Here is a 57,486-nt window from a genome sequence, read left to right as displayed (position 1 = left end):
ATTACTTTTATATAATTCATATTTTATTGTTAATAATATAAACTCAATTTATATATAGATCATGTTTTATCGATTTAACAATCCACAAAAGAAATTTGAAAGAATATGATAACACGATTGAATTTGATTTATTAAAAGGACACTCCTACTTGCCTCATAATCGAGCGCTCCTCATGGATGATATTTTTTCAAAAAAAATAAAAAGTATATTTTGAACCCCTGAACATCAATACTAAATTGAATTATATTTATATACCTAGAGGCAGTAAACATATATATATTTTTTTATTTAGATTATAAATAATCTTTAAATAGTAATTTAATAGTTCAAGCTCAAACTGTAGTTCACTCAAAGATTTCAATGAAGCTTTAATTCGAAAGTTATTAAATAAGTTGGGAGTTCAAAGTTGTATGTACATTATCCAAATTGACCAAAACAAGAAACCGTACCTGCAATATTCTGTAGTCAGTAAAGTTTAGCAATTATGACAATAAACTAATTCCTGCCTGCCTAATTTTTAAGGTTTCAAATTTACATCAGTAAGATGCTACTGTACAGCTGAATGACCATTGACAATTGATCTACCCATAGGGCTAACGGGACCTGTGGCTTGAACTAGCAGTACTGAATTTAACTGGGACTTGCAATCATAAGGGCAACATCTTAACTATCATTCCTCTTTTTGATTGCCTGGGGCAGGAACATTATCAAGAAAGAACTCCTCAACTGAAAGAAGAATACAACACATTCCTTCAAAACTTGAAAGCAGCTTGAAGATTAATGGAAATCATTTAAAACCAAAAAAAAAAAAAGGGGAAAAAGAGTTCAGATTTACCGATGTCACTTTGCTCTGGAGAATCAAGTAATATATCAGAACCTGAATAGTTTCCCAGCTGTCCATGATCTGCCGATAATATAAAGGTAAGGATTGCTCAATTCAAAGCAAGGACCCAAAAAAAGAGAGAATATGTGATGAAGGACAGGCAGTTTTAACTAGATTGCTATCATCAAGTTATATATATCACGTGCTAACAAAAAATGTATGCACATAGCAGATAATGAGGAAAGAGTTTCCACTAGGCTATTCATCCAGTAGTCAAACGCTTGTCTCGTAGTTTAGGAGAGAGGATTTAAGGTTTCTAATCTGGATTTCTGAATCATGACAACAAAGACTACCTAGCAAAGAGCTGAAATGACAAGTAGCACATGACGAATTGCATCTCACCTGCCACATTTGCCAAGTCTGAGAAGCTAAAATTCCAGGGAACTTGACAATATGGTTGGAGGGTTTCCCCAGAATTGTCAGTACCAGAATCAAGTCCAAGCTGCAGTCCCTCTGGACTTGTCATATGAGATGCATACGCAGAGTCAAGTGCTGAAGCATTAACACTCAATTCTGGTATTTCTGTTGGTGTGAAAGGAAATTGACCATTGGATGTAATTGATGTAGGACTCAAAGCAATCTCGGACTTGATAGCAGGGACAGCAGGTATTGGGTCAGCTGGGCTTCTATTCATCACCATCCTTCAACAAACAGTAAATAATTAAAATTACAGCCACATAAATCACAAAGAAGCTGACAGAAAAGCTGCTAAGATGTGGAGGCACGATTGCAAAGATTCCAAAGACCACTGGGCACATTTTATGTATTTATGTTGTGTATATAAGAGAAAAAAAAAAAAAAGTGAAAGCAAATGCCCTCTACTAGTTTCTATCCATGTGTAGGACATCCATAGTTAAAACCTCTTAACAATTGCTTTCTGAGGTCTGATACCAGAATAAACATAAATTGCAAATTGGTTCTAATTTGACCCTGACCATAAATGTAAAATCCCCCCTCCCCCCTCCCTTTTCAACTTGTTTACCCCACTCTTAAACAATAAATCCCTCGACTCTCTCATTCAGGAGAGGATTCAACAATGCAGTGCAATTCCTGCACGTCTGTTCACAGTAAAGCCAGATCTATTCTATTGCCATAGTCGTTACTTGTTCCAGCTTGACACGCACTAGTTCCAATTGGACCAATAGTCACATAATGATCAATTGACAAAAAGAACGTGCATATGCCAGGATTCAAGTATTGAGGCAGATTGTATCATATTGATGTTCTAGCAGAATACAAAATCAAAGAAACAAACAGCTAATGGTCTGTGCATCAGATCAGAAGGATCCATAAAGCAATTCTCAAGAGATTGCCTCCAGGTTCAGGCATAGTTATTAAAGGCTCAAGGTGCACTAAGGCGCCAAGGAATCTTGGAGCCTAGGCATAAGGCTCAGGCACGCGCCTGAGCGAGGTGAGGTGCAAAAGTAAAAAATTTAAAAGTTCATAAAAATCAAATAAATGTGATGCTTTTCTTTTTTTTTCCTTTAGCATATATCTTGAATTAGGTTTGCTGGTTTGAGTTTAAGTGGTTGTCCTTTTTGCTAATGAAAGTGCTCGCTAAAGATAGAAATAAAGAAAGTATGCCTTTCTAGAACCTTGTGCCTAGAACAAAGGCGTACACCTAGGCGTATAAGGCGCTAGGGTTCGAATCTGGTGAGCCTTGAGCCTAAGGCGCGTCTTTAATAACTATGGGTTCAGGCATATAGAACTAGATCACTTGAGCAAACAACTTTAAATAGAGAGGAGAAAAACAAACATAAGAAGGAACTCACTCTTTCCCAGAATTTATTTGCACTGGATGGAAATTGTCTGATGCAGGGATTCCATTTACCACATGACAGCTAGGTACACTTCCCACAGAACTGAAGTGGGGATGACCTGTTGATGGAATTGAAGGCTGCTGCAGAATGTTGTATCCCATAGGTAGATTGTTAACTGAACTACAGGAAAAGAAAAAATGAAAAACAGCCTCATGCAATATAGGAATACAGGACTACAACATAAAACCGTTAAGAATGATGCCTGTCAAGAAGAAAGCCCCTTTAGTACAAGAAACAAAGAGCCTCCAGGAAAATTTTAAACTGTATACAGACTACCGCACTCAAACCCTGCTCCCTCCCCATCCCCCCAGGAAAAGAGAAGAAGAAGAAGAAGAAGAAAGAGAAAAGAAAAATAATGCATATATGTCAAACAACATAGGCAATAATCTAGTACTTATCTTCAACAAAATTTGGACACCAGTTAACACGTCCAACAAGTGCCTCAAAGTACCATGTTAAGCATAATTAAGGTCATCTCTTCACAATGTACACAAAGTACACAGAAAAATGTTCAGCCCTTGAAAAACCTTATAATGTGATCAACATCCACACAAAAAAAAATTTTGCTGTCATGTCAAAAGTGCCCACAAATTTGCCTGTGGTAAGAATCACACCATCCAGTCCATTGCCAAGCAATCCAAGAAAAGAACAAAGATGAAAAGTATGCTTGCTAGGCTAGATGATATAACTTAAATGGCAATAGCATTAATGGACTGGTTACAAAAGGCTAACAAATTAACAACTAACAACGCCCTTAGCAAGTTGACTGCATTCCAATTTATCTACATGCCGGTATAGATTTTAACTTTATTATGTTTTGAAGTTCTATTATTAAAGGAATAACTTACCGGGCAAGTGCTGAATCCCATTCTCGATAGGAGCTAACGGAACCTTTGGAGATGCAGGGGACTTCATCAGATGGTACTGATGCTCAAGTAATTGATTGAACACAATAATTTGTTTCTTCAGAAGTAGCCTCATGTAGTAGGCCTTAAAAAAATCTGCATTTTCTTCTTCCAATTTCTGCCATACTGGATTACAGGCAGAGGAGAAGGATGAAGAAGAAGGATATCAGATCTCTTTGATAAATATAATTTATTACGTGTTAGTATTTATAGCTCCTATTGACACTTTGCTTCCATACAAAATCAACAGATAAAGAACATCATACTGACTGAAATGAAAAAGATGGAATAAAGAGAAATTCTTTGATAGAATAAAGAGAAATTCTTTCTCAGCAACATCTGATTTTGATGATCACGTATAACAACCCAAAAGCTCTTGGTTAAGGCCATTCATATAGAGAAAGTAAAGCAGACTTGTCTGAAGGCATCAGTTGCTCACCTAAGGTTGTAAAACCAGGCTCAATTCTGGCTTGTTGCAAAAGGGTATTTACCACCTCATTCCTATTCATATACAGTTGAAGACATCTTTCAATCAGATTCTGGACCTGTATACAGTTTTATGAATTCAGTTTCATTTGGTAAATTAACACAATGCAAATGGACATAAAAACAAATGTCATACAACTTCAATATCTTCACGGGTAACTTTTCTGCTGTTGTTGCTTGAAACAGAAACTGAACCAGAGTCCACCCCAAGAGCCTCAGGTGCATTATTTTGCAGGTCACTTGGTGACTCATGTGACGTTTGTGTTGAGAATTTTATTTTCGCTGAATCCTTCGTATCCTGTTAAAGTTCTTGAGTTAGTGATTCAAACCAAAAAGAAACAAGACACTAAGACAGTGTTGATAGTTATTCAAAACTTCCTTAACCTTCAGGCAGGGAATTACTAGGCAAAAGAGGCATTTTTCAATGATAAAAGAGTTGTTAATTTGTTATTTAATTAACATTGTTCAACAGTCTAAATGGAAAAATGATCCCCTCAGAAATAAAAATTAGCATATTTGCAACATAACTAATCAGTCCACATTGTGTGCCAAGTGTGCACTATGACCAACACAACCTATTCTCAAATTTGGCAATACAAGTCACTAAAAGTGTTTCTCAGCAAGAGCCTTCTTCTGAGAGATAACCCCACAAAAATAGCTAGTTGATTACTATGCATTGTATCAATATAACGTGATAGAACCAATAACTTTAGCTCAATGGTACAAGAGTTATCTCCAAGGCTTTGAAGTCTCGAGCTAGAGTCCTAGCCGGATCCAATTAGAGCAAAAAAAAATAATGTGATAGTACTTGAGCTAATTCTTTGAATCCTTTCACAAAGAGACAAATAAATAATAAGCCAACGAAGTCACAACCTGCAACACCTTCATTTCAAATCCATGCATGCCCGCTTTTCGGTGAGGGATCCTCCTTGATGCTGCCCAGCTTTGTAAGACCTTGAAGGAACCAAATAAATTTGAGTTCAAAACCTACAGTACCTGCATGAACCAGTTTCACACTAAGCACTACAAACTAATGGAGAACCATTATAGGATAACTTATTGATTTAGGATGCAACAGGTATTTGTAGATGCTAGATACATTTTCAGAACCACACACATTGTAAAATACCTTGGACAGAGGGGCTCTATGGGCAATGAATCAATGGCAACTAAACTTGCAAAGCATGATGAATGGGTAAGGTACAAATACTTCAATCCCATAGGATCAAACTCATCCATTTCACATTCAAGTGCAGTTAAAATTTAGAAAAAATATTTACCACGAAAGGCAGTTGAGACTACATGATGTCCTCAATAAATATATAATACGCTTATCACAAATACAATATGATACTTGAGGATGTTGATTCAGAATGCAATACAAATAGTGGCTATTTAATCCTTTCTAGAATATCAAGCCTACCTGATATAATGAAAATAAACTGGGCAATAGCTCCATTCTCTACCGGATAAGCCTAAATTTGTTTAGAATTTATTGCATATGGCACAATTTTGGACAGCTGAGAAAAAAGTTACTGGCCACATAGAGTCTCGAGACAGGAACAATTATAAAAATGGAGATCAGCACACAAAATATGGTAGAGAAAAGTAGCAATATCGTCTTAAGAGATCAATTCGATACACCCCTTTTACCATTTCTTTGCATTCCATCCATCTTCATGCCTTACTTCAGAAGATATAGGGTCCTTCAAATGCTATGAAAACACAAGGATCCATTCTATTTCCCACTAGAATCCAGATAAATCATAGAAATTCATACATTCGGACAGCTAAAAGATTGCTTTGTTATGTAACCGAAATTTACATAGTGCTTACGTTCAGTCTTCACACAGTTTCGATAATAACTGGATTGGATAATAAATAAACAAATACAAAGATAATAGTTTTTAAATCGAGAAACAAAACAATAAAATGTTATTACTAACACTTACCTATCTGATTAAGAGAATTGAGAATTTCCAATAAAAGAGCACAAAATATAAACTTGGTACGTTTGAGAAATAATACTAAACGCTATTCTCGCCTTCCAAATTAGTGATATCTAACCGGAGACAAGACAGCAGATCAGAGTCTGGTAAACCAGGGAGGAAAAAGAAAAACAGAACGAAATTGACAAAGTGAAAATTTCAATTCTAGGGTTTATTAAGAACTAACCAGTGAAGCTACAGAGAACGACGGAGGTGAGCTCTGCAAATTACGATCGTGTGCTGGTTGTACACTGTAGCTTTATGGGCCCCATTCATTGGGCTTTTAAGACCTCAGTTTTGGACTACAGAAAAAAATAATAATAATAATAATGATAAAAGTAAGATTCCAATATAATGCTTTTCTTTAGAGTAAAGAACAAAGCTCAGGCCCATAAACTTTTGAGAGATGTTCCTCTTTTTTTCAGAAAGTTTGAGCGATGTTCACTTAACTTCAAAATGAATATTTTTTTTTTTTTTGGCCTAATTAGTCTACATCTTTCCATTTTGGCAAGGCAGGGCATTAATTTTTTTTTAAAGAAAAATTAAAATTTCGATTATATTCATATGAAAATAAACTTAATAACTGTTAAATTAAATATTTTATATCGATATATATATATATATATATAATTTAAATGTGTTTATAAAATATATAAATTTATATGTAAATATTTCACATAACAATTCATAAGTTCATTTTTCATATAAAATTTATTTTTTAACATTTAAACCTATCTAACAAGTTTTGGTTTGATGTATTAAAATTATTTTTAAAATTGTAAATCTATAAATTTGAATCCTAATTAAGTGTTTCAAATTATCAATAAAGACTTTAGAGAATTTTAACAGTTTTTCATATATTAAATGTACTGTCACGACCCAACCTATGGGTCGGATCAGTACTAGGACCTGATTCGGTATAAAGCCCCCGAGGCCCGTAGTAAGCCTTACTGTTCTCAAACCTATTACCAGGCCTACAATTTAGGCTCAATATGTATATAAAATAATTTAAATTAAACTGCTATAATTTTATTTCGGACCAGCTTAACCCATTAATTATCAGAAACTAAAATTAGAGGAGTCCAACTCAACACTGTTATATCATTTACAAACTATTTAAAACTCATAAAAAATTTTCATTTGTTAATACAAAAACTTAAATTCATGCAATTCCTGACAGAATTAATACTACTACTAGTACATGCGAAGTTCTAAATTACAAATTTAGATAATAATAATAATACAGTTAAGTTTTTTTTTTTTCATAACCTACGAGGAAAATAACAGGTTATTTTTAAAAATGTCTCTTCCTGTAGCCTGGAAAAATATGGTGAACAGGAGTGACCGTTCAACTCAGAAAGTAAAATACCAATTTTAATCATAATCTCTATAACTATCTAAAGCTAATGCACCATGTGGAATGAAATGCAACATCGTCATAATTTCCATATTATAACAGCAAAAAGGCAATTTGGAGCACTCACACACTCAACACTGTCAAACAATATATATATGGGAGCTGATCCTCCATACAGCCTTCTTAATCCAACCTCTACCAGCGAGTGTCTCTCAAGTCAGATTTTCGCTTAATAAACCAAATGCGAGGTCCCAGCGAGTGTCTCTCAAGCCGCGTCTACCCCGAAGGACCGGGTTCCAGCGAATGTCTCTCAAGCCGTGTCTACCCCACACCCCACACCACACACCACACGCACGCCAACGCACGCACACTGCTCCAAATTATCGCAAACAACATCCATGGCACTTCATCATTTTAAAATGCACTATAAATCATGCCTAGTATTTAACTACATAGATATATATTTATAAGTGATGCATGGGCATGCTTAAACATATAATAATATTGAAATTATAATTAAAATTAATATTTTACTCACAGACTAAACCGAAGTCACTGTGGTGGCTGGGCAGGGGAGGAAGGCTGTCCCGGCTCACCTGACAATTTTATTACAATTATTTAATACATTTGACTCAATACAAACTAAGAAAAGACCAAAGATATCCTAAGTCGTGCCGAAAATCTGGCAGAGTCTCTCCTATATCTAAGACTTACCCAACCTGTAAAACGGTTCAAATAACACTTCTAAACTCAACCCATATCTCATATCATTATATGGCCCCTCCTGGACCCTCCAAACCAGGCAATAATCAGACAACTCAATTATAAAACTTTAAAACTAATATTTTTCAAAAACTATCCAAACTAATTTTAAAAATTCTATAAACCTGACCCACGGTCCTTAACAATATTATAAGGCTATTACAATAAGAATCGTAATTTTCTTATCATTCACAAATACTTTATAAATTTTATTCTAACCCAGTACAAGGCAAAAATTGAGTAATGTATAGTTCAAATTTACCTATGCCAAATTTGACAACTGGAACACGTCCATAACGTATGAAAATGGTGAGGTAGTCTAAAATTTTGACTCGGTTCTGAAATGGTTCTAGCAGCTTATTTGCTCGGCCCGAAATTGCAGATCCGGGAGACGATCGAATTTTCACAAAATGAAAGTACATAGGCGAAGTCCACAATACCAAGGTTATAATAAAATATATATATATATATAATAATTATTTAAAAATTATGGATGTTACATGTACATTTGATTTGTTCTATAATATAATAGGCAAGTTTTTTTTTTTGATGTTATTGCCTTAAACTTCTAAGTGAATAATAACTGCTAAAGCCCTGTTTAATAATAAGTAGCATTTAATGTTTTGATGAAAGTTAAAATATTATTTTTCTTATTTATATTATTTTGTGATATAATATTTATACTAATAGTTAGGGATTGAGGGGGTCATACATAATAAATTACCTTTCATTTCTTAACTTTTAAAGATTGATGAAGCGTTTTAACTATTATTGATAAGATTTGATCACTATTTTTATATTTAACAGTTAATGCAACAGTTATTTTTATTAAGCACTTCTATTTTAACAGTTATATAAATAGCTAACCACTAACACATTAACATAAAATATGAAATACTTATTTATTATGAAAAAAATACATTTTTTGTCTAAAAACTTAAAATTATAACTTTTTTTTCCTTTAACAATAATAAAATTACTTTATTATTTTATAACTACATTTTTAAAATTATTTAATTATTTTATTTTTTAAAAAAATTTAATTATTTTGTTATTTCGATAATAAAATAAATAATATATATAATAAATTAATAATTATATTTTTATTTTAATAGTATAATAAATAATATAATATTTTAAATTAATAAATTATATATTTATTTTAATAATAAAATAAACAATATAATATAATACATTTATAATTTTATATTTATTTCAATAAAAAAATAAATTATATGATACATACCCTTATTAGTCATTTTATATATTGACAACAGCAGCTAAATATAGTTTTACTAAACACTTAATATAAATCAGCTATTATGAATTACCAGTTATCAGCTATTAGCTAATAATAACAGCCATCAGCTGCATTTAACAGTTAAACCAAATAGACCCTAAAGATTATCAAACACTTTACACTATAAAAAATAATCGGTTTTATAACTGATTATTATAACTGACTGAAATTAGTTACAATTAGTAATTAATTTTATAACCAATTTGCGATTTCGGTTTTTGTTTTAGTAAAATAATTAATTAAAAAAAAATTAACAACTGATTCAATAATTGGTTACTAAATCGATCATTATTAGCAATTGATTTATAATTGGTTGCTAATATCAATTGCTAATAGCAACCAATTTATAATTTGTTGCTAAATTGATTACTAATTGACATTAAAAAAAATTAAATATACAATTAGTAACAAATTTTAAAATCGGTTGCTATTAATAACTAATTTTAAAATTGGCTGCTAAAATCTATTACTAATAGCAATCGATTTTAAAATTGGTTTCTAACAGTAATCGATTTAAAGAATAGATTACTAAATTAAAGAATTGTTTTAATTGGCTCCAAAGTTAGCAATCAATTTGTAATTTATTGCAAAAATTAGCAATCAATTTGTAATCGATTGCTAAATTCGGTTATAATTTACAATCGATTTATTATCAATTGTTAATAGCAAATGATTTTTGCAATCAATTGAAAATTGGTTGTTATATTTTTTTTCTCCAAAAATTCAGGCTTGTTTTTTTTTATTTTTAATTTGCAACCGATTTGCGAATCGATTGCTAACAGTAACCGATTTTGCAAACGATTTTCTCCCCAAAATTTCTGCCCCTTTTTTTTATTTTTTATTTTTTTTTATTTACAACCGATTTGTGAATCGGTTGCTAACAGCAATCAATTTTTATAACTTATTTTTTTTTCTAAAAATTCTCGCACAATTTTTTATTTTTTCTTTATTTGCAATCAATTTGAGAATCGGTTGCTAATCGATTTTGCAATCGATTTTTTTCTCCAAAAAATTATCTCTTATTTTTTATTTTTTTTTTATTTTGATTTGTAATTGATTTACAAAATCAGTTGCTAACAGTGACCGATTAAAATCGGTTGTTATTAGTAACCGATTTTGCAACTAATTAAGAATTGATTACAAAATTTTCTTCTAAAAAATTATCGTCCAATACTTAAAAAAAATTAGCAGCTGACAATCAATTTCTAATTAACTTGTATAAACTGCTACTCTTTTTTTTTTTTTCCTTACTACTCATTTTTTCTTTCTTTCTTCTCTTTTTTCTCATTTTCTTAATCTTTTTTTTTCATTATCATATTTTTTATTTATCATCTTTTCTTTTTTAATATATTTTTTTATCATTTTTTCTTTATCATCTATTTTCTTATTTATTTTTTTCCATATATTTTCTTCTTCATTATCTTTTTCTTTTTCTTCTTTTTTTTTCTTTTTTCGTCCTTTTTTATATTTTTTATTTAATTTATTTTTCTTTTACATAAAATAAAAATTTTTGTACAAATATATTTTTTGTTAGTAAATTATTTGTAGTATTAATTTTTAGCCTTTTTTTTGTTATAATATATATATGGTAATTTTTTTTTAGTAATTTGTCTTATAAATATGTTTTTTATATTTAATTTTTCGTTAATATTTTTTTATACTAGTTATTATTAGTAAATTTTTATAATATGTTTATATTAATTTTTAGCAATAATTTTCATTAATAATTTATTATTTTAGTAATTTTTGTAAATTTTATTTATTTATTTTTATTTAAAAATTTAAATTTTTATAATTTTTTTTTAATTAGCAACCGACTTTTCGATTGCTAAACTAGTTGTAAATAATAACCGATTTATAAATGATTATAAAATTATAAAATTAAAGACGCCACATTTTTTACAACGGATTATATTTCGGTTGCTACTAGCAACCGACTTCATTTGCTAAATCGATTATTACTAGCAACTGATAGTTTTTTATCAAAAATTTTATTTTTTTTTTAAGATTAACTAATTTAGCAATTAATTTGGCTATCGATTGCTATTTGTAATCGATTTAATTATCGGTTACTACTTACAACTAGACTCATTGCAATAAATTAATCAGTTGCTAATCTTTTTTTTTTTAATTGGTAGTTCTCTTATTAGAGTATCTACTGGTTATCCGCTATTAAAACAATTAATAATTACTAAAATAACTAATATTATCAAACAAGTACTAATTATTTCCATTAAAAAACATTCTGATTGTTATATTAATTTCCTTTTGTAATAATTACTTTAAATAAAGAAATTAATATATAAGAATAACAATTAATTAGAATATTAATTATAAGTTAAAATCAAAATTCAATTATAAAATAAACTTTTTATTAAATAAATAATTTAAACTATGATGGTTATTGAACTGTTTTATGAATAGAAATTTCAGAATTTTTTTATGGTATAAATTAATTATTTATAAAGTAAATTTTATTTGCTTATTTATTTTTACTCCTGACAGCCCATATGAGCGGCTATGTCATTCTTGAGTGGGCTATCTGACTTCGTGACTCCGGTGTTTGGCTAGCTTATATCGAGTCGGCTGTGCCATATTTATAAAATAATTTTTTTTTATAAGATATAAATTGTTTTTCAGAGAATATATTATAAATTACCTAAATGTTGAATGTTGACCTTCAACATATAGCGTGATTTTCGACCTTAGGCCATATATGAATTTTTTTTTTTTTAATATCAATTTAAATAATAATATTAAATCTGTTCCACTAATCAATTAATTAATTAAAGAATCCTGAATTTTTAATTAAATATATTCCCGTTTGATGGTATAACTACCGCGTGTCTAGCTTAGCGAAAGCCAACGACAAGATGCAGAGAAAGTTCTGACAGAGGACGGAGAATCTTAAGAGCATGTATATATATATATTTGTTAATGGTTATATAATAAAGGCAAAGAAGTTTCATAGGCAACTCTCTCCTCTGATGGGTCAAATTCATGGAATTCCAAGGAGAAATTCTTGTTTATTTACCTTTGGAGAATTATTTATAATGTTTCTTGCAGGGAACCTGTGGAGGGGCAGTCTCCATGCAGTGTTAAATGGGAACACATTTGTTCCCTCTAACACATACCTATTCTACTAGGGGTGTTTTAGTACAACACTACATGCAGTACTATATAATGTTCTAAATGGCTAATTAATTGCTGTGACATTCACCAATTTCATGGGCATTGAAAAGGCATTAGCTTTTTTTTTTTTTTTAAATATCTATTACATTCAATAGAATCATATATATATTTGATCATATGAAGTAATGAGGCAAAATGTCAACAAAAATCTCCAACTGTGATGGCTACAAAGATGGATCATCAATATCATGATTCCTTCTAAACTCAAAATTTTCTTTCCCTTTGACTAAATAAAAGGAAGACTAAAATGGAACCCAACATAGCTACACATTTGCACTATATTATATCAATATCATCTTTCCGATTGAGAAGAATTTGTTCACCCTTATGTTATTTAATAATTATTTATGTAAATTCTATACTTTAGAATGTGTTTAATAATGTTTAGATTAAATATTTATATTGAGATTTGTGTATTTATTATTTTAATTATATATAAATATTAAAGTTTATATGAATTTTAATATAAATATTTAATTTAAAAACTATTAGACTCATTTATATAATTTATGTTAGATTTATCCAATGAAAAATTTAGAATTAAAGAGTTGTAATAATTTTATTGTTTATAAAGTAAAATTTACAATTATTGAACTAGTAAAAAAAATTATTGAATGAAATAGAAGATATATTATATAATATATGAATGGAATTAAAAAAAAAAGGAAATTCCCATTTAACTCAGCCCAATGAGACTCTAGTGAAAATGATAAAATGTAGAAACTACAATATAAGCTTTTTTTTTATTTATAATATATTGAAAATTGACATTGCAAACGTGTAAAAGTTAAAGCAGGTTAACTTAAATAAAAGAAAAGGAAAAGTTATGGTAAATGTAAGTTTTGCGAGAAAATAATTAAATAACGTAATAGACCCGTTTTGGTCAATGAAGATGTCAACATCGGCAAATTTTTCCAGAGTGGTAAAAAGTTAGGAAGTTATGATGCAATGGGATCCACCAATGACCCCCTCTTGCTTCTTGCCATCTTCCTAAATCCCTAAAACCCCTTCCTCACCTTTAACTATATATATATAATAATAATAATAATAAACCACCTCTCCTTCATCTTTGCGCCTCTCTCTATCACTTTCTCTCTCTTCAAACTGCCTCTGTCGTTTATCCTTCCAGCTCTCCCTCATTTTCTCCTTCTGAAGCTCTTCGCCTCTGTCGAACAATTCACGCACGGTATGGCTTTACTTTCATTTTCTTTCTTATTGCATATGTGCATGCTTGTCTAGCTATTGCTTTAATTGAATAGAAGCCTTTTTCTTTTCTCTCATTTTCTATAATGTTTTTCATCGCCTTCTTTGTCTACATGCATGTTGTTCTTTCTTTAATTTCCGGTCATCGTCTATATTTTCCGGTGGAAAGGTTACCGGCAACTACTAACACAAGTGATATTATCTCTATTATAAATCATGCATACTCACCTCTCTGTCTCACTTGCGCCTCAACCTGATTAATCGGTGATCAGAACTCCCTTTTTATATTCTTGTTTGTGATTTCTCTTTATTTATAACCGGATACGAAAATTAACTGAAGTTTTAATATCGTCAGAAAAACTGCGAACAAAACGAAAAAGCAGTTGGTGTTAGTTTTTTCACCTACATAAATATACTTAACCGCATCACGCGATTTGTATGATGTTGATCTCCGCCTACGCTTAACTGAAGCGAAGTTGTTGAACACGCGCCTTTGTATTGGTAGTTTTAAGACCTTTTTCAGTTACTCACGGGTCCTTTTCTTTCTTTTTTGTTTTCTTTCTTTTTTGTTTTATGGAAGTTAGTAGTAAAACTGTAGGATTGCATGGTATCTGGATCGTACACGTCGCTTAGAGGGTCCCATGAGTGGACTGGGCCTGGAGGCCCATCGGATCAACATAATGGTAAAAAATAGAAAAATACTAGTTCACGGCTTTCAGATCTTGCCCCCTCGGGCAAAAGACACGTGCAGGTGTAGGACGTACGTGTGGGGTGGAGATCCTAGTGTCCACTGAGTAGTCGGTGCGGGTAAAAGGTCCCAGTAGTTTTGGAGGACCCCAGCAAAAGTGAAAAAGTACTAATACCTGAAAAACAGTTATATATAAGCATTTTATGATGGCGAGAGGTTTGGTGACAGTCTGGTAGACAATACACTAATGCATTTTGCAAATTTCATTTTTTCCATTATTTTAGTAGCCCTTTTGCCTAGTTTGCTTGTAATCAATGGAAGCTCAGTAGCTCACCTTATTTTAATCAACTGCTCTTTTGTGAATTTAATATCTTCTTGGCTCTTGCAGCCTTTAATTTCGCTTACTTTGATTATAAATATATAGTACTGTACGTAGTAGGTTCATTAGACCACCAAGACCTACCTAAAAACACACACACCAAAGTCATTAATTAGTGATTAGCCCATGAAAAGTGTCACTTACAGAAGGCATGCATTGGTTACCTTTCCACCAAACTAATTCACATCCCCCGAAAATGTCCCATAAAACAAAAATGTTATATTACGCTAGTCGAATTCATTTGCAGTTCTACGAGTTTTTTTTTTATTATTCTATTACTATTTGAATTATTATTAAGGAGAATATTATTTAAAAAATATTTATTAAAAATTTTAATTTCAAATTTAATTTATGATATTTTAATTATTAAATTAAAAATATTATATTTTTAATATTTAAAATAAATTTTTTTTTTCAAAAAATAATTTGAATCTCAATTCTATGGGGAATCTAAAACCGAGTCCAGACAGATGTTAAAACCTTCATTATTAACCATTTCATTAGCTGACACGTCGTATTAGTCATTTGTATTTGTTGTCAACTTGTCATGATTTTGTTAAATAAAATAATACTACTTTGTTTTTTCTCTGTTCACACTTTCGGTTGCATATGTCAAGGGGACGTGGCAGTTGGGCACGTGGCATGTTGTGTCCATCTTAGGTTGTCATGGTTTTTGCTTTGTGGCAAGTGCCAACACCACCCCATAGTTTGCTCCGAATCTCTCTTCTTTTCTTTTCTTTTCTTTGGTCTTTATATACTCTCATCGCTTATATACTTTAAACAGATAAATATTCCAATTAATGACTGTCTTTTGCTCAGAATTTGTGCGGTATTAACGGCAGAAATTAAGGGTTTTGTTTTGTTTTGTTTTGCTGTGTTAACTTGCCTTTCGTGTGTAATTATGATAGTTCCACTTTAGAACAATTCGATTGTGAGGAGAGCAAATCTACCCATGTTTGTTATTATCCACACATAAAACTATGTATGTTAAGTAATTAATTATTGAATTTGTCTTATTAAGTGCTTTTTTTTTTTTGGGCAATGAGACACTCATTCTTTATATATTTTTCTTAAGATACTAATTTTTGTTCTCTATTTGCGTAGTTGTCTCTTGTAATTAAATAAGCTAATACAGCACTCATTATGTTGCTAAGCTGCGTTAATCTTGAGCAAAAATATTCTACCAATAATTTCTTGGAACTGTCGAATTTTTCTTAGAAGTTCCTTTCCAATGTTGACACTTGACAGGAGAGAGGCCATGCAATTAATTATAGATTAAAAATTCAATATTTAAATGATTTACAAGTCATTTAATTTCTTTTATGTCATTTTTCCAGCCTTGGATGGAGCTTTAGGATCTCCAAAGAATTGTTTTTCTGAATCTTTTAGGATATTTCAGTACATTCATGTAATTTTCTTTCTTTTAGAACCCCTTCCAATTTCTTTCCGAAATTCAAGTGCCATTGAAGAAAATCCTACGTACTCTGACTTTAAGCTTGTAATGAAACCTTACGTGAAGGGTTGAATATTGTGACAGTACTTTTATGCAATCTCAACTTCACGTCAGTATCAGCTGATGGAAACCCTACTCGCTCATGTAAGTATCAGATGAATCATCTGATGGAAACCTTCTTAACAACCTTTCAAATCGGCCATGCATGGCCGAGTCATTGAATTTGATTTATGCTTTTAATTATTTTCTTCCTTTTGTTGTCATCTTGTTTCTCTGATTAAAAAAGGGGTTCTCATTTCGAAAGGGACCTTTCTTAAACTAGCTAATCTGGAGGAAGAGCCCACAGTAATGCTTTAGAAACACTTGAAACATGATGATTTCACAGAGAAATGCTAGAAAATGATTTTATTTTATACAATTAGAAGCTCTTTTCTCTAAAATATATGTCATCATGTCATTGAAATTAAAGAACATTTTTCAGGAAGCAAAATGGTTCCTGAGATTTAGTTGTGTTGAAGTGATATGAATATTATTGCATTAAAATCAATTCCACGTATACCGATCTCTATTTAATTACCTTAATTAGTTTGAAAGTTTCTTTTTTTTCCAGTTTTCTATCTCTAAAAAAAGGAAAAAAAAAATCTGCGAAAAGATTCAGAGAAGATTGTAGTATACTCTATGTTCTGGCCTACCACAGTAAACAAGATAAACCATATGGCTAATTCTGCCCTCCACCACGTTTACTTGACAGGAAAGCAGTTGAATTGGAACTAATTAATCCATATAAATGGCTGTCATTTTCTTTTTTTTTTTTTTGCCTACAGTGGTCTGTCAACAGCCCATTTTATACTTTTGACATGGAAATTCATTGATATAGCGTTTGATACGTTGCATCTCTTTTTATGGAAATTGTTTCTATGATTTGTTTTCAATTCTGTGGAGGTCGAACTGAAACTCAAAGATGAAACTCCAGCGTCAAATTTAACCTAGACTGATAATAAAGTAGAAAAAGAAAAGAGTGACAAAGATGTTTACATTGCATATACGGGTAAAGGCTTGAAGGAGCTCTCACGTTAAATCTAGTAGGTTATTTATTTATTTACTATTTTTTTAGGGTTCCCATGATAACTGACAATAAAATTTATTTTTAACCTTTTATATTTCCGAATTATTTTTTTATTGGATTTTTTATGGGTGCCATCTCATAATGGGACCCATATGTTTCGCAAATATAAAAGATGCATGCCAATCAAAATAGGAAAGAAAATTTTGAGCAGACTCATTGGCCCCCTGTCATGTTCATTTGGTTAGGCTTTGACAAGGATGTTTAAATTTGAAGTTTTTGCCTCGTTGGGTCATCTCGTTTGCTCTATTGTTCATCTCATTAGGATTCAGTATCCCAAACATGCTCTATTGTTTTTGTCATCAGCTTAATTTTGTCAAAAATTGTGTGTTTGGCATATTTTCAATATGGGAAATTTCTAGCGTTTTATGGCTAACTGGGTCTAGCCCATGGTGGACATCTCTTCTGCTTGTGGGCACTTAATTATGGGTTGCAAAAGGATCCGTGAATTCCATATTGCTCAGTTCTGAGCGTAGTTAGTACTTGTTTAACGTTACTTTCGTTCTAATAAGTACTTACTGAGATTTGCTTCTTACTTTTTGCAGTAACAATTTCCTTATAATATACTTGAAATATAGAAATGTTCACGAGAAATATCGCAAAGTTCAATCAAGCTTTGGGATTTCAAAGATCATCTACCAATAAACAAAAATTGCAGCCTGGTAGTGGTCGCTCCATAAGTATGAGAGCATCTAATTTAAGTCATTTCATTGCTGGTGGACCTACTTCCATAGACGATGCCAGTTATAACTCATGGGTGGTAAGTTGTCATCATGGCCTCCAGCATATGTATTATACAATTGGCGAGCAATTCAAAACCTTAGCAAATTAAAGCCATAAGAGCTAGATCATACAGTATCATCATCGACAATAACAATAAGTGAAATAATAAATAAAATTCTCAGGTGGAACACCCTTCTGCACTAGGTTCATTTGATCAGATGATGAGAGCAGCAAAGGGGAGGAAGATTGCAGTGTTTTTAGATTACGACGGTACTCTTGCACCTATTGTAGATAATCCTGATCTCGCCTTCATGTCTGATGAGGTAAACAATAATCTTTATGTGCACATATCTAAAAGGCAACCAGTAATGCTAATTATTGTATGTCCTTCGTCGCAGATGCGTTCAGCAGTACGGGAAGTTGCAAAGTATTTTCCAACAGCTATAATCAGTGGTAGGAGCAGGGAAAAGGTAACAACTACTAAATTTTCTGTTTGGTTAATGATTTATTTTGTTATTATATTTTTCTTTTGCTTTCTAAGTAATCACTTTCTTTTCGACGCAGGTAAAAGAATTTGTACAGTTAAGTAATGTATACTATGCAGGAAGCCATGGCATGGATATTATGGCACCACGGAGGCCAGTCAAGTCTTGTGATGGGAAGTACCACACCATAGCCCTTGATAAGAAGGTACACATGATTATATTATTTCATTTTTTTTTCTTCCCTTATTCACCTTTAAATTATGTGATCATCCATACAAATTATGATAAGAATTAGTTAATTACTTCCGAGCTACAGTTGTAAAACAAAGAAAGAAAGGGCAAAATCCTTATTGTACCATAGACTGATAATTTCTAACACGAGAACTCGTTTCTTCCTCTTAACTAATAACATGCCTTGTTCGATTTGGTAGGGGAATGAGGTTCTCTTTCAACCTGCTAAGAAATTTTTGCCTGCAATTCAAAAGGTAAGATAGCTTTTGATTTGTGAAGGCAATTTGTGGTTTTACTGGAGACCATTCAATGTTAATTATGTGCACAGATATTACCAGAATCAACACATATCATTTGTGTAGAAGAAAGAATATGTGACCGCTCACTAATAATATATATCCAGTTGTATATGGCTAACAATTATAAGTTATTTTAATTGTGCTACCACCATGCCTAGGTAGCTGCACCTTTATTGGAATGCACTAACAAAGTTCTATATGCTTGTGACAGGTACGAACAGCATTGAGAGAGAAAGTCATGAAAATACAAGGTGCCAGGATAGAGGACAACAGGTTTTGCATCTCTGTACATTTCCGACAGGTTAGAGAAGAGGTAATAAGCTCCACATAGCACATTGATACATATTCTTTTAAGAAGTGGGTGCACTTGAGCATCGTCATCGTTACCAACTATTGTTTTAGCAAAAAGGAGTAGGGTAGATTTTTCTTTTATTCTTAAAACCTAATAACAAGCGTACTGCTGTTAAATCCAGGATTATGGAATTTTAGAGAAGACAGTGAAATCTGTTCTTGAACATTATCCGGAATTTCACTTAAGCTGGGGTAAAAAGGTATGGGGATATAGAATTCTTAATTTCAATCTTCATTTGTCTATAACTGAGCAAGATTTTCCTCTAATGCTTGTGCAAATTCACATAAAAGGTTATGGAAATACGACCATCGATAGAGTGGGACAAAGGTCATGCCCTAGAATACTTACTTGATACTCTTGGGCTAAGCAACTCCTCTGATGTTCTCCCAGTGTACATAGGAGATGATCGAACGGATGAAGATGCTTTCAAGGTATCATTCAAGAAAAATTATGAAGGCATCACGAGTTTTTTTCAATTTATGAAAAGCTGTCATGGGTCATTCTTTTCATGGTTCTAGTTGTTTTCCAAATGAATTTTGTAGGTAATACAAGGAAGGGGCCAAGGCTACCCAATAATTGTAAGTTCCAGTCCAAAGGAAACTAAAGCTTCATTCTCCCTTCATGATCCATCGGAAGTGTTGACATTCTTGTTACGTCTAGCAAGGTGGAGTAAGTCTTCCAGTTCAAGCAGATCACTAGCTCAAATCTGGGGTGTGGTAGATTGAAGCCAAGTTTAATGTAGGGCAAAATTAAGATGTTTATACACAGAGAAAAGGGTACGGAATGGATGAGATATCATTGTAAGGTATATCCGTCTATGCTTCCCGCTTCTAAGTTAGCTGTCAAATTTATCAGCAGGGTATGTAAATGATTTTCCATAAGAAATTCAAAAGAAAAAAAAAATCCAAAATTGTAGCGTAAAATGCACAAGCAACAATTGATGCCTGGGAATTTTGAGGCCCATGACCACAGAGCATTTAGCTTATAGGAATATGATGGGCTGGGCATGGCTCACATCCTAGTCCAGCTTCATAACTAAAAGTTGCTATTTTTTTTTTTCCACGCCAACAGTAGAATTAGATTTTTTTTTTCCTTTTAACAGAATATTCAAAGTACTTTGGCTTATTAAGTTATTATCGTTCAACGTTCAAACAAGAACCTAAAAAGGGCAAAATCCACGAAAGCATTATCTACCCACGAGAGGGAATCCGTCGCTTTTGATCGAAAAAGTAAAATACGAATATAAAACCAAAATATATCCAAATTGACATTGATGTATCATTTATGCAACCTGTGTTAGGGTTCATGCACTTGCTTGGCCATATCCTGGTTCCTTTGTGGATCAAAAAGGGCCACGTACCTCGTCTCCTGTTAAATGTTCCCCACAATTTTTTCGAACATCAATAATATTACTAAAATTTCATTCTCTTATAAATATAATTAAAAAAAGATGGTGATCCTACAAACCAGAGAAAATCCAAGGAACTTATCACGATGTATTGAGAAATTGTTTAATACGAAGATTATTAATTTAGTTAATTGGATTAAAGAATATTTAATTTAGTTTATTGGATTAAAGAATATACATTTGAAATTTTTTTATCTATATCTAAATGTATAATTTGATTTATACATTTAATATTAGCACACTATAATATTAAGTATGACCTATTATATTTTTGAATAAAATTTATTATTATTTAAAAAAATTAATTATTATTTTTCAAAAAATATTAATATTAAATAGTTGTATATACTCAAATATTTGTAATGAGTGATTAATAAATAATAATCACTGTGATTTAGTGGCCTTATGGCTTTGGGGGTGTTGGGTGCCTCAATATAGGCAGCAAGCCTATATTGAAGAACCACCAGCGCAGGGAATAATATAGGCAGCGAATTGTACCGCCAGCCACAAACTATAACAATTTGTTTTAGGAGGCAATATATAGGCGGTTAGAAGCCGCTAAATGAAGCAAAAAGCTATAGCATTTGCCAGATTAAGAAACTATTCCATGGAAAATGCTCAATAATTCAGGGTTCAAGCTCAACCAAAAACTGCAAGAAACGTGTCCCAACTTCGCTTACTTTTTCATGTGCACACGAGGAATCCCTGCAACATTAGCCCATTTAATTTAGAAGCTGACAAATGTCAGAATCTGAGAATGCCAGAATGGGTCTAACGTTTGGTTGCAGAAAATTGCTTCATCTTTTTCAGAGAATCATACTAATGTCTGGCCTATACTGAGTTACAGAAGATAAGAATCCTTTGGCATTTCACTTTTCTGTTAATGGTCACCTCTTTTCTCTTTGACAAGCCATTCTTCTCTTTGAACAAAGGGCAATCAATTTATACCCTAAATTAATTGCTTGTTCATGAAGGGACAATTATGAGGGTCAGTTCGTTATATATAATTATGATAAGCATGATGCATGAGTATAATCAGGTTGCTAGTTTTTTTCCCAACAAGGATAAACATATCATTAAAGAGGGCCTAAAATGGCAATGCAAATTGCACAAGTATTTATTGAAAGCCATGGCCAAAATAGGTGAAAATCTAAAAAATCAGACCTGAACCTAGCCAAAAACTAAGATAGGCTCTAAAGTTCAAAATGCATGAGCCCTAGGCTAGGAAACAAGTCTTCAACCCTGCTAGAAAGATCCTTTCTTTATTCTTTTTATTAATTCAATCCTTTTCAAACATAATTTTAACCTTTCTCTCCTTGCCCTTTTTTAGCCTTTCATTAGTTACCCTTCTCTCATCCCATCCAAATCCAAAGAGAGCAACTCCACAATCTTGGCTGAAACAGAAGTCAAACAAAGCCATTCAAAATAAAGGAAGGAAAACGCAGGTCTCCAAACCGAAGTCCCTCACTATGAATGCGCGAGTCAGGCCTACAACACAATTCTGAGCTATAATGTGAAAAGTGTTGCGAGAAAATCTGCTGATGTCAACTGGAATGATGCTGATTGTTATTGCAATTAATTGGTTTGGTTAAAAGTTGGGGGGCTGGTTCTTAATAATTACCAGTAGATTTTTTGTGTTCGTTTTGGGATTGGAGATCACAGCTCAAATTAAATCTACAACAGTAAGATTTACCTGTGAAATATGAGGAAATGGAATCAACTCATATGAAGCTTGAGTTCTGCTGTTTCTGGGTTTCGCAAATGGCAAGAGAAGGTACACCTACTACTACAATCTGTTGAAACGTAAAGTCAATCAATCTTCGGTTTAGTTCTACATCACTTTCATGTAGAACATTCACCACGGTGTCTCTGCTAACATAAGGATTCATATATAAATTTATAATAAACTGTATTTATTTATTTTTTATTTTAAATTATGATTATATTTTTTGAATTTTTAAATTATTCGATTTTTTATTCAAAATTATTTGGATAGCAATTCATGGGTATTGGACCGCTTGATTCATGTCTTATTTTATTATAATAATAATAATAATATCAATAATGATGATAAAAATAAGCAAATTGGTCCTCATTCCAATTAGTTTCTTTGCTTGTAGGGCTCAACAACTTCAATTTCGCATTATTCCCGGATGATCCTTTCAAATTTCTTTTACCAATCTTGCCCTTATTACTTCTTCACCATTATAATATAGAATTATAAATAAAGCAAATTTTATTTTATCTGTAATTATCCAAATCTTATTTAGTAATAAATTAAACAAAATATAAAAAAATAAATTAAAATAAAATAATTATTAAAAAACACTTAAAAATTTTTCTCAAAACAGTCAACCCAATTCATCGTTATCCCACTAGGGGGTTGAATTGGATGAGTAAATATTCAAGCATGAGTCTATTAGATGAGTAAGTAATATATCTTTAATTACTCGATCAACCTTTAAAAAAAAATTAAAATTTTTAATAAAAATAATTTTAAATCACTAATTTCAAATTAATTGTAAAAGTGAATTATAATAAATATTTAAGTATTGCCATTATTAATAAATTAATTATTGTATACTTATTAAAACATCTATAAATTTTAATTCGATCAAACACTTTAGCCTGTATATTTTAACACTAAATTTTAGTTGAATGGCTATTTAGTCTATGAATTTCATCATTATAAACTCATTTGTCCATCAATTTTAGAAAAAATAGGTTAAAATATCTTTATAATTACTAGTTTTTATGAGAATTTTAATTTTTTTTCTTTAAGTATTAATAATTAAATGGATGGAAGGATAAAAGTATTTGACAGAATTAAATTTTAAAGATGTTTTAAAAAATTTTAAAAAATATAAAGATGAAATTATTAATAATGTCAAAAGAAATTATAATTCACATTAACTTAAAAAAAATGTAATTTTATTAATTTTATTTAAAATTAAAATAATTTAATTTCAGTTTTAAATTAATTTATTTATACTGTTCCTTTTCGATCACGTGCACCTGACCTTCCAGGCACGATCCCAGAGCTATGATACCCGAGAAAATAATTTCCCAATTTTTCATCTTTGCGCCTGAATCTCACTTTCCAATGCGGCTCGATGAAAATTCCCTGGGCCCTCATACAAAAGCAAAGGGAAGAATATATTAGAGTAATTATTATAAGTGACTACTTAATTTTATATATATTTTTATAAACATAATTAAATTTTATTTTTTATTAATTTTTAATTTAATTTTATAAAATTTATTATAATATAAAATTAAAAAATTTTAAATTAATTCATTAATTTAGTTTTTATTTTATAAATAAAATTATTTAATTAATAATTACGAATAAAAAAATAAAAAAAGAAAGAATTTAAATGTGAGAGAAATAATGAGATGTGTTTTATGTATTTTATTTTATTTTTTTAAATAATAAAATAAAATAATTTTTTTTATAAAATACTTAATAGATTAATTTAAAAATTTTTAATTTTTATTTATAATAATTTTATAAAATTTAATAAATTTTATAAAAAAATAATTTAATAATTTTATAAAAATATTTAAAAAATTAAGTAATGACGTGTGATACATACTTAATAAGTTATCATCATTCGATGTCAATTTGGAGAGACTTAAGAGACATTAGGTGGAAGAGAGCGCGTGGTGGTGGCTTCCTGGACCGTGTGGGCTCCAGAAAACCGATCTGATAAAACTATGCGAGAGGTAATGAACGTTCGAGAAGTGTGTAAGAGCTTCTTGGACCAAATCGGATTATATATATACTTTAAAATTGATTTTTTAAAATAAAAAAATATATTTATTATAAAATTAAGTTAATATAAGAATAAAATTAATTTATATTAAAAAATATATAAAATTAATTAAAATATTTATATAAAATACATAAATTTATTTACAATTTAATTTTAATAGTTGATTGGTTGATTTTTATATAAAAATATAAAACTGCATTAAAAAAAAAAAAACAAAGAATGAGACCCAAGCCAAAGTCTTCAAACCACATGTTACGTTGGCGAAATTGACGAAACAATTTTAAGAGGCCCCATTCGCTCAAAAGACTTTTTTTTTTTCTTTTTATTTTTTAAAAATAGAACAAAAATATATAAGTTGAAGATAAAATTAAGGATGTGCATGAATTATTAAATTAAGCCGACGAAATTTAATTAGCTTAATGTAAATGTGTTTGATTTTATTATATTATTAAATAATAATTTTTAAAATTTTTAATTATTGACATAATTTTATTTAATTTAATAGCTAAACTAATTAAAATAATTAAATTTTTATTATAATTTATTATTTAATATATTAATATTATATTATTTTAATTATGCATTAATACTAATTAATTAAAATAAAGAATGAAAATAATATGTTTTTATCTATTTAAATTAAGTTAAATTAAATAATTTTTTTAATTATTTTTTGGACCCTTTAGTTACAATTCGGAACGCAGTCCACATCATAGCCTTGCCTCAACCGCACCATAAAAATCTGATCACAGTGTCGAACTGCAAAAATAAAATATTCAAGGCTACTTTCGCCGGGGACTTGAAGTTCCCATAAAACGACAAACATGATGGCACAGTCGTAATTAACTTCAATTCCGAGGTTTAATGTCCCAATAAAAATTATTTAAAAAAATGACGGAAATTATATATTTTTTCTTTATTGTATTTTTTTTTTTATTTATCTTTTGTTATTTCAGTTGATTAGATAATAGAAAGGCATGAGGTAGCTCTTCTATGGCGGTGAGTCTTGTACGCTTCCTCATCTCCTCTTGACAAAAGAAAGGCGAAGAAAAGACTTTTAACACGAATTCCTTATTTCCATATTAAAAGCGGTCCTTGGTGGAGAATTATCGTCGGCCGGCCGTCGCACCTGTGATTTCGGCGAGGGAGGTGTTTTGGAGGGAGAAAGCGGACTTTGTCTCTCTCACACGCTTTCTCTCTATCCATCTGATGGTTCTGTTTGCAGTGAGGGAAAGATAAGGACGCGTTTGGTTTGAAGAGAAAGCAAACCGAAAATGAATGGTCAGAGTAATGGGACAGCGATTGGAAATGGATTTGGAAGTGTAGAGACTGAATACATTAGGAGACATCATAGGCATGATCCTGCTGATCATCAGTGTAGCTCTGCTCTCGTTAAGCACATCAAAGCTCCTGTTCATCTTGTAAATCTCTCCCTCTTTCTCTGTCTCTCCTTCTACATAGTAATGTTTAGATACCGTTTTTTTCTAGATTGTTTAGATATCCATTTTTTTGAATGTTTTTTCTTTATTGATTAATGGCTTGTTAGTATTGCGTGTCTCAAAAGCTTCTATACTCTCTGAATTTTTCCTTATTTGCGTATTGATGCTGTGATTGAGGGGCTGTTCTTGTGTGAATTGTTTCTGTAATTTCTTTTCTAATATTCGACCATTTTCATATTGAGTGATTCATCTTGATCCAGGATGTCCCCTTTTTCTCTCCTCCTGCGTAGATGATCCTGTGCTAGACTCGTGTTCATTTAGAGTATTCGATACTTGGAACTTTACTCTTTGCCTTTCTGGTCGCATGCTGGGAAAACCGAGGAAATGAGAAAATGAACATAAATTCATCATATAATATATATTGTTACCGTTTAGAGTGGAGCGGAGAAAGAGAATTCATATAGTGGTGCCAAATTTTTGGATACTCCAAATTTTTTGGATAAAGGGTGTAGTTGAGTTGAGTTGTTACACACACACACATGGTGTCAAAAAATTTATAATTAGCTATTAAACTGATTTTTGCAAGTATACTATGCACAGTTAAGTGTAAAACTTAGAATTTAAGATGAGCAAGGTGCTAATCTCTCACATCTCTTATAGAGCAAGCCAAATAGAGTTGAAATGAGGAAGTTGCATTGAAATGAAAAGCTTTAAGTTATAGTTGTGCTGCTTGCCTTGGCTTCGTACATGCATTTCAGATTCCTTAAGGTTTTTGTAAGGGGTATTATGATTTGCTACATTTTCTAACAGAGTCTGTTGTAGGTTTTTGGAAAACAATGAAAGCGAAGAATTCTGTTTCACCTTATGGTTGAGGAAACCATTTGTTCCAGTATAATTGTGCCAAATGCAATTATTAATCTAGTTGAGATTCGCATTTATTGTTTAAGTGATTGACATGAAACATGAGATAAAGTTCTTGTTTTCTTTTTCTTCATCAATTATTTTTGCCAACCAACTGGTTGGTTAATATTGGAGAATCCTGATTGAAAAAGAATGTGCATGTAAAAGAATATCCATAATGAATTAATAGTTGATGTGGAAATAATTAGTCTTTCACGAATCATATCGGATTCCATTTTATCTGTAAATTCAAAGTTACAATTGGGGAATTGTGTAGTCACTTCTAAATGATGCCTTGCATTGTTTTCAATAGGTTTGGTCTCTCGTGAGGAGATTTGATCAACCACAGAAGTATAAGCCATTTATTAGGAGGTGTGTTGCGCAGGGGAACCTTCAGATTGGCAGTGTTAGAGAAATTGATGTAAAGTCTGGGCTTCCTGCCACTACAAGTACTGAAAGATTGGAGTTTCTTGATGATGATGAGCATATCCTCAGCATCAGGATTGTTGGTGGGGATCATAGATTGAGGGTATGGAGTCTCTTATTCTCTTTCTGTTCCTCATTTTAACTTCTTTTCTTCAATCATTCCCATTTATATTAAGTGTTCCATCTATATATATATATATATATATATATATATATGGAAAGTCAGTTTTTTTTGCCCTCTATGATTCTTAAGTTTGTGTGTTTATGACTTTATGCTGTACATACAATGAGCTTGCAGTAAGGTTGATGTGTTTATTGTAGAATATTAGGCAAAAGGTCATATTATTTCATATCAGATATTAGGGATTTACATGCTTTGAAGTTATAATCTCATTGTGATTTTAAGTAGAGTCCAAAAACATAGTTGGGTTTCGTATTTTCTTGCCAAATGTCTTGATAACTTTCTTTGTTAATGTAATTGCTTTTTATGAATAGTTTGATTGGAATTAAATTATATTCCAGAAGTTTTTAAGGTTTGGCACTGAAAAAGAGTTGTGAGTTCTCTTCCTTGAATTTCAAATTATATGTATTCGATTGACCTGAAGGAGCCTAGCTGTCTTCACCCCTTTTTTCTTTGTGCTCCAGAACTATTCTTCAATCATTTCCCTCCATCCAGAGATCATTGATGGAAGACCAGGGACTCTGGTGATCGAGTCATTTGTGGTGGATGTACCTGAAGGGAATACCAAGGATGAAACGTGCTACTTTGTTGAAGCTCTGATCAAATGCAATCTCAAATCACTAACTGACGTGTCAGAGCAGCTTGCAGTGCAGGATCGAACTGAACCCATTAATTGCATCTGAGGAACATTAGACAGGACTCTGGAGATGTGGTGGAGGCTATGGTTGCAAAGGATGAAGCTTCCAGGACTCTGACACTCTGGATACGGACTGGCTGTAGTACTTTCTTTCATCTTCCAGACACTGTTGCACTCTTTTTCCTTGATTGTGATGTTCTCCTCCTCAATTTATTTGCTGGATTTCCTATCTACAGTAGCTCAAGAACCACTCTTATAAAGGTTTAAACTTGCTTGTGAGTTGTGAATGAAAGAGTACAAAAGTAAAAACTAGGTTTTTCTTAGTGATGTCCAGCATTTTGTCTGTGGTAGTAGCTTTATGTTGTATATATGTGTGTTGGAAGGAGTTGTTTTGTATCTGTTGTCTTTCCTTTATAGTTTTAGGTGTAGGTAGAGAAGTTTGGTGATATGAATTGTCTAGGACCTTAAACCATTTGTTCTAAAAGCTGTAGCTAATATAGAGGTACATATGTTTGTCATATTCTATTATGCTCAATTTACGTACCATGTGTGAAGCTATCCTTTTAGGGGTATTTGATACTAAGTTAACAAGAGATAATTATTACCCTTGTAATTTTTAATCTTTTATTAATATTGTTTAGATAATTAAAGAGATTATATTAACTTTCACTTTGTAACATCTAAGCCTTCTTGAGGATTAAATGGTAATCTTAAGGAGTATAAATTAATAATTATTCTTATTAAAAGTTTAAAACTTATGTGAATAATATTTAATAATTGATTATTTAATTTCATGCCAAACATATCCTTAGTGGCATGATCTTCATTAGCTTTTATCATAATGCTAGGCAATTTATAAAGGAAAGGGTTTCTTCCTCTAGTGATGTGCATTCAAGGTTCACTGAATGTTTAGTGAAGTTTTTTTGGTATGGAACTGTGCCAATCAAACATTTCCAGATTATCCCTTCTGCAAACCACACTGGTAGGGTTGGGGTTTCCTAGTTCCCTTCGTGGCTCGCAACCTCCGTGGGTTTTGTGATGTGATGAAACATTATAGATTACTAAGAGATTAGAAACTGCGGCGCTTGTCCCTCATGAGTATTATCCATCACGATTCACACCATATAATTAGCAAGAGTTCCTCAATCCACTGTAATGATGCCAATACTGAAAGAGGATGCTAAAAATTACTGTTTCAAAAACTGAGTTTAAATGTTAAATTCATGAATTGTTATGGAACAAATTTTATGAACGCTTACTCCAACAATCTGCACTAAAATTAAAACGACTATTTTTCAAGACTTGAGTAAAAGTTTTAAGATAACATCAGATACATGTCCAAAATTTCACCCCGAATGGAGTAAACGTTAAAATAATACGTGTAATTTGTAAGTGGTGCGTGATTTCTGTAAATTTTGGATTTTTTTTTTTATAACAATTAAGGGTGCAGATAGTAATGGAGATGATTGGGATGCATGAATAGAATTTGTACTACACACTTGATGAAAATGTGAATGGGGGTATTTCAGAATAAATTATATAAATAATTACCTGTACTGTTTTAAATACACTGTACAGAACTCCCCCTATGGTTGGCTTGATTACAAGATTAAGCCAACACAAGCTCCCCTTCTTCTTGCTGTTCTTGTTGCTCAGCTTGCCGACCCTCCCTATAAGGAAGAAGAATTCGCTTGATCTCTTCCGCACCAAGTGTTTCATACTCTAAAAGTGCATTTGCTAACTCATGTAGTGCCTTCTCGTGCTGAAAAAGGAAAACAGAGCAGTCAGCGGCTCCTAGAATTTGCGTTATCGGTAAACATAACAAATATGACTCTCGACTATACTTGGTGCTAAAGGTGCATTACCTAAAAGTTCAAGCAGTACAATTACACAGGAAATACAAAAGATAAGTTAATCCTTTGTGCCATTAGCCGATTATAAGTTGACGATGCCAAGTTGCGACTTACAAACTCAGCATGGTACCTCGTGTATACTCAAAACTTTCCTTCAGCACTTCTAGCAGCTAATGCATTACCAGCTTTTACTTACCCAAATATAAGCAGTTAACCAGATTAATGATAAAACTTGGAGACTTCATTTTTATTTTGATGGAAATAAATAACTTTTGTTTCATGAAGAACTTCATGGTAGTACTATGGCCTGGATGGAGAGAATAAGCAATGCCTCTTGTCCCTTTTAGTCAAAAATAAAATAGCCCTTGCTCACTCCACGAAGAAAAAATTAACAAAAAGAAAAAAAAAAACCTTGTCCAATAATAGCAGATAATCTCCCCCTAAAGCAAAGATATAGATTCTTAAGAACGAACCTTCTTTAATAGGGCTTTTACACGACCATACGCTTCTCTTAGGAGTTTCACCACCTGAACAATTGATTAAAAAAAATTCAGATTTGAGGGAAAGAAAAAAAAAAAAAAAGGAAGAAGCCACAATTTTTAACGTAAATAAGAACATGGATTTAAGAAGTATACTTCAGCATCAATTCGTGACTGCAGTTCTGAACTTGGTTGCTCTTTGATATGAACTGGCCCTATTGTATCGCTCATCCCACAATTTGATACCTTAAATAAGCATCAAGCCTTTAAATGTTTGTTTGCTTTTCATTCTATATGCACTAGATAAAATGAATGGAAATTTTAAAAGCATGGTGACATAATTATGCACATTGAATGATAACCAACTTCAGACAACTGTTTAAATATCATGGTTTTGAAACTTGATATGCCAAAAGGGAAAAAAAGGTTAGCAAGAAAATTAACTAACTGATATATAAAATCATAATTTATATGAAATATTGGAAAGGGTCCCACTTGCAAATGCAAGTATTTACCATATAATGCGCAAGTTCAGTAGCTGTATGAAGATCACCACTTGCTCCAGTAGTGATAAGGTCCTGACCAAATATAAGCTCTTCTGCAACTCTTCCCCCCATACAAACATCAAGACGAGCTAACAACTGCTTCTTGCTAATAGATGTCTCATCACTTGAAGGAAGCTGGGTAACCATTCCTAAAGCAGATCCACGCGGCACTATTGTTGCCTTGTGAATTGGATGTGCACCATCAGTGTTTAAGGCTACAATAGCATGGCCACTCTCATGATATGCAGTTAACTGGAAAAAAAAAAGTGTAGTAGTCAGTAACAATAATGAAAATCTAAATTAGATGATTCATAATGAGCTGAGTATATGCCAGATGTGAGTCTTGTTTGCCTGCTGTAAATGATTATAACAAACTCGAAGAAGCTTCAGCCCACAGATTGGGCACAGAAAAATCATGTAAGCTGAAATATCAACAGAACATGGCAATCAATTAAACCCTAATCAATAGCCTATATACCTTCTTTGATTCTTCTGAAATGAACATTGTTTTCCGCTCAGTGCCCATGATGATCCTGTCTTTTGCAAACTCTAAATGTGCAGCAGTTAAATACTCTGCACCTTCAACAGCAGCTTTAATGGCAGCAATGTTAACTAGGTTTGAAAGATCTGCTTCCAGAGAACAATTAACCGGTGAACATGAAAAAACATAACAGGGAAAACAAAAAATTTTGGCTTTATGAATTTTGATCAACATAAATGCTACTTCAATTGAACGAATCACCTGCACCATTGAAGCCTGGTGTGCCACGAGCAATTGCTTTAACATCTACATCATGTGCCAATGGTTTATCTTGCAAATAGAGCTCCAAAATATCTTGACGACCCTGTACATCTGGATTTGGAACAACAATCTAAAAATAGGGTTTTAGTCATATCTCCAAGAAGATTAATTTAAAGAACAAATTGACAATTACTAAACATATTAAAAGCAGGCATGTCTCATCACTCATGGCAGGTAGCTCATGTAAATATCCAGTTGGATCAATTGAATGAAACCTATACAAGCATTCACCCACTAGAAAATATCCCAAAAAGTAGAACTGACTGGCAGTAGAACCAAAAGTTCAGATATTCATAAAAAAGATTTTAACCTCATGATGCTTTCATCAAGAATAAGTAACTTCTGAATTTCAAAACTCAAAATAACAGAACTTACATGCCTGTCAAATCTACCAGGCCTGGTCAAAGCTGGATCAAGAATATCAGGCAAATTTGTTGCAGCCATCAGTATTATTCCCTGCAGGCAAAAATTGCACAAATTTCAAAAATGCACCAATGAACTTATTTAAGTCAGAGATACTAAGCTTGTTATCGTGTACCTCATTTTGTTCAAAACCATCCATTTCAACTAGTAGTTGGTGCAAAGTTTTCTTTGTATGGCCTTCCCATTGTTTTCGTGTAGATCCAACAGCATCAATTTCATCGATAAAAATGATGCATGGAGCCTGTGAAATCATTAATGTTAAAGGTAAGGATAATAGCACGCAATCACCATATGGCAATAAAAGATGTAGCTTTAGATTTAGAAGAGATTTGATAATATTCAGTTACAGACGTTAACGAAAAACAACATGGATGTGATTGACTTGGGAAATATATTTATTCTTAATTAAGTCTGCACTTCTTTCTCCTTTTTTTGGTACACCATAAATCACCTTCATTTTACTCTTTCTAAAAATTATATCACAATACGCAAAAATGAGAAGCTCAACTTAGTTGAGGCTCACAGTAAAACATAAAATAAAATAACTGTTTAGTTGAGGCACATTATAGGGCTTCTAATTTTTAAATTTTGTCTCTTCCTTTTTTTCATCTTTTTTTTTTTTTTAAGGTTTTCCCCTGCTGAATTTTCAGGGAAAAAAAAGTCACAAAGATTATTAACCTTTTTTTTAGCTGCTTGAAATAAGGATCTCACACGCCGGGCACCAACACCAACAAACCTGGCATAAAAGCACCAACATGAGACTCAAACATCTCCAACACATTGTATAAGAGGATCATGTGCACTGTGCTACATGTTATAGATAGTTTGCATACTTTCCTTATATATTTCTGTTCATGATATTGCAATATAAATAGGGTGAACCCTAAGATGGGAGTGCATCAAACACCCTATCTTTATGGTATCAGATGCTAAACCTCCAGGGTTTTCTTCTCTGTTTTGTATTTCTTTTCCTTCCTCATTTCTTCCCTCAATGACAACAACCTATGCACCTCTCTCATCTTCCTCTATCTCTCCCTCTGCTTAGGATCCTCTAGGAGATCCAAAGAATTACAATAGCCATTAAAATTTTGCTCAACAACATCATTAAATTCAGACTTGTCTCATGAATCCACAGCTAAAAACACCATCCACTGCTAATTAAATAGGAACACTGCCTCTGCATTTCACATGTTGCTACCAAACCCACCAAGTGAGAGAGTCATCCCATATGAAGCAATTTGTAGGCATAGTCAACTTCTCGATTGTGGTTGACTGCCAGTCAACAGCCAATATTTGGCAAAGCAGTAAGCAAAGTGGAATGGATGGACCACACTGAAAAAAAATGCAAGCAGGGATGGCTACTGTCTTGTTTCCTGCTGAAACTCCTTCCCCAATAGTCCTTCCTTTCCTAAATGGAATAGTTCCCAATGAATAGTTCCCCAACTTGGATAGTGAGGGAGCGATTAGAGGGTTCACCTGCTTCCTTTTCTTCTTATTATAATTTATACAGAGAGATAGTCATATAACCTTTCCCAGAAGAGTTTTTTTGGCTTAAGAGAGCAAAGCCTTCAAACTTTTGCCAAGTAAAAGATTTCACTTATTATGCTGTTGGCAGGCATTAACAAAAAAAGCAAAGTTCCAAGCCTTTGGCAGCTAAGAGTGTTTCTCAGTACTGAACAACTCCACATGATCATTACTCTAACAGGAATGGTTAAGTAGGCTAGGAAAGGCTTTTCATCTACAAGCCTAAGAGGACAGGACAGAATCAAAGAAGATATCATTCAGATGCAAGGCCAATAAGATCCAGCAGCCAGCACAGCCTTAGGCAAGTGTTTCTGTGATAGCAACTGGTCAACTCTATTCCATTTTATCCCTTTTAAATGTCCACATGCCCAACAAGACATACCTCACTCATGTCGTGACCAAGAAAAACGGGACAAGAGACATTCTATTAGGACTTCATTTCATAATGAGAAAAAAAAACAAAAGAATCCACATAATAAGAGCATCCACCTAGAGGAAAGATGCAGACTAAAGCTGAACTTACATTTCCTCAAATTCAGATCCTGCCCTATAGAAAAAGGGTACCCCAGCTTCTCCAGCAATAGCCTTAAGGTGAGACATAAAATTAAAAAAAAAAAAAGAAAGGCCATCATCAGAATATGTGAGAAGAAGATAAACATACATAATCAGCATGGATGATTCATGGATTAAGGAAATTATCCATATTATAAAAAATTCAAATGCTATCGTGTTTAAACAATCTTTCAGTGCATATACATGTAGTGGAGCTATACTTTTTCCTAATGAATTGGCTTTGTGAAACATCTTTAGCCTGGTTATAAACCTTTATTTTATTCTGCTGAAGCATAAAAGTTCAAAAAATGAAGCTTTCGAGCTTTTCAACTGAGTTCATTTCTGATAATTCAATAAAAAATATAATGTAAAGCCAGTGTACAAGAATACACAAGGAAATACTTTACCTTGGCAAGCAATGTTTTTCCTGTACCAGGTGCTCCTGTCAAAAGAATTCCCTGTAAAGTAGGATTTATAGCTCAGTTAAAAAAAAAAAAAAGTAGGATTTATTGCATTATTTCAGTACAAGTCAGTAGGAAAAAAAGAAGCAAGTTTAAAAACAAAGAAAAATATATGTTTCTTAATGAGATTAGGACATTATTGCCGGTCCATGCATAGAAAATAACATATGACAATAGAGATGGCAAAAGTTCCGAACCCAATCAATTTTCCACGACCCTGCCCCGACCCTAATTTGTGCAGGGCGGGGACAGAAAGACCTTCTCTCTGCCCCGAAATCCCATAACCCGCCCCGTACAGTAATATATTATTATTTTTTATTAAAAAATAATTTATTTTTATATATTTATATATTTAAATATTATAATTTTAACAAAATATATAAATATATGGTTAAAATAATGTGTAAAATTTATATTTTTAATTATATTTTATTTTTTAATAAATAAATTTATATTACATATTTATAAATTAAAATAAAATAAATAAATAAATTTTCCGTGGGGAAACCCGCCCCGCTCTGCACCTCAACTGGGAATGCCCCGCCCCAACCCCGAACTCCTGTGGGGCAGGGACAGGAGAAGCGATCCCTGCCGCCGACCCGCCCTGTTGCCATTCCTATATGACAAGCGGTCATAAACAACAATATTATCATTTAGGATGTGAATAAATGAATCTAAGTGATTATTCAGTGCATAGTTGTGTGCTAAATGATTAAGATGTATGGAGAATCACACATTAAAAGTTAGACCCAGCAAGGCAAACCCACACCATTTTTCAACCCAAGATCAATCTCAAAACCTCAGCCTATCAACTACCTCCCAAAGCATTTTCAGTGTGAGTTATTTTTGCATAGGGCAATGCCATTAAACATTTGAGAATAAAACGTGATACTGAACAATTCTATGCAGAAAAAAGCATGAGATGCAAGGTAACGTGTGTGTGTATGTGTATGTAGCACAAACCTTTGGCAACTTCCCCCCAAGGCGAGTAAATTTTGCTGGGTTTTTGAGGTACTCCACTACTTCCTCGAGCTCCTGTTTTGCATCATCACAACCTTTGACATCCTTAAATGTTTTAACATTCTGCAACAAAACAAGAGTTGAAGAAGAATAGGACAAATTGTTGTATATCAAATCCAAGAATAAGAATGGCATATACTCTTCTCCAAAACATACAAGAATATTTGTTAAATTATAATCTATTGCAAAGTTAAATAGCATTCTTGAGGTCAACAATGAAACTAAGACCACATCCAGGGAGTCGATGTATTTCATTTCCATTCTCTAACTAAAAAAAATTATCAGCCCAACAACAAAATTAATTTACTTTGCTGCTATTCCAATATATACCATTTAAAACTTATTTTATATAGATCTTTATTCTGTCCATCCCAACAGGAAATACAAGTGCAATGCTACATAATTACAGAGACAATGTTATAAAACAGTGGAAATATGGGCACAAAAGATTGATATTTACTTTCTCTGGCATAACTTCTTTATTTAACTCTTTGGATGCATAAGAAGAAGTTGAGCCAACTCCTGAAGTTCCTATTCCGCCCAGGCTTCCAATATACTTCTGAAGAGCAGCTGCACCTATTACCCTGAGAACAATTTCTGTATTTGATAAGAGTAGAGACTAAAGAATCCAATAAGCAACCATTTTGCTTGTGCGTGTGAAACTCAGGAGTGAGATTTCTAAGTAAAGAAGAAAAGGATAAGAGAAAGGAAATATCAGATAAAATTGTCAGAAGTGAAGTAAATAAGAACTCATACCAAACCAATCCAACTGCAACAGTGAACAAGATAGTTGAGATCAGCTCTTGAGTGAATCGTGACTTGTTTGACACTTTAGGGTCAACCTATCAAAGAAAAGTATACAAAATCAGTGTTTAACACAACAATTTATCAATCTTCCAGTCTCCAATGCCAAATTATATTATGTTAACACTGCCCTTCTGAATGCAGAGTGACCAGGACAACAGTTTCTATATAAGTCTTACCATCACCACATGCAATGGTTGCTTCTCAGATATGCCAGGGTTCAAAAATGGCTCATCCATGTTTCCTGCTGCGCACTGCTTTAGTTCTTGTAACTACAAGTATACATCAAAATATTATGTCACAAATCAAGACAACAACAAAATAAGAAATGCAAAATAGGATAGACCAGAAGTTTTAAGAGGACAAAACCGGGGAGAATTGGCGTAAGCTTGGTGAGAATTAGAAGGTAGTGCAAAGTGTTATTAAAACAAAGACAACAAATCTAAAAACCAATAATTAAAAAAGCAAAAGTTTTATGCTGATTAAATTACCAAGGCAGGAAGACTGGATGGCTTTCCAGATTGTTCGTCTGGAAGATAATCAGCAATAGCATTAGTGACCACAAGCGCTCGAAGGTATTCTGCAACTCCTTTACTGTCCACTGCATGGTCTCTTTGTTCAAACCTCTTGATTACAGACTCGGGGCTGTTAAGAATAAGGGAAAATAAAAAAAAATAAATAAATAAATAAAATTGATTCTTTTTCTTACAGTTTGTCAACATCGAACAAGAAACTTAAACAAACCAAAAATGCTCAAAAACCTGTGCTTGTTGAGCTCGGCCAAGAGAGCGCTCTGCTTGTCGGCATCCTTAGGATTGGCATCAGCCTCAGCAATAAGGCGGTCCAAAAGCTTCTCTTGTTGCCAGAAAGGCCACCAAGTGAACCAGTGAGATGCCAAAAGCTTCTCCAATCCTCCCCTTGCTGATGCCCACAGACCAACAAGAAAGACTAGCAATGGTATATTGTTATTCACTCCTTGTTCTTGCAACAAATTCTCATTGTTTCCTTCGCTACCCATGGCATTCTCACTATGCATTTCGCTAGACTCCCTTCCCGAACGCCCCCGTGCAAGTTCATCAATTCCCGATACTCCAAAGCCAGAAACAGCGGAACTATCTCCACCGCTCAACTCATTGACTTTCGGTTTAATAGAATCGGAATTTGAATTCAATCCATAAGAAGTTAATTCAGAATTCAAATTGGCATTATCCGGGTGCAATGTACAAGAGATTGAGGGAGGGAGGAGACGAAATCTTAAACTTAGAAAAGTAAACAAGGAGATATTACTAGACAGAGAAAGAGAAGAATGGTAATGGTGGCGAGAGCATTGAAGGCGTTGTTTAGAAGTAGAATAGCAAGTGGGAGATAGTGAAGGCTTACAGAGAAGAGAAGCTTGTAGAGTAATAGTCATAACGGTTTATTAGGGTTTAACAGGTTACTAGACTGTGTCACTCGGCTTTCTATCTGCTGTAGCGTTTGTTTTATGCGAAAGAGTGTGTTGTTTGCTAATGGAAAAGAGGGAGTTTGAGACTTGAGAACCACAAGAATGGAAGGGAGGAGAGATTAGAGAAAGCGAAGCAGCTGCAATCTTATCTCGATTGAAATTGGCGCCGGCTTTGTGCGTCAAACTCTGGTGTTTTTCTATTGGCTATTACAAATCACTTTGTCCACTTAACCTTTGATTAACCTTTGAATTTGCGAACTCCTCTTCAATCCAACCGTTCAATTAAGACCAATGATAATGAACCGGCACAATCTCAATCTGAAAATTAGGATTTTACAAAATTCATTGATTTTTATTTTATCAATTCTCATTTAATTATTTTTAATTTAAAAAAATTATTTTAAAATAAATAAAAATAAGTACAATTATATAAAAATTAAATTAACTTTTTCATATAAATAATTGATTCCAAACAAAGCCATTAAAAGACCTAATTCATTGATTAAATTTAATCTAATTATATAAAAATAAATTAAGAATATGGATTTTGATGAAGATATTTTACTTCAGATTATGCAAGTTGACAGAGAGACTGAAGATAAAAGAGACGAACAGCAATTTTCTTCTCATAGGAGATAAAGACCACGTACATTTAAACAAAGGTCGTAGCTTGGCTGCTAACGCCCATGGGGATATTTGATATTTTGTGACTGCACCAACTAAAAGCATCATAAGACAGGAGCCTATATCCTGTTGGTCTCATTCATTCAGGGAAGGGATAACTTCAGTAAAGAAAGGATGGCATCTAAATTCCTCCTAAGCACAAAAGTAAGCCACTTCGGAAGATGAGAACACATGCGTGCTGACATCAGTCTTACGCATAAGAATATCAAAAGGCAATTGAACGATTGGCAAGCCTAAAGCATAATACAAATTTTCTCGAATATAATTAAGGAGCATTAATACTTTAGTAAAAGAAGTAAAATGTGACCATTTTAATGTTTAGAACTTCATAATACCAATCAAACACAGACAAGGTTCAGAATAGAGCTGGGCCAGCAAAAGGCTCTCAAACTTCTGCTAACAGAATCTCAACTCCAAAATTGCTGAAAAAGAGAAACATTTAAACCACTTCGAACTTCACAGATAGATTGGGTTGTAGAAGGGCACTCCTTCAAAAGGCATATCCACACAAGTCCATTTTGCAGATTGTTGAACATGAAACTGATAAATAAAACTACTAATAGACTACAGACTATTGCATTTGGCCAGGTCTATAAGGTGGTGGCATTGCAGCACCCTGTGGTAGGCGGCTAGGGCCTGCCATCGACATCATTCCAGGTCCCATTTGGGGTGGCATAGCGCCAGGCGGCAAGTAAGGCTGATTACTCATCTGTGCTAGCATAGAATGGGGCGCTGCTAGTACTCCTGCAGCCCATCCAGCTGAAGGTTGAGGCATTGCTGGATGCTCTGTAGGTGGAGCAAACTGAGTTCCACTGTATGGATGAGCAGGGGGACCAATTGTAGAAACAGGCTGATGCCCAAGAATAGAAGGCTGAGGGTTCAACATGGCAGTATTAGGGATTGTATAGTCTCTACTCCGATCGTTATTAACCTGTAATCAGCATATCAAGCTCTGAACAACATACTCTGATGGTTCAAGGGTGTCAAAAAACATTTCTACAAAATCAATCTATATAATCAGATACCATTCTTACAGCTATCAAGGCACTGGACAATCATAGTGCAATTTGCTCTAGGTTAATATGATGTAACTCACTCTTGTAATAAACACAAAATAAACTTACATTTCAAGGGTAAAATATGGTTACCTTTATACTAAGATCATGATGGCGAGAATATGAGATGTGAAGTTTGCAAAACCCTCCATCATAGATGCAGTGTCCTTCCAATGCTTCTTTGGCTAGAACAGCTGTCTGAACATCTGCAATTCAGGTAACCATCAATACCTCAATCTACACGCAATAGATATAAAGAATCTGAAATCCATCTTCCTTCAGGCAGACAATCAATTAATAAGCTTACATTCCAAGTACAAAGAACTCCAAAGTCCAAACATTCATGGAAATGTTAAGATGTATTAGGATTGCTTTGCTTTGAGCTTTGACTAGCAAAGAAAGACTGTCATTTGTGCTTGCTTAGCTAGAATAATTAATTAGATGCTAAAAGTTAGTTTCTAATGCTTGCAAGTTGTTAGTCATTCTGTTATTGATTCCAAGAATCTAGCTGGCCAAGTCAGTGTAAGAACAGTGTTTGAGCTATATTTATTGAAACAAGTAATTGAATACAATAAATAACATCCAAAATCTCCTCTCTCTCTCCAATTTCCCTAGTCTCTTATTTTTCCCATTTAACAGAGTCTTCAGTGAGGAGTTGTACTGCAGAATTGATTTATGCAATCCAAATGAGTGGAAGCTAACAGGAAAAATAGTAATTCTGAGCTATAACTACAACAAAAAAGTAAAGGAAGATAAATATAAGATTATTTCCTTTCCCCCTGGATGGCTTGCAGCTGGGTGATGGGTCGATAGCATTTGGATTTTTCTTCCTTTAACTCATGGCAGAGTTAGAGCCCAAAATGAGTATTGAGAAAAATAGCTTTTCCCTAATTTGTCCAAACATCATATGCATATTAGGAAAACAATGTAGAGATCCTGAAAGTGAAATCCTTCCCTGGAAAAAGATTCTTTTTTTTTTTTTCAGATTGAGAAAGCTTTATCTTGACAAACCCAGCTGCCAAAACCATGCCTTAAACAAATACTGAAATGCAAGTCTGGAGCTAATTTTAAACACTACTCGATATTGGCTACCAAATGGGCCACTTCCTAGTCCTCTAACATGTGTGGAACTAATTTTAAACACTAATCGATATTGGCTAAAAATGGACCACCTTCCTGAATACTTTTTTAACAACAAAAGCTATGATATCCATCAACACAGAATTTAAGTTTAAATAATACCAGGGTATTGAATCAAAGCCTGAAGTCCACCATTCTTGTCAAACATTGCAATCTTCTGCACGGGTCCAAAAGCAGAGAAAACCTTGGACAATATCAGGGACCCAAAAATTATCAGTACTGAGAACAGCATAGACAAACAAAAATCTCTGAATTTGTTAGGTGATTGCAAATACCATGTGTAAAACATCCAAGGTGACAGCATATTGCATGTTCTCAATTGATGCCAGTAGAACATTACTCTCAGGTTCTAGTTTTTTTCCATCAAGGCCCACACTGAACTGAAATGATAAGTAGCATTTAATCAAAGTGAATATATGAAACTAATAAAAAAATTGCTACATCTGCTAATAGAAGTAAATGGCATAACTAAATGCATATTTATGTCTAGTATACACAGTGTCCTGGTTAGGTTGCCACACCATGTTTCTTTGCATAGGAAAAAAAAAGCATCACATGCAAGCATCTTAAGTTCTTAACATTAAAAAAAATCCAGCCACATTAAGTGGACTACAACTCAACTCAACTCAGCTAAGCCTTTATTCCAAAAATTTGGAGTCGACTATATGGATTCTCTTTCTCCACTCTAAACGATTTTGGGTTAAATCCTCGGAAATGTGTAATGCTTCTAGGTCATGTTGTACTACTCTCCTCCAAGTCAGTTTAGGTCTACCCCTTCTTTTCTTTCTATCATCTACTCTAATGTGCTCTACTTGTCTAACTAGAGCCTCCGTATGCCTACACTTCACATGATCAAACCACCTCAATCTCCTTTCTCTCAACTTATCCTCAATTAGTACCACTCCTACCTTTTCTCTAATACTCTCATTACGGACTTTATCTAATCTAGTATGGCAACTCATCCACCTTAACATTCTCATATCCGCAACTGTTATCTTAGACACATACGACTCCTTCATTGCCCAACACTTACTACTATAAAATATGGCCGGTCGTATGGCTGTATGGTAAAATTTTCCTTTCAACTTATTGGGAATCTTGCAATCACATAAAACTCTCATTGCATGTCTCCATTTCAATCATCCGGCTTTAATCCTATGACTAACATCCTCCTCACATCTCCCATCTACTTAAAGAAATGAGCCGAGATATTTAGCGTGATTACTTTGGGACAGTACCACTACATTCAACCTAACTCCTTCTCTATTACCAGTTCAGCCTTCACTGAACTTGCAATATATGTATTCTGTCTTTGTTCAACTTAACTTAAAGCCCTTTGACTCTAGAGTACTTTTCCAAAGCTCTAACTTTCTATTGAACCCTTCTCGTGTCTCATCTATCAGAATTATATTATCTGCAAATATCATGCACCAATGGATACTCTCTTGTATATATTTCGCCAATTCATCTAAAACTAATGTAAAAAAATAAGGGCTTACAATTGAACCTTGGCGTAATTCAACTGAGATAGAAAAATCTCTTGTGTCCCCTCCCACTATGCGCACAATAGTAGTTGCTCCTTTATACATATCTTTTAACACTTGTATGTACCTAATAGATACCCTTTTTTATTTTAACACTCTCCATAAGACATCTCTTGGAACACTATCATAAGTCTTCTCTAAATCGATAAAAACCATGTGTAGATCTTTTTTCACATCTCTATATTTCTCCATCAAGCTTCTAATGAGAAAGATCGCTTCCATAATTGAAAGACCAGACATGAAGCCAAATTGATTGGGAGAGATAAAAGTATCATGACGTAGTCGATGTTCCACAACTCTCTCATACAACTTCATAGTATTGCTCATGAGTTTAATTCCCCTATAGTTTGAGCAACTCTGTATGTCTCCCTTATTTTTAAAAATAGGTACTAAAATACTCATCCTCCATTCATCAGGCATTTTCTTTGAGTTTAGAATCTTATTAAACAATTTAGTTAACCATGCCACTCCCATATCTCCTAAACACTTCCACATTTCAATTGGTATTCCATCGGGTCCACAGGCTTTACCCACTTTCATTCTCTTAAGTGTTTCCTTTACTTTTAAAGATCTAATCCTTCTAGTATAATTCACATTCTTTTCTATTGTTCTGTGGTCTACATTCACGCTATTACCATTTTGACTATTATTAAAGAGACCATCAAAATAATTTCTCCATCTTTCTTTAATATCCTCATCTTTCACCAACATTTTTCCTTCTTTAATCCTTAATGCACTCAACTTGATTGAGATCTTGACATATCTTTTCTCTCCGCCTTGCTAATCTATAAATATCTTTCTCCTCTTCTTTAGTTTCAAATTTCTCATATAACTTTTCAAAAGTCTGCGCTCTTGCTTGACTAATTAAGTGGACTACCAAAAACAAAAAACTAACAGTCTTATTTAGGGGTGAGCATTCGGTTAGAACCGAACCAAACCGAACCGAATTAAATTATAAAAACCGAATTTTAAATTTTAGAAACCGAACCAAACCGAAATGGGTGAAAAATCGAATCGAACCGCTCTATTTCGGTTCGATTCGGTTTAAACCGATCAGTTTTGATTTTTGATTCAATTTTTAATTTAGACTTGATTTTCAAGTTATTTGGTCTAATTTTGACTTTGGTTTGAATCTAATAACCATTAATCAATGAAATTAAACGATTAATATATATATATATAATTAAATATAATTGATAAATTTCCCATAAAAATAAATCAATTCAAAAATCAATTTGGTTCGATTTGGTTCAATTTGAATATATAAATTACTATTCGGTTCGGTTCGGTTTAACCGATTTTTTCTCTTCAAAACCGAACCAAACCGAACCGAAATAACCGAAATTTTTATAATATAAAACCGAGCCGAACCGTTTGAATTTTAAAACCGAACCGATTGAACCGAATTGACTCGGTTCGGTTCGGTTTTTCGGTTTGAACCGAATTCCGCTCAGCCCTAGTCTTATTCTTTATGGAGGGATTCCAAGACAAAGAAAAAAAAATGTTGGCCACTGAAATGGCTAGCAAATGCACCAAATGTAAGTCACAAGCAATCATATGGTATTCTTATATAGCCAATTCCCACAAGTCAACAGTTATTTGCAGTGCCTTACCAGACCACCTCCATCTATAGCTGATGGTGCAACAGGCAGGTTTGGATTAGTGTAGTCCCTGGATCAACAAAAAGTGCAGTTGCCAGAAATTAGGAAAACAGTGATGCCCAACAGAGAGAGAGAGGAGATTCCAGGAAACGAAACAGGAAAAAAAGACAGATGAAATCCCAATATAGAGGGTGAACAGAACTAACAACAATATCAGGTACTAGAGAAAGAGAAACGAATCTGTAAAAACAGTAAGTGGACATTGTACATAAGAAGGTATAAAAGGTCTCAGGCAGCTGAAAGAAACAGACATCAGGAATACCTGCTCCGATGGCTCTGGAATTTTACACTCAAATCTGTATGAGCAGAATATGTGATCCTAAGGGTACATGGTCCAATATGCTCAGGAAGCAGATAACTGATACACCAGCCAACAGAAGTTAAAAGAAGAGATGTAAATTGAAATTTACACAAAAATAAAAATGACCAAAAGGTTTATGCATGTGTGTGTGTGTGTGTGTGTGTGTGTGTGTGTGTGTGTGTGCAGGCACTTTAATGTTCTTATATATGGTCCAAATTCAACAAGTTATTGTTTCTTAGTGAAAATAATTTTCCTATTGACATTACAATGCCAGAAATTTTAGAAAGAGAAGGAATAAAAAATAAGTGGTGGTGCAAGAGAGTTTGACAGTCCATCAGACACTTATTAGAACATATATGCCAGAAAGATTTTTCCTAAACTCCTGAAAAGATGTCCAGTTTTAATGCATCTAAATCTAAATGCCCATAGCAGTCGGACTAAATACCATGTCAAACAATTAATACAACTGTCACCTAGGGATGTTTCTTCCATCAAGGGCATTTTTTGCAGAAGAGGCAGTTTCTGCATCAGAAAATTGCACCAATGCCTGAAAAGATTATGTACAAAATGAACTTGTGTTAGAAGGCCAAAAGGGAACAGAGAAAAATTTAAAGATTAGCACAAAAATATAGACCTGGAATCCAGCCGTCTTCTCAAAGGTAGTAATCTTATGCACAAACCCAAATGCAGAAAACACCTGCATCATCAAAATTTTTTACAGAGGTAAATTGGCATGGATATCAAACAACCTAAGAAGCAATAAAAATCAACAATCTGTCTTATGTACAAACAAGAAGATGCAGCATTATCCAATGACAGATTCACATTAAAAAAAAATATATAAAATCATAAATTTAAAAATAAGTCATTAATGACCAGAAATGTATCAAGATAAAGACATGATAGACTAAGCATCTCTAGGGAATTTTTATAATTGCCAAGGAGAGAGTAAATACATCCCCCAGGCTGTACTACCGCAAAAATCAAGTATATGTGGAAATAAACCTCTTAAATTAAGCCCAAGGATTAAAATACTACTAGAAAATTTGTAAAACCTATAGTTTTCAACATGACCTAGAAGCATTACACATTTCTGAGGATTTAACCCAAAATTGTTTAGAGTGGAGAAAGCGAATCCATATAGCCGACCACAAATTTTTGGGATAAAGGCTTAGTTAAGTTGAGTTGAGTTGTATAGTGTTCAACAACAGAAAGGCTGGTGGTTATTGCCACTTTAGCTGCATCAAGGTTTTGCCAAGTGAGTTAATCTCTTGACCTCAAGATAGCCAACTAACATCCTGATAAGGCTCAAGGAATCCTTTATATCGTCATACATATCTGAAATTACCAACCTTGAATATAAAAGAAAAATATTAGTGGCTGATACTAAGATTCTTTGTCCAATGAAATGAAAGCCATGGTTTTACCTTTCATTAAACGCAAATAAATCCACTTAGTAAAGCTTGAACCAAATGATGCAAAGAACTTGCTTATCAAAAACGCTTTAGACCATAATCACATAGATTATACCAATTATCACATAGATTAACTAATGGTATAACATAAAACACAATAACACTAATACAAGATATAACAACTGCATCCTAAACAAATACCCTATAGTAACAAGATCATTAGAATTACAGGTGGAGGGGTGCATAGGAGAAAAGAAATGAAAAAAATCCTTAAATATTCCGGTGGTAGGAATATGGAGTTGAGGAGGAGGAGGAGGAGGAGAAGCAAAGAAAGAGGCAGTGTTAAGGAAAGGAGAAAGGAGACAAACACACATGTGCTATTTCCCCCAATGCATTAAGCTGCCATTGAAGATATTCCTTTGACATGGGCCTGCTGATCCATTTACATTCATGTCAAATGATGCTTTCCAAAGCAAGACAAACTACAGCCTGAGTATAGAATTGGTACAATCCTTTAGAAATATGGTTACTTCTTGTAACCATTACAGGAAAGTGTGTCATTTGCTTACCAGGTGCAAAACATCAATGCTGACAAGGCGTGCATCTGCACCTTCAATGGTTACCAACAACACATTTCCGGCAACATCAGCTGTTGTTTTGTTGTTGACTATTTCTTGCCTATTAGAATACTGCAGGTAAACTGTCTTCCCCCGTACCTGAGCAGGCTCTGATGACGAAGCATAATATGATATCATTGCAATAGCCTGATTTAAATCAGCCTAAAAAGGTTTTTTAAATGAAAAGTAAATGAGTAACATTAATGAGGTAAAAGACCCACACACACACACACACACACACACACACACACACACACACACACACACAAAATAATTTTAAAAAAAATGATGAAAAGAAAATACACTCACAAATTCTATAAAAGCTTGATTTCTATTAGCTCCAACATTGCACTTTGTGTTGACAACTTTACCAAAGGGCTTCCCAAGCTCAATCAATTCCTCCTCCGTGCACTCCCATGGCAAGTTTCTCAAGTGCAACACCTTAGATGGAGGTTGGGTGAGACGGAACTGTGGCTGACTGGATACAGATGCCATTCCGCACAACCCCAGTCTACAGGACAAATTATGTAGCCCCTCAAACTACTGCAACACAAAATCCCATTTTTCAAAGTAACATCATACAGACTGTTTTAAAACATTAACCAGCTCAATAAAAAAAATTAAAAATTAAAATAAATTTATAAGCAATAGAACCCAAAGAAAAATAATTAAAACATTAAAATTACATTGGCTCCAATGAGTTCAACTTCTCCCTGATAATTTACAGAACAAAAATAAAATATAAAGAATCTACTTGGCTAGCCAAACAGAATCAATACGCAATACATAAAACAAGCCTAAAATTATTTCTAAAACAACAAATACCCGTGATTCAAACAGGTATACGATGAGTGTATTTCAATTAAAAGGTAAATCAATACAAGGGAGTATGAAAATCTCAGCTTATATCGCGTGTATGTTGCAAGATCAAAAGCAAGTTAGGGCAAACAAGAAGAAGTTCGAATTAAAACATAAGAAATCCAATACCTGAGGGATTCAGCGAAAGCTGAATCGTTGATGTGCGATAAGGTTGAAATTAGGGTTCGAAAATGGAATAAAGACAAATAGAACAAAAGAGGACTTTATGGATTTCCTCCAATCACGGCTTAGGAACGAAATCTTTTGGTGTATTTAGTACCTGCAAAGAGCACTGAGCAGCACAAGGGCCAAAGGCGTCGCCCCGTCAGTAACAACGGGATGGAAGAATTGAGCGTATTTAGCTAAGCTTCAGCTAGTAATCCTATGGTAATTTTTGTCTCGTATTGGGTCACAGGGGCACAGGAGATTGGGTCTGATCAGGTCTGAATTGGGCCGAGTCTTTGGAATTCAAGCCTCAACTGATAGGAAACTGTTCACTAGGGGGGTACGTCGTCGTATTGGTTATTTGGCGTACAAAGTTAGCTAATTATAAAAATATTGTTTAAAATCTGAAATCAGGAAAAATTCTACAGAGTCCAATATATACAATTATTATGCTCAGTCCAATAAAAACTTACAGCCTCAAAAGAGTGTGGCAATAATTTCTTGTCAAAGAATTTTTGATAATTGAGTTATTTTTCATAAATCAATTACAAGGAATGAAAAATTAGAAGCGTTGTGGTTTGCATTATATTCTGATTTTGTTTATTTATATGATTGATTTTGTTATGGGATTATTAATGTAAATTTATTTGATACATTGAGAATTTGAGATTGTGATATCTTTGACCTTTTCTATGTCCTAATCCATCTAGTAGAGTAATCAGATGAGAACTCAAATCGAATATCTAAATATTCAATCAAACTAGTGAATGATAATACGTGTTAATATCTTTACAATTAATTAGCCCATTTTAGACCATATTAATTATAAAATAAATTTTATAATAATTTAATTTATCTAAAAAAGTACCCTAAAATCTCTCTAATAATAATAATAGGGTATGTGTGCTCATATGATAATTGAGCATTGTTCCAAGATATATATATATATATATATATTATGAAATCTAGAAATAAAATCTATATATTTACTTTTTAAGGGGGTGTTTGGTTCACCTGTTGGGTGCAGCTGATAGACGCCCAAACAGGTGAACTACAGTGTTTTATAAGTTTTAAAAATAAAGTTGATAGCCGATGGGTAGCAGATATGGTATCCATCAATTGCAATTTGTATCAGCTATATTTTTTGAACTGTTTCTCATCATAACTGATTTGATTTTATTTTTTATTTTGAACATATTATTCTTTTTTATTTAACTCGAAAATTAATATTATTAATACTTTTATACTTTTCATTTCAATTTTAACATTTTAACTAACACATTTCAATTTTATTAAAATATTTTTTATTAATAATATAAAATATAAAAATATTTATTTATATCTAAAAACTTAAAATTAATTATAAGCTCTTTCTTTATCAACAATAATAATTATTTTATTATTTTATCTATATTTTTAAAATTATTTAATTATTTTTTAAAAAATTAAATTTTCTTATTTCAATAATAAAATAAATAATATAATATAATAAATTAATAATTATGTTTTTATTTTAATAATATAATAAATGATATAATATATTAATTTGATAATTATATATTTAACTTAATAATAAAATAAATAATAAAATATAATAATTTTATAATTTTATATTTATTTTAATAATAAAATAAATTATAGTATATACCCCTATTTGGCATTTCAAATATCAACAGTAATTATTAAACATAATTTTATCAAACACTTAACATAAATCAACTAATAGTAATAGCTAACGGCTATTAGCTGTATTCAACAGTTAAACCAAACAGACTCTAAATCCATAATAATCCATAATAATGAGATTCCAAAAAAAAAATTATGTAGTTACTTGGTTTAAGTGTATTACTGTAATAAATTTGGCTAGCAAAATTTCACAAGTCATCAAACTTTTGTTATAGCATTCAAACCTTCAACCCTAAAAAAAAAAAACAATGGTTAAATCCTCCCCATATCAGATATTATGCAAATTCAAATATTACAGTAAAAAAATTAATAAAATTTCTAAGCTTAACACAAAAACTTCAAGTTGCCACAGTGCTGGATTCACCGTTCATTATTTGGAACTTCATGCAATCAGTCAAAAAATATTAATGTAGTCGCTCGTAGATAAAGTGAAGCAATCAAGTATGACCAAGAAGCACATCCTTGTAAGGAGTTGGAACAGTAACAGGAACAAGAACAGGAACAGGTACAGCTTTTGTTTCCTCGATTACTCTTTGCCTCCTCCATTGTTCGTCTGCAATAAGCGGTAGCTGCCCTTCTCTCTGCTGCATCAAACTTTCCTGAGCCCCTCCTCGCAGTTTCTCCAGCCGCAGTCCATCAATTTGCTGCATCTTGAACACTTTTACCGCATTCGTTAATCCCCCAATAAACAGCAAAATGCTCCCAAAGATGCCCATCCATACCATGGTTCTTCCCTGCATTGATATTTGAGTAATTTTATTTTTTTTTTCTGTCTTATACGATGCTAAAATTGGTTTCAAGCAAACAAATGGCAGCTTACCAATAGTAGTACCCCATGATGGTCCAACCCAGCCTGCTCTTGGCTATTAAGCATGGCTCCAACAAAGAACAACAAGCTACCCATTAAAAAAGGGATGTGGACACTCTCTTGCAAGATTTGGACATGCCCATCAGCTCTCTCGTAAATTTGACACGAGTTGTGGATTGATCCAAGCACCCATAGAGCTGGTCCAGCGATAAGCATGTTAAGGGCGTGCTTGTCCAATTTGAAGTAACCATATCCTTTCTCTTCCTACAGTGCGTGAAATGGTCATGCCATGCAAATTTGCAATCAATACACTGAAACTAACTTGCTAAGCATTACTTTCGAGTTTGAGAGACGAGACAATAAGATGCCAAAAGGCAAGTCCAGTTTCTATTAACAGATGCAAAATTCAAATTCAGGTGATGATTTATTTTCTCAATATGAGGGAAAATTAAAGAAAATAAAATGTAAAAACAGCACGTTAGACACAAATCTGAAATTTGATCTGCCTATTTGTTCAAATTCCATCAATCTCCATGGAATTGGAATCCATCAACGTACCTGAAGAAAAAGAAAAAAGATACCCAAGAACAATAGCAAAGCCCCCAAGGCTTGAACTACAGGAACCGCGAACTCTACAAGTGCGAGCTGCGGATCATATCCCATCAAAGGTAACCGGTAATCGATCCCAGCGAGATGGGCAACGAGATCATGAAGATTGACAAACATTATGAGCGCTAAAGCTATGAACACAAGAACCAAACCCGATCTAGGCTCCATTGAAAACTCGGCCGCAAACCCTCCAATAAGAACAATGGTAGCAAACAGATAAAGCCCTGCGTTTATGTATTCTGCTCGGTTTCGACTCAGCCTTGGTCCGTACATTCTGCTCTCTCGCGCAGACGCTAGCTTCACCATTTGCGAGATTATTCAAGAATTTTACAATACAAAAGATCGATCGGCGTACGGAATGTGCTTGTGTGTTTTCAAAGTCGTGTTCTTGTTTTCGTCCTTGGTTCGGTATTTTGAAAGCTAGAGATGTGAATGTCGTTGGCTACGTGTCCTGGAGCATGGAGTTCTGTTTGATTGCGGGCTAGAGGAAACGTGGCTACCTCAGAATGCAAATTATCTTGGTTTTTGTCACAGAACTCGGAAATGATTAGACGTATGGATTTAGATTTTCTCATGTTTATATGGACTATCATATTTAAATAATTTTAATTTTTAAATTTAAAATTAATCGTGAAAATTTGAATTGAAATTTTAATTTTAAAATTAAATATTATATATGAAAAATAAATCTCAGTTGTTTATTTTGAGTTTGAATTTTTTTAAGAATTAATTTAGAAGTTAATATTGCTCAAATATAATAAATATTTTTTATTTAAAATTATCTATCATTTAAAAAAAATTAAGATGTATTAAGTTTTTTCAATTCAATTTTTATTTCAACTAAATATAATAATTATTTCTATAATTTTCTACAATTCATTTTATCACTTTTCTTTTTCTCAATTAAAATTGAGTGAGATAAAAAATAATTTAGTTAAATAAAAAAAATTATTATAATTTAAATAATTTATTTAATTTCTTAATTATCATAAAAAATTTTAAATGATATATAAAAATTGATGGAGAAACTCCGCCTAAGTAGTTTGCGCTTAGCCGGTCCCAAACCCGGATGAAGGAGGAGGGTTGCGGTAGGTGACAACCAGCGTAAAAATTTTGTCACACCCTATGATATGGATTCAAATGATATAAACGTTGGGGCGTCCTTTACTAACGACGAGCTACATCAGAGCCCGGGTGTAGTGAAAAATATGCAAGGGTGTAGGGCGTTCACCGAAAGTGAAATATGCAAGGGTGTAGGGCGTTCACCGAAAGTGACGCGCCATGCCGGCGCCTGGGTGTAGTGTTAAGTGAGTAAGGGTTCCGACATCATGGACGGGTGAGGGTAAAGAAGTTAGTTCATAGGACAGATAGTAGAATAAATAGTGGAACAGAACACAAGATAGACATAGAAAATAATAGAAGATATCATAGAAGGAGACCAATTAGGAAGGAGCAGGATAGGAGGAGGATCAACGTTGGTACTTGGAATGTTGGATCACTTACAGAAAAATTAATGGAGCTTGTGGATACTTTGAAAGGGAGAAGGGTGAATATTGCTTGCATTCAAGAGACTAAATGAGTAGGAGAGAAAAGTAAGGAAGTGGGTAATTCAGGGTACAAACTGTGGTTTACCGGAAATGAGAGAAACAAGAACGGAGTGGGCATAATCATAGACAGGACATTGAAAGACGCAGTAATAGCTGTAAAAAGAGTAGGAGATAGAATTATACTAGTAAAGCTAGTACTAGAAGGAGAAACAATAAATATAGTTAGTGCTTATGCCCCACAAATAGGACTAGACAGTGAGAGTAAACAAAGGTTTTGGGAAGATATGGATGATTTAATGCAAAGCATACCGAATAAAGAGAATGTTTTCATTGGTGGAGATTTGAATGGGCATGTAGGAAGTGATAGACAAGGTTATGAGAATGTTCATGGAGGTTTTGGTTTTGGCAGTCGAAATGAGGAGGGAAAAAGCATCCTGGATTTTGCTTTGGCATACGACCTAATACTAGCAAATACCTATTTTATAAAAAGAAAGTCACATTTAGTGACTTTCAAAAGTGGGCAACATAGAAGCCAAATCGACCTCCTCTTAACTAGAAAGACAAATAGAGCTCTATGCAAGGATTGCAAGGTCATTCCAGGAGAGGCTTTAACAAGTCAACATCGGTTGGTGGTCTTGGATGTCAAGTTTAGAAACAATTCAAGTGAGGTCAGAAGAAATAATGTAGCTTGAACAAAGTGGTGGGAGTTCAAAGGAGTAAAGCAAGTGAAGTTCAAAAATGAGCTTCTCAAGTCCGAAGTATGGAAGCTGGATATGGAGGCCAATGATATGTGGATACAGATGGCATCAAAGATTAGAGAAGTAGCTAGAAAAGTACTTGGAGAGTCTAAAGGACATGGACCACCCTCAAAAGAGAGATGGTGATGGAATGAGGAAGCACAAAAGGCAGTGAAGAGAAAAAGGGAATGGTATAAGAAATTACCTAAATGTGATAATAATGAGGCATATAAACAGTACAAGATAGCAAAGAAAGAGGCAAAAAAGGCAGTTAGTCAAGCAAGAGCACAGGCCTTTGAAAAGTTATATGAGAAACTTGGAACTAAAGAAGGGGAGAAAGATATTGATAGATTAGCAAGGAGGAGAGAAAGGAAATGTCAAGATCTCAATCAAGTCAGGTGCATTAAGGATAAAGAAGGAAAAGTGTTGGTGAAAGATGAGAACATTAAAGAAAGATGGAGAAATTATTTTAATGATCTCTTTAACAATAGTCAAAATGGTAATAGAGTGAATATAGATTATAGAACAATAGAAAAGAATGTGAATTATACTAGAAGGATTAGATCTTTAGAAGTAAAGGAAGCACTTAAGAGAATGAAAGTAGGTAAAGCCTGTGGACCCGATGAAATACCAATTGAAGTGTGTAAGTATTTGGGAGATATGGGAGTGGCATGGTTAACTAAATTATTTAATAAGATTCTAAACTCAAAAAAAATGCCTGATGAATGGAGGAAGAGTATTTTAGTACCTATTTTTAAAAATAAGAGAGACATACAAAGTTGCTCAAACTATAGTGGAATTAAACTCATGAGCCATACTATGAAGTTGTGGGAGAGAGTTATGAAGCATCGACTACGTCATGATACTTCTATCTCTCTCAATCAATTTGGTTTCATGCTCGGTCGTTCAACTATGGAAGCGATCTTTCTCACTAGAAGCTTGATGGAGAAATATAGAGATGTGAAGAAAGATCTACACATGGTTTTTATTGATTTGGAGAAGGCTTATGATAGTGTTCCAAAAGAGGTCTTATGGAATGTGTTAGAACAAAAGAGGGTATCTATTAGGTACATACAAGTATTGAAAGATATGTATGAAGGAACAACTACTATTATGCGCACAGTGGAAGGGGACACAAGAGATTTTTCGATCTCAATTGGATTACACCAAGGATCAGCCATAAGCCCTTACCTTTTTACATTAGTTTTAGATGAACTGATGAAACATATACAAGAGAGTATTCCTTGGTGCATGATGTTTGCGGATGATATTGTTCTGATAGATGAGACATGAGAAGGAGTCAATAAAAAGCTAAAAATTTGGAGAAGTACTCTAGAGTCAAAGGGTTTTAAGTTAAGTAGAACGAAGACAGAATACATGCATTGCAAGTTTAGTGAAGGCCAAACTGGTGATAGGGAAGGAGTTAGTTTGAATGGAGTGATACTGCCCCAAAGTAATCACTTTAAATATCTAGGCTCAGTCCTTCGAGTAAATAGGGGATGTGAGGAGGATGTTAGTCATAGGATTAAAACCGGATGGTTGAAGTGGAGACGTGCCACGGGAGTTTTATATGATCGTAAGATTCCCAATAAATTGAAAAGAAAATTTTACCGTACAGTCATACTACCGGTTATGTTATATGGTAGTGATTGTTAGGCACTGAAAGAGTCGTATGCATCTAAGATAAGAGTTGCAAAGATGAGAATGTTAAAGTGGATGAGTGGCCATACTAGACTAGATAAAGTCCGTAATGAGAGTATTATAGAAAAGGTAGGAGTGGTGCCAATTGAAGATAAGTTGAGAGAAGGGAGATTGAAGTGGTTTGGTCATGTGAAGCGTAGACATACGGAGGCTCCAGTTAGACAAGTAGAGCACATTAGGTTAGAGGATAGAAATAAAAAAAGGGGTAGACCTAAATTGACTTGGAGGAGAGTAGTACAACATGACCTAGAAGCATTACACATTTCTGAGGATTTAACCCAAAATCGTTCAGAGTGGAGAAAGCGAATCCATATAGCCGATCCCAAATTTTTTGGGATAAAAGTTGAGTTGAGTTGAGTTGAGTTGAGTTGAGTTGTATAAAAATGGATGGAGAGAGTAATTAAAAAATAAAAATACGCGTAAAAGTTAAAAATATTTTTTATTAACAAATTTTTAATTATTTGTTTAAAAGAATTTAAAAATAAAATAAAATTTTGTTTGGAAAATGTTTCTTTTTTTTTAATTATTTTTATTAACGTGTATTTTTATAATTTCATATATATTTTAACTTATTTATTGTTTAATTTTTAATGATTGACTAAAGCCAAAGTAAATAAATTAATTAAATAACTCACTAAATCAAATATTATGAACTAATTAATTCAAAATTTAAACTATAAAAATTTACTTATAATTATGACTCAATCTCATGAATAAATAATTATTTACCTTATTATTTTTAAATGTGTTAAAAATATTCGGTAATCTCTGTATATTATTTTTATATTTAGATTTTCTCATGTTTACGAGATGCAAAGTTTTTAAATTAAAATAAAATATTATTATTTATTAAAAATTAATATTTAATTATTAAAAATAATAAACAATAACAAAATTTTAATAATTTAATTTTAAATTTGAAAATTTAAATTATGTAATGTACCATATTTATATAAACATGAAATGAAATAATCTTTGGTTTAGAAGGTGAAATGAAATAATCTTGATATGTTTATTAATCTGAACAAATGGCAATAGTCTCATATGTAAGTGAAAAAATATCTTTAGTACTTGAATCATTCATGGTTGTTATATATTTTAATTATTAGATATTTATTTATAATTTGATGTTCATTTATATTTATTATATTTAATAATTTTTTACTAATTTACTATAAAACATTAGTTACAAATAAAAAAAGAAATTAAATTTTAAAAAAATATTGTAATATAAATTTTATTATTTTCTTAACATTTTCCTTTTGACCATTTTAATGTGGCTAAAGGTAAAAGAGAAAATAATTTCTGTACGGACATCACCTAGCACAGAGGTGCTTTTTTTTTTTTAGGGAAAATTTTAAAATAGAAAGATGAAACGGTGCGTTTTCGTTCGTTTCTTCCACCTTACGTCTTCTTTACCAACATCTTTTGTGAAAGGAACATAAGATGGCTCACTAGAACTCACAAATGCTGCAAAATAAAGTAATCACAGCAAGCAATAAAGTGAGGACAGCAAAGAGATAACTAGTTCTCAAAGAGAAATTTAATCAAACATATGGTGGGCACAAATCTGCAGAAAGCTTTGACATACAAAGACATATTATTCATGAACCAAAGTGGCCTTTAAATAGGCTTAACACAATAACTGAAAACAATAAAATAGCAGAATTAATTGGCACTAAATAAAAAATGCTCCCACTACTAACAAACAACCAGAATTTTAGGAAGAAAAACAAAACGTGCCTAAGACAAAGTCAGAAAATAAAACAACTGTCACTTTGAATCAATCTCTAATACTCCCCCTTGATTCAAAGTTGCAAACTCAAGTCGATTTATGAAGTAGACATGCTTGTCCGTGGAAGTGATTTTGTGAAGATATCAAGAACTTGTTCATTTGTGCTACAATACTGTAATTTGATTTCTCCATCTCCCACAAGATCTCTAATAAAATGAACACGAATGTCCACATGCTTTGTTCTTCCATGGTACACTGGATTTTTGTCATGGCAATTCTTTGCTGATTGTCACAATAAATTTCAGTTGCTCCAGATTGTTCTTGACAGAGATCAGCAAGAATTCTCCTTAGCCATACTCCTTGACATGCTGACGATGTTGCCGCTGCGTATTCCGCTTCTGATGAAGACAAGGCTGTCGTGCTCTGTTTCTTTGAACTCCAAGAAATAGCACCAGACCCAAGATTAAAAATATATCCTGAAGTGCTCCTTCTATCTTCCAAGCATCCAGCCCAATCGCTGTCAGTGAACCCACTTAACTTGAAAAATGATACTTTTTCATACCACAGCCCATAATCAATGGTTCCAGCTACATAACGCAGAATTCTTTTTGCTGCTCCAAGATGATGCTTTGAAGGATTATGCATGAACCTGGAAATTACACCAACTGAAAATGCAATGTCTGGCCGTGAGTGTGTTAAGTAAATCAAGCCACCAACCAAGCTTCTAAAGTGACTTGCATTGGCTTGTTCAGTCCCATCATCAACCTGTAACTTATCATTTAAGTTCATAGGAGTGGCTGCAACTTTGCAGTTTAACATGCTGAATCTTTTAAGTAAATCAGTTGCATATTTCCTTTGTGACACAAAAATACCATCTTCAACTTGCTTAACCTCTAACCCAAGAAAATAATGCAACACA

General features: G+C 33.0%; 6 protein-coding genes across 12 annotated transcripts; 2 read left to right on the top strand and 4 right to left on the bottom strand.

Annotated features, from left to right (window-relative positions):
• Positions 1-356: 356 nt before the first annotated feature.
• Positions 357-6,415, bottom strand: LOC110645797 (uncharacterized). 2 transcript variants are annotated; one of them, XM_058132768.1, is made up of 9 exons: positions 6,271-6,415; positions 4,969-5,091; positions 4,232-4,393; positions 4,049-4,154; positions 3,553-3,735; positions 2,657-2,819; positions 1,227-1,525; positions 837-905; positions 357-727 (listed from the first exon to the last, which is right to left on the bottom strand). In XM_058132768.1, the coding sequence occupies exons 2-9, from the start codon at positions 4,996-4,998 to the stop codon at positions 672-674; spliced, it is 1,068 nt and encodes a 355-aa protein (XP_057988751.1). In that variant the 5' UTR covers positions 4,999-5,091; positions 6,271-6,415; the 3' UTR covers positions 357-671. The 2 variants fall into 2 exon arrangements, with proteins under 2 accessions (XP_057988751.1, XP_021654743.2); XM_021799051.2 differs by having other exon boundaries at positions 6,048-6,382.
• Positions 6,416-13,738: 7,323 nt separating this feature from the next.
• LOC110646804 (probable trehalose-phosphate phosphatase C) lies at positions 13,739-20,553 on the top strand. Its single transcript, XM_021800361.2, has 10 exons — positions 13,739-13,880; positions 18,086-18,300; positions 18,446-18,586; positions 18,662-18,733; positions 18,828-18,953; positions 19,180-19,233; positions 19,490-19,591; positions 19,752-19,829; positions 19,921-20,061; positions 20,173-20,553. The coding sequence occupies exons 2-10, from the start codon at positions 18,121-18,123 to the stop codon at positions 20,353-20,355; spliced, it is 1,077 nt and encodes a 358-aa protein (XP_021656053.2). The 5' UTR covers positions 13,739-13,880; positions 18,086-18,120; the 3' UTR covers positions 20,356-20,553.
• Positions 20,554-25,757: 5,204 nt separating this feature from the next.
• On the top strand, positions 25,758-28,915 carry LOC110646798 (abscisic acid receptor PYL8). Its single transcript, XM_021800346.2, has 3 exons — positions 25,758-26,235; positions 27,467-27,682; positions 28,225-28,915. The coding sequence occupies exons 1-3, from the start codon at positions 26,089-26,091 to the stop codon at positions 28,441-28,443; spliced, it is 582 nt and encodes a 193-aa protein (XP_021656038.1). The 5' UTR covers positions 25,758-26,088; the 3' UTR covers positions 28,444-28,915.
• Positions 28,916-29,869: 954 nt separating this feature from the next.
• LOC110646790 (ATP-dependent zinc metalloprotease FTSH 11, chloroplastic/mitochondrial) lies at positions 29,870-38,482 on the bottom strand. Its single transcript, XM_021800337.2, has 17 exons — positions 37,622-38,482; positions 37,352-37,505; positions 37,040-37,132; positions 36,813-36,898; positions 36,517-36,640; positions 36,000-36,119; positions 34,983-35,033; positions 34,547-34,608; positions 33,178-33,235; positions 32,615-32,740; positions 32,452-32,532; positions 32,017-32,146; positions 31,753-31,901; positions 31,245-31,526; positions 30,886-30,975; positions 30,724-30,777; positions 29,870-30,159 (listed from the first exon to the last, which is right to left on the bottom strand). Exons 1-17 carry the CDS (start codon positions 38,269-38,271, stop codon positions 30,007-30,009), a joined length of 2,463 nt encoding a protein of 820 aa, XP_021656029.2. The 5' UTR covers positions 38,272-38,482; the 3' UTR covers positions 29,870-30,006.
• Positions 38,483-39,229: 747 nt separating this feature from the next.
• LOC110646748 (polypyrimidine tract-binding protein homolog 2) lies at positions 39,230-47,943 on the bottom strand. Of its 6 annotated transcripts, none has more exons than XM_021800290.2 (11): positions 47,709-47,943; positions 47,031-47,264; positions 46,674-46,883; positions 45,324-45,386; positions 45,163-45,236; positions 44,651-44,746; positions 44,341-44,398; positions 41,459-41,563; positions 41,286-41,367; positions 40,137-40,249; positions 39,230-39,919 (listed from the first exon to the last, which is right to left on the bottom strand). In XM_021800290.2, the coding sequence occupies exons 2-11, from the start codon at positions 47,214-47,216 to the stop codon at positions 39,560-39,562; spliced, it is 1,347 nt and encodes a 448-aa protein (XP_021655982.1). In that variant the 5' UTR covers positions 47,217-47,264; positions 47,709-47,943; the 3' UTR covers positions 39,230-39,559. The 6 variants fall into 6 exon arrangements, with proteins under 6 accessions (XP_021655982.1, XP_021655988.1, XP_021655995.1 ...); XM_021800296.2 differs by having other exon boundaries at positions 47,031-47,261; XM_021800303.2 differs by having other exon boundaries at positions 47,031-47,232.
• Positions 47,944-49,664: 1,721 nt separating this feature from the next.
• LOC110646779 (uncharacterized) lies at positions 49,665-51,327 on the bottom strand. The gene is made up of 3 exons (XM_021800326.2): positions 50,797-51,327; positions 50,251-50,502; positions 49,665-50,164 (listed from the first exon to the last, which is right to left on the bottom strand). The coding sequence occupies exons 1-3, from the start codon at positions 51,151-51,153 to the stop codon at positions 49,868-49,870; spliced, it is 906 nt and encodes a 301-aa protein (XP_021656018.1). The 5' UTR covers positions 51,154-51,327; the 3' UTR covers positions 49,665-49,867.
• Between the last annotated feature and the right edge of the window lie 6,159 nt (positions 51,328-57,486).

The sequence above is a fragment of the Hevea brasiliensis genome, chromosome 13 (assembly GCF_030052815.1).
Source record: "Hevea brasiliensis isolate MT/VB/25A 57/8 chromosome 13, ASM3005281v1, whole genome shotgun sequence".
Lineage (NCBI taxonomy): Eukaryota > Viridiplantae > Streptophyta > Magnoliopsida > Malpighiales > Euphorbiaceae > Hevea > Hevea brasiliensis.
This window is presented reverse-complemented; position numbering and strand designations above follow the sequence as displayed.

Excerpts from the sequence above, each read along its gene's own strand:
- LOC110645797 (XM_058132768.1), bottom strand. The coding sequence starts at position 4,998 with ATGCATGGATTTGAAATGAAGGTGTTGCAG. Across the intron at positions 4,394-4,968 it reads TTGAAATGAAGGTGTTGCAG|GATACGAAGGATTCAGCGAA; the intron begins GTTGTGACTTCG and ends GAACTTTAACAG. Across the intron at positions 2,820-3,552 it reads TGGGATTCAGCACTTGCCCG|TTAACAATCTACCTATGGGA; the intron begins GTAAGTTATTCC and ends CCTGTAGTTCAG.
- LOC110646804 (XM_021800361.2), top strand. The coding sequence starts at position 18,121 with ATGTTCACGAGAAATATCGCAAAGTTCAATCAAGCTTTGGGATTTCAA. Across the intron at positions 18,587-18,661 it reads TCGCCTTCATGTCTGATGAG|ATGCGTTCAGCAGTACGGGA; the intron begins GTAAACAATAAT and ends CCTTCGTCGCAG. Across the intron at positions 18,734-18,827 it reads GTGGTAGGAGCAGGGAAAAG|GTAAAAGAATTTGTACAGTT; the intron begins GTAACAACTACT and ends TTTTCGACGCAG.
- LOC110646798 (XM_021800346.2), top strand. The coding sequence starts at position 26,089 with ATGAATGGTCAGAGTAATGGGACAGCGATTGGAAATGGATTTGGAAGT. Across the intron at positions 26,236-27,466 it reads TCAAAGCTCCTGTTCATCTT|GTTTGGTCTCTCGTGAGGAG; the intron begins GTAAATCTCTCC and ends TGTTTTCAATAG. Across the intron at positions 27,683-28,224 it reads GTGGGGATCATAGATTGAGG|AACTATTCTTCAATCATTTC; the intron begins GTATGGAGTCTC and ends TTTGTGCTCCAG.
- LOC110646790 (XM_021800337.2), bottom strand. The coding sequence starts at position 38,271 with ATGACTATTACTCTACAAGCTTCTCTTCTCTGTAAGCCTTCACTATCT. Across the intron at positions 36,641-36,812 it reads GTTGCAGTTGGATTGGTTTG|GGTAATAGGTGCAGCTGCTC; the intron begins GTATGAGTTCTT and ends AATTGTTCTCAG. Across the intron at positions 30,778-30,885 it reads AGTCACGAATTGATGCTGAA|GTGGTGAAACTCCTAAGAGA; the intron begins GTATACTTCTTA and ends TCAATTGTTCAG.
- LOC110646748 (XM_021800290.2), bottom strand. The coding sequence starts at position 47,216 with ATGGCATCTGTATCCAGTCAGCCACAGTTCCGTCTCACCCAACCTCCA. Across the intron at positions 45,387-46,673 it reads GCATTGATGTTTTGCACCTG|GTGTTTTCTGCATTTGGGTT; the intron begins GTAAGCAAATGA and ends TTGATGATGCAG. Across the intron at positions 44,747-45,162 it reads GATGGAAGAAACATCCCTAG|TTATCTGCTTCCTGAGCATA; the intron begins GTGACAGTTGTA and ends CTGGTGTATCAG.
- LOC110646779 (XM_021800326.2), bottom strand. The coding sequence starts at position 51,153 with ATGGTGAAGCTAGCGTCTGCGCGAGAGAGCAGAATGTACGGACCAAGG. Across the intron at positions 50,503-50,796 it reads TCTTTTTTCTTTTTCTTCAG|GAAGAGAAAGGATATGGTTA; the intron begins GTACGTTGATGG and ends CACGCACTGTAG. Across the intron at positions 50,165-50,250 it reads ATCATGGGGTACTACTATTG|GGAAGAACCATGGTATGGAT; the intron begins GTAAGCTGCCAT and ends ATATCAATGCAG.